At 58.8% G+C, this 70,130-nt stretch overlaps 1 protein-coding gene across 10 annotated transcripts; it reads right to left on the bottom strand.

The window, feature by feature from the left end:
* Positions 1-30,539: 30,539 nt before the first annotated feature.
* Positions 30,540-60,708, bottom strand: TPCN2 (two pore segment channel 2). 10 transcript variants are annotated; one of them, XM_042238357.1, is made up of 26 exons: positions 60,541-60,708; positions 57,067-57,147; positions 56,257-56,321; positions 55,437-55,513; positions 54,894-55,071; positions 53,620-53,736; positions 50,035-50,141; positions 48,845-48,917; positions 46,824-46,923; positions 45,832-45,897; positions 45,504-45,568; positions 44,886-44,986; positions 44,239-44,320; positions 43,986-44,072; positions 39,905-40,024; positions 39,760-39,819; positions 38,706-38,834; positions 37,914-37,963; positions 36,655-36,754; positions 34,727-34,798; positions 33,556-33,629; positions 33,123-33,204; positions 32,953-33,035; positions 32,528-32,609; positions 32,107-32,201; positions 30,540-31,337 (listed from the first exon to the last, which is right to left on the bottom strand). In XM_042238357.1, exons 1-26 carry the CDS (start codon positions 60,650-60,652, stop codon positions 31,259-31,261), a joined length of 2,337 nt encoding a protein of 778 aa, XP_042094291.1. In that variant the 5' UTR covers positions 60,653-60,708; the 3' UTR covers positions 30,540-31,258. The 10 variants fall into 10 exon arrangements, 8 of the variants coding, with proteins under 8 accessions (XP_042094291.1, XP_042094289.1, XP_027815140.1 ...); XM_042238355.1 differs by lacking the exon at positions 37,914-37,963 and adding an exon at positions 33,776-33,909; XM_027959339.2 differs by lacking the exon at positions 57,067-57,147.
* Positions 60,709-70,130: the final 9,422 nt, after the last annotated feature.

The following is a 70,130-nucleotide window of genomic DNA, read 5'->3' as shown; positions in this document are numbered from 1 at the left end:
GGAGACCCCTGTGGGCCCAGCAGAGTTAAGGGTCTTGAGACCGTCCTGGCAGGGGGTCCATAAGAGAGACAGAGGCTAAGATGTGGGAAGGAGGAAGGCCACGTGACGATGGTGGGAGGGATCTGAGGGGTGCAGCTGAAAACCCTGGATCATCTGCAGCCCTCAGGAGCTGAAGAGGCAGGAAGGAGCTTCCTCCAGGGCCTCCGAACCGAGCGCAACCCTGGCACACCTTGATTTCTGACTTTGGGCGGAGAAGCAGTTTCTGTTATTTTAAGCCATCCAGTTTGTGGTCACTTGGTATGTATGGCTGCCCCAGGACAGTCACACATCTCCCATCTTTAGTGTATACACATCTATGAAGGCTCACTGCTCTTCTTTCACTGTTTCTGGAAGACCAAAGCACACAGCAGCCCCAGGGCCTGGAAGCCGGGTCATCAAGGCCAAGACTCTAGAAGGCAGCCCCAGGGTGGAGCCCCGTGCTATCCCAAGAGGTAGCTCCATCCCAGATGGAAACAGTGAGTGCGCCTCCCCCGTGGGGCAGCTATGGGCCCGCTGGAAATGGCCCGGCATGGAAGACTGTGAAAGGTCTTTCCCCGTGGAGCGCCAGGAGCCGTGACAGGGCCCGTGAGCCTATCTCCTGAACTTGACACGGCACTTGAACTCTCTGACGCCGCCTCCCCAGCCTCCTCAGCCAGAGACGGCAAGTGTGCGGGCACCGGGCCTCGGCCGCGCCGGCCTGCCCCGAAGCAGGGCCGTCACGTGGTCGAGGTGCCAAGCTGGTGAAAGGCCACCCTCGCACCCCTGGCACCGCCGCCCACTGCTAACGCCCGGCCTGAGTTGGTGCCAGCGGCTCTCGGCGCTGTCACGTGCCTGGGCTGCTGGCGGCCAGCCGGTCAAGGGGCCCTGCCCGCCCTTCCCGCTTGGCACACCTCTGATTCGCAGGAATGCGTGTGTGTGTGCTTTTTATTCCTTCAAGGGGAAAAAGCTCGCTCTCTGCAGAATTCTTCCTGGGACCCTGGCTGCTGGCTGCTGGACGGGCTCCCGGGCAGGTGGGGCTTTGGTGGGGGACCCCGCCCTGGGGTCTTCCCACAGCAGGGCCCTCAGAGGCCCCCCTCATTGTGGGAAGGACTTGCTGGCCAAGGTTACAGGGAAGGCTGGAGGGTCTGCCCCACCCAGCTTCAGAGCCCACCTCTGAGATTTTTATTTATTCATTTATTTTTAATTGAAGGATAATTGCTTTACAAGATTGGTTTGACTTCTGCCATACGCCAACATGAATCGGCCATAGGTGTACAGACGCCCCCTCCCTCTTGAACCTCCCTCCCCTCTCCCACCCCATCCCACCCCTCTAGGTTGTCACAGAGCCCCAGGTTGAGTTCCCTGAGTCATACAGCAAACTTCTGTGGCCTATTTATTTCACATATGGTATTGAATATGCTTCTAATGAGGTGGATGAACCTAGAACTTGTTATACAGAGTGAAGTCAGAAAGAGAAAAACGAACACTGCATATTAACGTATATATATGGAATCTGAAAAGATGATACTGATGAACTGATATTTGCAGGGCAGCAATGGAGATGCAGACATAAAGGAAAGGCTTGAATGAACATTTCTGAGACTTGAAATCCCAGAAGTCAACGGACGACCTTGGGCAGATTCCTCCACCAGCCGACCCTCAGAGCGCTCCTTCACAAAGTGGGACACACCCTGGACACACGAAGTCACGTGGTCTTTATCATCCAAACTGGGACCCTTTGGACTTCTCACTTTTTAGGGGGACCATTCATTGATGACGCCAGGCGACCGGTATCAACCGGGACTGCGGGGCAGACTGGGGTGTTTGGCAGCCTCTAAATTAAATCAGATAATGCCCTTGGCTCAGCCTCCTGGTAAAAACGCTTGATAAAGACAGGTGACAGGCACTCCTGTTTTCTCCACATTGTGGCCGCCTGTCCAGCTGCCCCTTGGTCCTGTCTGTCTGGAACCAGGCTGGTCCTGGTTTTCTCCAGCGGCACTGGGAGGTGAGCTTCCTAAGGCCAGGCCGTGCACAGAGCACATGGTTTTGTTTGGTTTTGCTTTTTTTTTGGGCCACACTCTTGCAGGGTCTCATGGCTGGGGATCCGCCAAGCGAATCACCCCCAGAGAGAGCAGAGTATGTGAATATTGGCAAAATTGCTCTTTAGCACGTGTTCTCAGTCACTAAAGTACTCCACGTGTGAGCGCAGATGTGAAAAAAAGAAATTGTCAAGGTACGAGTTTCGATGTGTGTAATTAACATGTGTTTCTAACTCAAAGCAATGATTTGAGGCTGGAAACCAGGGAGGCAGCCCCATGGATCTGTTGTGGGGCACTCCTATCTGAGGGCCCTTCTGATGAAAGCCTTTCTGTTTAGGGGCTTCTATCTCTTAACCAAAGTTTGGTGCCGACAAAAGGAAACACTTTGGGTCTGTCTCGGCACCGGTGGTTCTCGGCGGAGACCACGTTTCCAGGTGGGGAGTGTTCTGTAAATCGGGGCCATCGGTTCCAGAGAAACTGGAGGCTGTGAATGACAGCCACACGCTGTGGTCACAAAGTGACTGGGGGGCGTGGCCCCAGGGACTGCCCAGCCCCAGGTCCTAGAAGACACCCTAGAAATCCTGCTGTATCACCAAGGGCAGCTCCCAGGCAGCCCCCCAGTAGTTCAGAGGCAGCCGCCCCTGTATAGGAAAAGCGGGGGATAGAGGCCCGGAGGGGCCAGGATATGACCCCAGATCACCCAGCAAGCAGTGAGGAGAGCCCAACGGGAACCCAACAGCTGACACAATCGCCCTCCCAGGGCTATGTGAGGGTCAAGCAGAAATAAAACAGCATTGTCCCATAACACTCCTGTGAAGGAGGTCCGTATAGTCTAAGTCATAGTTCTCCAGTAGTCATGTATGGATATAAGAGCTGGACCATAAAGAAGGCCGAGCTACAAAGAATTGATGCTTGCAAACTGTGGTGCTGGAGGAGACTCGAGAGTCCCTTGGACAGCAAGGTGATCAAACCAGTCAGTCCTAAAGGAAATCAACCCTGAATATTCTTTGGAATGACTGATGCTGAAGCTGAAGCTCCAATACTTTGGCCACCAGATGCGAAGAGCCGACTCATTGGAAAAGACCCTGATGCTGGGAAAGACTGAAGGCAGAAGACGAAGGGGGTGACAGACGATGAGATGGTTGGGTGGCATCACCGACTTGATGGACATGAGTTTGAGCAAGCTCCAAGAGATAATGGAGGACAAAGGAGCCTGCCGCGCTGCGGTCAGTAGGATTGCAAAGAGTCAGACACGACTTAGCGCCTGAACAACAGCATAACACCTCTGCCGGGGGTCAGGTTTGTCTTTTTACTCTGGATCTGGGCCTTCACCTCACCACCCAGACCTCCTCATTGACTCCCCATTAACTGAGTGGGGCAGGGACTTGCCAGTCCCTCCAGAGATGCCATCATCTCCCACTTCCACAAGGAGAAAGCTGGGCACAGACAGGTTAGCTAACTTGCTCACAGTCACACAGCCTACATGCAGCTGCCCCCTTGCCTTTGCCCTCTGCCACCCCTGTCTACCTCTGCCTGTGTGCCCTCGCCTCTGGCACCACTGCCTTTGAACTGGTCTTCCCATGGCAGTTGGCGTGCATACCATCTGCACCGTCTACTCTGTGAGCCTGAGTCCCTCGAATGCAAGGTCAAGAGGCTGAGGACCGGGCCCTGCACGCTCCCTGTCATGCATGCCCTTGCCCCTTCTCCACAGCAGTGCTCAGAGCCGACTCTGGGCCTGAAACTCACAGAAACGGGAGGGCGTCGGGGACCCCCATACGACAGGAAGATCCTCAGAAGGAGCCTAAAGCTTGGTGAGCACAGTCCTGCAGGGAGGTCCACCAGTGAAGGGCAAGAGGTCAGTGAAGGGCCACGACATCAGAGCAACTGCCCCAGGACGGGGTGTCTGGCTCAGCCAGCGGGGAACAGAGCAGGGAGGGAGATGCCATGTCCAGGGGTGTCTTCACAGCTGCCCAGGGGGGCAGGCCAGAAAAAGGAGTTGCCATTTAGGGTCAAGCCAGGAGTTGAGGCCTCTCTTAGACTTTCATTCGGTGGAAACATAGAAAGTTCTAAGCACAGGGTAAGGGAGGCCATCGACCATTTAGAAGTGTCCCTGGAGCCCACAGTGCCCAAAAGAGGAAGCGGGGGTGGGTCCCAAGGCCAGGAGGGGATGCAGAGTGGGGCTGAGCGGAGGCGCTCGTTGTGGGAGGCAGGGCTGGCTGACAAGCTGGCGTGGTCCGGGACTTCGCTCACTGTGGTGCGTGTTTTAACATCTTGCCGTGCCTTTGGACTCTGCAAGAAAAGGATGTTTCCAGATCGTTGTTAGAAAGTTCAGTGGCTGTAAGAAATGAGCATCTGATTACGAGCGTGACCCCCTAACTCCCACCCGCCCACCGGCAAGCTGCCCAGCTCTTGATATTCAAGAAACCGATTTGGGAGACTTTCAACACAAGCAAAGCTTGCCCTTTGGCAGGAATTTCTTGTAGGGAAAGAACATCTAAGACGGAATTCAAGGAAGACGGAGCAGTGTCCCAGACCAGGCCCCGAGGCTGAGCTCTTGCAAAGACGCCAGCCCCATCCTGGTGTGGGACATGGTGAGCAGAAATGGAGACCGCCAGACCAGAGCCTGTGTGCCTCCCCAGGGCTGGACACTCGCACCCTTGGGCAGATGAGGGGGTGGGAGGACTACCAGAAAGTAAAATTACACTTTTATGCCAGTGCCCAAGGGAGCCGGGGAGGGCATGGCCAGGGCCCCAGCCCCTGGCATCAGGAGAATTTGCTCCACCCGCTGCAAGAAGGCAGGCCTGCCCGGCCATGGCCCAATGGGTAGGCAGAATCAGCATGCTGGCCTGAGCTATCTTGGGCCAGAATGTGGATGCCACACGTAGCAAAGAGTTAATGATCAACCGGTCACCCCTCTCCAAAAGACTGAGGACTAATAGGGCCATAAAATGTGTAAGATGTCTGGCCTGGACCAGACTAGACACGACAGCTTGGGAGTACACGTTGCTCAGTCTCCCCTTTCGACAACCTGGGGCTAGAAGCCGGCGGCGGAGGTGTGAGTCCAGGGCCTGGGGGCAACCACTTATCTGGAGAAGATTGCCAGGCTCCCACCTCCCCTCTCCAGCCGAGACCTACCGCTCGGGAACACGTATCCTCTCCCAGGCTGTCGTCTGGGGAGACGGCCTGGAGTCATTTAAACAGAACGCACGTTGCCCTTCAAAGGGAAACGGCAGGACGAAGTCCCTGGACAGGACGGCGGGGCATCCTCCAACCTCCGGTTCTGCGGCAGTGGACACCTGGGGAAAGGGCTTCCCGCAGAGCTGCTGACATGGGTCAATTTAAATGCTAATTCCAGAAATGACTCTTCTACCTTCAATAAAAGCTGAGGAATGTTCCAAAGGTCCGAACAGCTTGTACCATTAACAGACAAGGGAGCTGTGAGCGTGTGAACCCGCCTCAGCCTAAACTTAGGCCCACGTGCTCCTTCAGCTGACTTGGCCCGAACGAAACTGCTTCAGCATCTGAAGCCTCCAAGTGTCCATCTTGACCTTAAGGTCCCCTTTCAGAGTAGCCTACTAAGAGAGCAAAGATTGTGAAATAGATCTGGAGGTGCTGGCGCCCCCAGCATGGCTGACGGACCCCAGAAGAAGTGAGCATGGTCAGAAGATGCAGGAGATGGCTCCCCCATCCACGGCCGGGCCAGTACCCCTGCTCCCCACCCCCTCCCGCCACCCCAAGGCCTTCCGTCTCCAGAGGCTTGGCACACTCTGTTGCCCACTCCACTTTCTTGACCAGGTTCCCCTGACTCATCCCACGTACAGGCCCCTTCCTCAGAGAAGCCCACCCTGACCACCGGAGGGGGCGAGGCCACGGTCATCCACTCAGCGGGAGCTCCACCTTCCCACCTGGTGAGCCTCCGAGTTCTAGCGCAATTACGATTTGTGTGCTAAAGTGTTCCGTGTCTTTAGCTACACTTCAGTGGTGAGAGCAGGGGCCAGGTCTGTCCTGTATCCTCAGGGTCTAGAAGACTGTTTGCTGTAGAATATGGGGGGAGTATGGATAGACAGATGGGTGAATAACTGAATGAGCAGTCGGCTGGATGGATGGATGGATGGATGGATGGATGATGGACGGACAGGTGGATGGTCCTCCCTGAGCCTCCATTTCCTCATCTATAAGAAGGGCATCCCATGGGGAGGTGGTGAGGATTAAGTCTAGTAACACGCGCCAGTGCGGTGCCTGGCACACAGGAGATGCTCAGCACACAGGGAACACACGTGTCAACTCATTGATTGTCTGAGACTCCGAAGGGAGAGCTGCTCTTCAGGGAGGCTGGGTCAGAGACGCCCTTAAACATGGCAGAGCCATCAACCCCCATGACCCCATCGTTACATCTCAGCCCCTGGTTGGTGCTGAGCCTGATCCCGCCTTGAAGAGAACAAGGAAACAGACGGGGCTCCCGGCTTTGCTTTCAGTTGTTCACGGTGCCTGATTAAAGGGGTTGCTCTGACACCTCAGAAAAAATCCTGGAGCCCAGGGTCGTGAGCAGCCCCATGGACGCTTACCTCCAACTGCCCAGCTCATGGATTGCCAACTGTCAGTGTGAGCATTAAAAACGTGCATTGGCCCATATCCCCCCTTCACTCAAACCCTGCATGGGCTCCCTGCCTCCCTTGCCCACAAAGCCCCGTGCCAGCCTGCAGTCCCTCCTTCCCCTGAGCGCCTCTGTCCCCCACTCAGCCCCCTGGGCGAGCCTGGACGCACCCAGTCAGCCCGCCTCAGGGTCTTTGCACAGGCTGCTTGCTCTGGGCCATCCCACAGGTCTCCGCCTGGTTCCCGCCCATGCTTCCTTCAAGCCTTTGCTGAGATGGCCCTTCATCAGAGAGGACTTCGCTGACACTGAAAACAGCAGCGCCCCTGGCCTGAATCCCCACCACCACTAGACACACTGAACGCTTCCTCTGCTCCTCTCCACCCGCCTGCCCCCGCCAGAACACTGGGAGAGGCGGGCACGCCTGTCTGTCCTCTGCTCAGCCGTATCCGCAGCCCTGGCACCCACTGGAAGCATCAGTAAACGGTGTTGAAGTGGATGGATGGATGGATGGGTGGGTGGGTGGGTAGATGGATCAGTGGGTGGATATACGGATGAACGGATGAATGGATGGGTGGATGGATGGATGGATGGATAAGGGAGGGGTGGATGAGTGGGTAGATAAATAGATGCATGGATGGATAGATAAATGGATGGATAGATGGATGGATAATAGATGGGTAGGTGGGTAGGTGAATGGGTAGTTGGATGGGTGGGTGAGTGGGTAGATAGATGGATGGATGGATGGGTGGATGGGTCAGGTAGTTATTCATTCACTCACTAATTCAATAATAATCAAACCATTCAACATCATAGTAATCTAAGTCTCTGCCCCAAACGCTAATGCTGAAGAAACTGAAGGTGAGTGGTTCCATGAAGACCTAGAAGACCTTCTAGAAATAACACCCCAACTTACATGTCTTTTTCATCATAGAGGATTGGAATGCAAAAGCAGGAAGTCAACAGATACCTGGAGTAAGGGGCAAGTTTGGCCTTGGAGTAAGAAATGAAGCAGAACAAAGGCTAACAGAGTTTTGCCAAGAGAACACGCTGGTCACAGCAAACACCCTCTTCCAACAACACGAGAGACGACTCTACACATGGACATCACCAGATGGTCAATACCGAAATCAGATTGATTCTATTCTTTGTAGCCGAAGACGGAGAAGCTCTATACAGCCAGCAAAAACAAGACAAGGGGTTGACTGTGGCTCAAATCATTAGCTCCTCATTGCAAAACTCAGGCTTGAATTGAAGAAAGCAGGAAAAACCAGTAGACCATTCAGGTATGACCTAAATCAAATCCCTTATTATTATAGAGTGGAGATGATAAATAGATTCAAGGGATTAGATCTGATGGAGTGCCTGAAGAACTATGGACAGAGGTTCGTGACGTTGTACAGGAGGCTATGACCAAAATCATCCCCAAGCAAAAGAAAAGACAAAAGGCACGATGGTTGTCTGAGGAGGCCTTGCAAATGGCTGAGAAAAGAAGATAAGTGAAAAGCAAAGGAGGAAAGGAAAGATATACCCATCTGAATGCAGAGTTGCAAGGAGAGATAAGAAAGTCTTCTTAAGTGAACAATGCAAAGAAATAGAAGAAAGCAACAGAATGGGACAGACTAGAGACCTCTTCAAGAAAACTAAAGATAACAAAGGATCATTTAATGCAAAGATGGGCACAACAAAGGACAGAGAAAGTATGGACCTAACAGAAGCAGAAGATATTAAGAAGAAGAGGTGGCAACAATACACAGAAGAACTATACAAAAAAGGTCTTACTAACCCAGGTAACCATGATGGTGTGGTCACTCACCTAGAGCCAGATATTCTGGCGTGTGAAGTCAAGTGGGCCTTAGGAAGCATCACTACGAACAAAGCTAGTGGAGCTGATGGAATTCCAGCTGAGCTATTTCAAATCCTAAAAGATGATGCTGTGAAAGTGTTCCACTCAATATGCCAGCAAATTTGGAAAAGTCAGTAGTGGCCACAGGACTGGAAAAGGTCAGTTTTCATTCCAATCCCAAAGAAAGCTCATCTGACATGCTAGCAAGGTAATGCTCAAAATCCTTTAAGGTAGGCTTTAGCAATATGTGAACTGAGAAATTCCAGATGTACAAGCTGGATTTAGAAAAGGCAGAGGGACTAGAAATCAAATTGCCAACATCCATTGGATCATAGAGAGAGCAAGGGAATTCCAGAAAAACATCTACTTCTGCTTCATGAACTGCATGCGCTTCTGACAGTGTGGATCACAACAAACTGTAGAAACTTCTTAAAGACAGAGGAATAACAGACCACCTTACCTGCTTCCTGAGGAACCTGTACGCAGGACAAGAAGCAACAGTTTCAGAGCGACAGGCTGGGTCAAAATTGGGAAAAGGGTACATCAAGGCTGTATATTGTCACCCTGCTTATTTAACTTATATGCAGAGTACACCATGCAAAATGCTGGACTGGATGAAGCACAAGCTGGAATCAAGATTGCCAAGAGAAATAGCAATAACCTCAGATATGCAGATGACACCACCCTTATGGTAGAAAGCGAAGAGAAACTAAAGAGCCTCTTGATGTGGGTGAAAGCAGAAAATGAAAAAGCTGGCTTAAAACTCAACATTCAGAAAACTAAGATCATGGTATCCGGTCCCATCACTTCATGGCAAATAGATGGGAAAAAAATGGAAACAGTGGCAGATTTTATTTTCTTAGGCTCCAAAATCACTATAGGTGGTGACTGCAGCCATGAAATTAAAAGACACTTGCTCCTGGGAAGAAAAGCTATGACCAATCTAGACAGAATATTAAAAAGCAGAGCCATTACTTTACCAATAAAGGTCCACCTAGTCAAAGCTGTGGCTTTTCCAGTAGTCATGTATGGATATGAGAGTTGGACCACAAAGAAGGCTTAGTGCCAAAGAATTTATGCTTTCAAATTACGGTGTTGGAAAAGACTGTTGGGAGTCCCTTGGAGAGCAAGGAGGTCAAGCCAGTCAATCCTAAAGGAAATCAACCCTTAATATTCATTGGAAGGACTGATGTTGAAGTTCCAATATTTTGGCCATGTGATGCAAAGAGCTGACTCATTGGAATAGACCCTGATGCTGGGAAAGATTGAAGGCAGGAGGAGAAGGGGACGACAGAGAACGAGATGGCTGGATGGCATCACTGACTCAATGGACATAAATTTGAGCAAACTCCAGGAGTTGGTGATGGACAGGGAAGCCTGATGTCCTGCAGTCCCATGGGGTCGAAAAGAGTTGGACACGACTTAGCGGCTGAACAACAAGAACAAATAATGATCAGTATGTGAGTCCCCGTGGATCCATGCGTGATCGAGAGCCGCCTGGGGATGGGGACAGAGCTCCTAGGTAGGTGCAGAGCTGGGAGGGCAGCAGGGCGCCCCTCTCTCAGAAGTGAGATGAAGCTACAGCCTAAAAAGTGGGCTAGAGGGAACGTGTCAGCACGTCCTGGTGCGGCAGCGACAAGGAACACCATCCGGCGCTCAAAACAGCAGGAAACCAATGCTCTCCCAGCCTGCAGGCCGGAGCCTGAGATCAGGGTGTAGACGGGCCTGGCTCCCTCCAAAGGCTCTGGAGGGGCATCCTTCCTGCCTCTCCTAGCTTCTGGGGGCTCCGGGCCCCCTGGGCTGTGGCCTCGTCTGTCCAGCTTCTGCCGCGTCTTCTCAGGACCTCCTCAATCTATGCTCTCTCCTCATCTGTCTCTTATAAGGATGTCTGTGATCCCCTGACTTGGCTACCTCTGCAGAGACCCCTTATAGACCCAAATAGTGTCACATTCACAGGTGCATGGGTCGGGGCAGAGGGAGCATGACCAGGTGTGACTGTCCCGCAGCGCTGAGGAGTGGGGGCCGCAGGAAGCCCGCCCCATGGATGCGACCTGAAGTAGAGGAGACAAAGCTCCCCAGAGGAGCATCCAGGCACGGGCCATGCCGGACATGTTCACCGCAGGTCCCAGGTGGGCACGGCACTGACATATCATCGTTCAGTCACTGAGTCGCGTCTGACTCTTTGCGACCCCATGGGCTGCGGCACACCAGGCTTCCCGGTCCTCCACTATCTCCCAGGATTTGCTCAAACTCATGTCCACTGAGTCAGCGATGCTAGCGAACCATCTCATCCTGTCGCCCTCTTTTCCTCCTGCCCTCAATCTTTCCCAGCATCAGGGTCTTTTCAAATGAGTCAGCTCTTCACATCAGGTGGCCATAGTATTGGAGCTTCAGCTTCAGCATCAGTCCTTCCAATGAATATTCAGGACTGATTTCCTTTAGGATTGACTGGTTGGATCTCCTTGCTATCCAAGGGACTCTAAAGAGTCTTATCCAACGCCACAGTTCAAAAGTATCAATTCTTTGATGCTCAGCCTTCCTTATAGTCCAACTCTCACATCTGTATATGACTCCTGGAAAAACCATGGCTTTGACTAGATGGACCTTTGTTGGCAAAATAATGTCTCTGTGGTGCTGACGTGGGGCTGAGCACACCCCAGGCCCAGCGCACGTTCGCAGCGTCGATGGCAGAGCCTTCCTTGAAGTCTCAGCACAAACAGTGTCTCAGGCCCTGGGGCACATGCCGTGGGGGGGCCGAGGACCCTCCCTGAATGAGCTCTGGGCATAGGGGGGCAGGATCTTCCCAAGCAGCATGGCCTGGGATGTCTTCTCCGTCCCTCACTGGGTCTCGGCTTCCCCAACTCCAGGGGTCCGAGACAGAGGCCCCCAAAACCCATTCCTGCTTCAAGTCCTCCAATTTCAAGGACATGTGGGGCTCGCTTTGCCTAGACACCCACTCGCTAGAGACGTCACCCACCGGCTCACGGAACAGAGAGCTCGTGCTCTGGGCATGAGCCCCCAGGCGTCCCAGGGGCCCTGCCCAGCCCCAGCCCACCCCCCTGCCCCTGAACCCGTCCATAGGGTCCTGGTCCTGCTGCTGCCTGAAGTCTGTGATCCTTGAAAGCCCCATCACCACGGGCCCCTGTCCCCTCTGCCTTTCTGAGGCCGGGCTCCCCGTGGCCAGACACTGTCTCTGTCACCGTGGGCAAGGGCTGGCTGGGGAGCTGGCCTCCGAGCAGCCCCAGGTTGGACAGTGGTGAGAAGGAGGCCTGAGTCCCTGGGCGGGGGTGGGGCAGGAGGCCGGAACAGGCTCCGAGAATCGCCTGGAGGCGGCTTCCCACAGAAGCTTCCCCGGGCGGCCGGGCCAGCGGGCCCTGGGGGATCAACCAGTTCGGTTTGGCTTCAAGGATCCGGATGGACTGGAAACGCGCAGCTCTGCACTGGGCGTTCCAAGCCAGGCCTGGAAACGCTTCAAAGGCCCGGGAGCAGGGTCAGGCAGCTGGGTCACAAGGGAGCGGTCACTCCTGCTGCCCGCCAGCCAGCAGCTCCCGGTCCCTGCCCTCAGAGTGGGGGCCTCCGAGTGCCAGCCAGGCACGGGCCCCTCTCTCTCCACGTCGGATATTAATCAAACGCATCCTGATCATGATCAATGGAGGCGGCTTGGCAGCGCAGGCCTGGCCGGGCTCCAGGCCCACCTCCAGCCACAGGAAAGCCGAGGATGGCAGAAGTGATCTTTGGCAAGGCCACCACATTGTCCTGGGCTGTGGGAAAGCGCTCCCTGCGCAAACGCTTCCTTAAAGCCAGCCACAAGGAAACGTTCGCGATGGCCTTGGCGATGACTGTCCGCTGGGCCAAACGGGACGCAAGTAAATTAAGCCCTCGTCCACAGCTCTGATGCCCAGAGCTCACGAGTCACCAAGTGGAGCCCTGCGGCCTCCAGAGCAGGTAGCCGGGCCTTTCTTTCGGTCTATTTTACTTGAGCATGTTTCCAAATTGCCACCTCTCGGGGAAGCCTGGCCCCCTCCTACCCCAAGGGCCCTGAAGCCCCCTGAGGGCTCCCTGGCTGGTAGGGCTGGGCAGGGGCTGCAGGCGGGGTGGGGGTGGTGGGTCTCGGGGTCGCCACGCAGGAATGTGGAGCCTGGCGCCTGTCCGAACTCGCCAGATGGTCCTGCGTCCAGGGACCCAAGGCGGGGAGCCAAGGAGGAGCCCTGGGGCAAGGTCCGCCCTCCCGGCCCCCCGCACAAAGCCATTTGTCAAAGGTGTTTCCCAAATGTCTCTGGAAGGGGCTGCCCTCCGAGAGGCTGGCTTGGGCCTGAGCCAGGCGGAGCCATCGGGGGCTCTTGGCAAAAGCGACAGCCTTCTTGAGATCAAAAGCCCCCCTCTTGCTCATCCCCCTTTCTCTAGGCCAGGTGAGTCCACTGCAGGGCACCCGGGGGGGGGGTGAGGCCAGGGATGTCTGACCCAGATGACCACACAGGGGTCCCATGAAACCCCCGTCACACAAGATCCACAGAGGGGGGTCCCTGCAAACAAGAGCTCCCCTAGAACTGCTCCGTTGGGATCATTAGCTCATCTTATCCCTGTTTTCAGATACAGTCATATTCTAAGAGTCGGGGGGACATGAATGAACCCCGCAGAGCTTCTGGTGGCCGCGTGCTGGTCACAAGAGGACTCAGCCTGGGGGGCTGCAGGAGTCAGTATGGTGCCTGATGTTCCAACACCAGCCGCTGTTTGACAGAGCCCCAGGGTGAGGGGCTGGGACTCCAGCAAGAAGGGAGGCTCTGCCAGCCGACGTGGCGTCGACACCAGCAGGAAAGACAATTGTGTGAATGCAAAGGGGTCCTGGGAACCCGACACAACGTGAGCTCCGCTCCACGGAGCCCCGTTTCTGAACAAGGGGGCTGGGTGCAGACAGATGCCTGCGCCTCATCGTGCAGGGGTTACTCCCGCTGGTTATTCCAAGGGTGTGGGCACCACACGGCCCAGCGTTCCCGCAGCCCAACGTCCAAGGAAAGACTCTGCGATGTCGTCGATGCCAGAAACCCTGCCCTTCCCCCTCCCCTCATCTCCCGAGCCAGCCGTCCAGGACGGCCCATCTCCTGAGGTGCTGAGCGTCACCATAGTCGCCCAGGTTCAAGCTGTTGGCACTCACCACTCGTAATGCAGACAAAACCCATGTTGGACCAAGACATTCAGGGATCTGGGGGGACAAGCGCCAGGCACCGGTGACGGGCCTCCTCCTGCTGGTCTCTGCTCTGCCGTCCCTGCAGGCTGGCCAAGAGGGTATGGCTGTAACCCCATCTGGCCGGTAAGACGGGGTTTGCACGGCCACCCACGGCAGGACTGGGCCCCTCAACCATTCCCGAGGATGCCCTTCCTGGTCTGATGTGATTTCTTCTCCGTCTTCTCTGTTTCCTTCAGAGGGTCAAGCCCAACGTCAATGGGGGAGGAAAACAGCAGACCCACTATACAGACCAAGACACTGAGGCCAACCAGCTCAGAGATGCACCGACCTAATGGCAGGGCCGGCGCTGGACCCACACCGGGCACCGAGCTCCTGCCCTGATTCCGGCAGCCCCCCAGGCTGTGGCGTCTTGTGACTAGCACGCTGCCACCAGAAGCTCTGCGGTATTCATTCACATCCCCTGACTCTCAGAATATGACCGTATCTGAAAACAGGGATAAGATGGGGTCCCTGAGTCTGGTGAGTCCTGAAGCCGACGACTAGCATCCTTACAAGAAAAGAGGACACAGACGGACGGCCACGTGAAGATGAGGCAGAGTTTCGCGGGATGTGGCTACGAGGCAAGGATTGCGGGGGGAGTTGGGGGAGAAGCTGGAAGAGGCAGGAAGGATCCTCCCGCTGAACATCCAGAGGGAATGTGGCCTTGAGCTAGGACTTCGGGCTCCAGGCTGTGGAGGGATAAACCTCTGTCGTTTAAAGCCACCCTCTTGTGGCTCTCTATCACAGCCCCCCACCACCACCGCAGGAAGTTAGTGAAGCACCCCAGCGTCCCGTGTTCCAAGCAGAAGGGCCAGGCATGTCAGCTCCCACCCTGCACATGACCCTTGGCGGGGGACGTGGGTGGGATTTGTTCTGAAAAGAGAGGAGCAGGTGTCAGAACTCGGCCCTGAGGAGCATGGGTCCCAGGTTCCCCCTGTTGGGTGGCAGGTGTGATCACCCAGCCCAGGCAGGATCGGGGTCCAGCAGGGTCAGCAGAGGAAGGGCCCTGGTCATCGGCCAGGGCTGCGTGTCTGGTGCTCAGGTCTAGGGTCTCCTCTTAACTGGGAGGTTTGCTGTCCGCTGGGCCCAGTCTCACCTGGTTGGTGGAGGGACTCGAGTCTGGCTATTCTGAGCCTGGAGGCGCCAGGCTACACAGGCGATCCAGAGACCCTTGGGGACCGTCTCTGGCTCAACTCTTGTTCCTGCCCCTGGAGCGAGAGAGGGGGCTCTGCGGGCGGAGGCCTGGCTCAGCAGTGTCCAGAAGTCACCCAGGATGCAGCCAGGAACCCCTGCTCCTCCCACCAGAGGCCCGAAGGGGCCCTTCACCAGCCTGCGCCAGCCTCCCGCCCTCCTCGGGGTCCAGCCTGGAGCCCCGCCGTCCCCGGCTGAGGTCCCCCACAGACCGGGGCAGAGCTCCAGTGGCCCGTGGTCCCGAAGTCTCTGCCCTTCGGTTATGCAGCAAAGCTATGTGCCCAGTGGAAAGCAAATCCATCCAGGCCCAAGCACCCCCAAACACATTCCTCGCATCTCAAAACGCTGCCAAAGGCCTCTGATGAGTGAGCCTGCTCCCGGAGCCGGAACACCCTGTCCTCTGAAACCTTCGTAGAGGCCCCAGCATCGACCAGTCCCCTACCCGCTGCCAGCCCCTCGGGCCTGTAAGGGAATAGGCCCGTTTTCCCCAAGCCCATTGCCCGACAACACCCTCACACTCTTCTGACAGCGACAATGTCCGCCTCGTCCTGAGCCAAAATCAGTCTCACTGGGGTGACCTTTAACCCTGGACAATCCCCAAAGTAAGTGGTCAATACTTTGCTTTCTGGAAGCAGCCGGCCAGGCACGCACAGAAGGGGGGCTGTTAAGGCTGGGGGTGGGGAGGGGTAGTTCTGGAATGTTCTCAGCCCCTGTTTCTTCCTCTATAAGACAGAAATGAGAACACATAAGCACGTGGGGGCAAAAAGACACCCCCAGCAAATGCCGGTCTGCCCTGCTGCGGGCCCAGCCCCCAGGGGTTTATTTCAGTTTCTCCACAGACATGAGCTTGGACCCTGTCACTGGCCCCCTAACCTCGCCCGGACCTGGGGGGCTGGCCCTGCACGGAGAAGAGGCGGGATGGTCCCCTTGCCTCCTTGTGGCCAGTTGTCCTGGCTGCATCCTGGGTGCCCTCTGGGCACCACTGAGCCGGGCGCCCGCCCCGCAGAGCCCCCTCCCCCGCTCCGCAGCAGGTACAAGAGTTGAGCCAGAGACGCTCAGCCCTCCCTGACCGAGGTCTCTGACTCGCCTGTGGCCTGGCACCTCCGGGCCCAGAGTAGTCAGACTGGAATCCCTCTGCCAAGCGGGTGTGACTGGACCCAGGGAACAGCTAGCCTCTCCAGTAAGAAGATGAGCAGGCCCCAGGCCCGACCACCGGGCGTGCAGCCCTGGCCCACAGCCGGGGGCCCTTCCCCTCCCGGCGCCCCCGACCCTGCCTGACCCTGCCCGAGCACCGGGCACGCAGCCCTGGCCCACAGCCGGGGGCCCTTCCCCTCCCGGCACCCCCGACCCTGCCTGACCCTGCCTGGGCTGGGTGGCCGCCCCACCCGCGCAACAGAGGGGCACCAGGAAGAACAGCCAGTGCAAAGAGGGAGCTTCCTCCTCTCATCTCACCTCACCGCCCACCCCCCACCGCAGCTCAGGAGCTGGGTGCGGGGCACAAGGTCAGGCATCCATCCATCCATTCTCTGTCCGTTCCGTCGACAGAGGCTTACTTATGGAGTACCCGCTCTGTGCCGAGCAGTGTTCTGGGGACTCGGCCATGGATACAATAACGTCCTTGCCCTCACGAAGTTTACATTCCAGTAAGGAAGGCAAGCAACAAACAGACGCCCCCCAAAGATACGCCAGAGGGAGAGAAATGCCACAGAGAGAGTCAGAGCTGGGGGGGGGGGGCGGGAGTGACAGCATGTGCAAAGGCCCCGAGACACAATCAAGGCTCCGTGGGGAGGGGCCACACCCAAGGCCAGGGGTCACGGCAGAGCCCACCTGAGGCCCAGGTTCCTGGGGAAATAGGGCCGTGTGAATCGAGCATCCTTGGAAGCGTGAGGTCTTTCCAGCCATGATGGAGGGACCCGCACTGTCCCCGCCCCCAGCACCCAGACTCTCGCTGCAGGCGACGGAGGTGCCTGCCCCAGAGAAACAGGGTTCCAGGTGCCTCCACAGGGGCTGGCAGGTCGGGCCGGCACCAGGTCACTCCAGACCTACCCAGAGGGGTCCCTGCCCCCAGAGCGGCCTGGGCCATGTCCCAGCCCTCCGAGCACAGTCACACGTCTCCCCACTTTCAGGCCGAGTTCCCCTGGCCTGCAATTCAGCACCTGCTTCCTGTGCACCCAGTGCTGGCCCTGACACATCCCTGCCACCTCGCTGGTCCTCAGACGACTTAAAATAGTGACAAGTGAGCCCTAATGTAGGCAGTGTCCGCCCCAGCAAGTTCCCAGCAGAGGCCTTGGGGCCAGGAAGGCTCTGAGAGGAGACCCTTTGTAGAGAGGGAGAGGGGAGGTTGAGAGCGGGGAACCTGCTTTGGGCTGAGCAGGGCCTGGGGCTGGAGTTGGGCTGAGGTGGGCAGGGGTGGTCCAGGCCTGGCCTCCAGGGACCCCTCTTGCTGGGGCTCTGCTTCCCTCTGCTGGCCAGCTCTGGTACTGCGTGTGTGCCTGGCCACCTCTCCAGGTGTGTCCTACCTGGCCCTGCCCCAAACACCCAGGGCCTCACCTGTATGCAAATCACCTGTGGTGCCCCCAGCTCCCTCCCAGTAGGGGCAGCAGGAGGAACCTGCATCTCTTGGCACCTGAGCTAGCTCAGCCTTCTGGTGGACGGACAAGGTGCCCACTCCAGGCCCCCCTCACACACCAGGAAGCTGAGACCAGAGGAGGGAAGGGGCCTGGGCACAGAGCGGCCTCCTGCAAGGCTGGAGTCAAGCCCCAGCCTGTGTGACCTCCAATCCAGACTGTCTCCTGGGCTTTACTGTGGATCAGCAAACCTCCCCCTCAATCAGTGGGCCCCCTGGGAGGCCCCCCAGGGCCCTGTGGCTTCAGGGACCGCACCAGGATGGCTGGTCACCCATGGAAGGCTGGAACGCTCACCTGCACCGTGCAACAGCCTGCCTGACCCATGGACCCGTGCCTTTGGGCCCAGGGCAGGCTGTTCAGGTTGCTCTCAGTACCTGGAAGCCCTGCAAGTCACCCACCCTGTGCATCTTCTCCCCGCTGGCATCTGCACCCAGGCTCCCCGCAGGCCACCACTTAGAGCAGGGGTCCCAACCCCTGGGATCTAATACCTGATGATCTGAGGGCTGTGTGTGTATATGTGTTTGTTGCTCAGTTGTGCCCAAGTCTTTGTGACCTCCATGGATTGTAGCCCACCAGGCTCCTCTGTCCATGGAATTCCCCAGGCAAGAATAATGGAGTGGGGTGCCATTTGGAGCTGAGGTACTCATAATAGAAATAAAATGGACCAAAATGCAATGCACCTGAATCATCCCCAAACCACCCCCATGCCCTAAGTCTGCGGAAAAACTATCTTCCACAAAACTGGTCCCTGGTGCCAAAAAGGTTGGGATGGCTAACTTAGAAGAGTCTCAGACCCAGGCTGCTTGGGCCTAGAGGTGTCCCAGCAGCGGCTTTGGGTCGCCTCACTACGGGCAGCGGGGAACAGGGCAGAACCCCACCTGGTGCTTTTGCCCCTTGAGCCCTGGTCCCTGTGGACGGGTCTGGGCTGCCTGGAGCTTGTGAAAGGACGTCTCCACGAGCTTCGCGAAAACCAAAATCTGCAGCCACTGTGCGTGCTGTGAGGGGCTGCATGAGTGTCCACAGGCGGCCGTGACAAGGTGCCATGGACGGACTGCTGGCTCGAAATAACAGACTGATTCCCTTCCCGTCTGGAGACCAGAGTCCAGAATCAAGGTGCGGGCAGGGCTGCGCTCCCCGCCGAAGGCTCTAGGGGAGGGTCCTTCCCTCCTGCTCCAGCTTCTGGGGGCTCCAGGCATCCCTGGCCTCAGCGGCAGCGCCCCTCAGCCTCCTCTCTGTGTCTCTCGTTCTCTCCTCTTGTTGTCAGACACCCCGCTCTGTTCAGGGTGCACCTTGAGTCCAGGGTGACCTCACCTAAAGACCCTTAGCATACTCCCTCCTGCCAAGACCCCATCTCCACATAAGCTCACCATCACAGGCCCCAGGGGTCAGGAGTAGGACTCAGATTTTACGGGATCACCACTGACTCCCCTACAGTGGTGCCAGGGAAGGGAGCACCCCCAGCGGTTCTCAGAGCCAGCAGCAAGAGAAGCTCCCAGAAACTGGTGAGAAACGCAAGTTCCCAGGCTGGTCTCCCCGGGCCTGATGAATCAGAAACTCAGGTGGGGCCCAGTGAGCCATGCTCCATAAGACCTCCAGGCATCCTAAGAAGCGCTCAAGCTTGGGGACCACCTGAGAGACCCCAGAAGCCTCCCATTCTGCCTCACAGACCCATACACACAAGAGTCTCGCGGGGGGGGCCAGTGGCTAAGACTCCGAGCTCCCAGCGCAGGGGGCCCAGGTCTGATCCCAGGTCAGGAAACTAGGTGCCACACACCGCAACTAAGAGTTCCCAAGCCACAGTTGAAGAGCCTGCGTGCCGAAACAAAGCTGGAAGACCCCGCACGACGCAACCAAGACCTGGTTCAGTCAAATAAAATAAATGAATCTTTTAAAAAAAAAAAAAAAGTCTCGCTGGGAGTTGCACTATGTTGAAGACTGTGCGTGCAGCACGTGGGATCGTAATTCACCAGCCAGGGATCTGGTTAGTGTCCTTGTATTGGAGAGTGGAGTCTTACCCACTGGGCCACCAGGGACGTCCCCGTGTTGTTTAGGTTACGGGTTCAGCAGGTGCCCAAGGGCCCTGGCACCACAAGAGCTACAGACCGGAACCCTCTAGTTTGATAGAGCTTTCTGGTTCATTGCGAAGCAGTTTGCACCTACATTTCCAAAACGGGGGCAGAATTAGCGGGGAAGGGTAGGCGTTCAGCCCTCTCTGTGAACAGCCCAAGGACAGCCTCACCGGCCCAAGAACTTCCAGGCTTGCATCTCTGCAGACATACCCGCAGGGGACGCCACAAACGATGTTTCCACCTGCACCACAGCGCTGGGGCATCCCACGGTCACAGCCCTTTGGACTCAGAAACGATTGACAAAGGAGTCGGGTAAACCAGCTCCCCGGTTCTTACGCTCCCTTATCCTCCTGAAACTAGAAAGTGCCCAGAGGAGGAAGAGTTGGATTCACAGCCCTCCCCCATCTGCCAACACCACTTCCTGTCCCGGGGCTCGGGGCCACTGGAGGGCCGTACCCCATGACCGAGGACCATGCACTGAGGCCAAGGCTGCCTGGAGGCACCCCCAGCCTCCAGTCGGGGGGTGGGGAGGCAGGAACACCTGAGGCTTTCCGGGGCCAGGTGTGGGTGAAGGGGGAATGCGCGGGGACCCTGGGGTGAAACTGCCTGAAGATCTGTCCAAAGGGACCAGGGGAGGACGAGGGTCTCCGGCAGTGAGCGTCGTGTCAGAGGACAAGCAGGGCGCCTGTCACAGGAGGCAGTGCCCTCTCCGTGATGCCATGGGGCAGGAGAGAGGAGGGCACACCAGCCCGTGCCATCCTGCCCTCGCTCACAAGGTCCTCTGTGCCCGCCCCTGCTGAATGGTGGGACACCCAGGAGGACTTCGGAGCCTGACCTTCAGAGCCAGAGTCTTACCTTCCATCCATTCTAAACGGGGTCCCATGACATCTTGGAGAGGCTCAATTGTCTGTGGGCCTGGGTGGGCCCCTCAACCCCGCCCATGTCCAGGACTGGACCCTGTCTTTCTCCTAAGCGAAAAAAGCAGCTCGTGAAAGCTCACGGGGATAGGGAGGTGGCAGATGAAACCTCCAGAGAGGGGAGCCCCTGGCCTCGGTGACCAAGCCCAGGAGCCTGGACTCTGTCCCCAGCAGTGGAGGGGAGACTCCGAAGCATCCAAGTACAGGTGACGCCCCAGGTAAGACCAGGTGCCCAGCAGTGGGGCAGGGGGACTCCAGAGAAAAGGTTCAGCCCTTCCGGGCGGAGCGCACCTGAACCCCTCCCTGCCTCAGCCACCCCTGAGCTCAGGGTGACAGAGTGCTCACCAAGCAGCCCATCGACAGCTGAGGACACGAGAGAAGTCAGGGATCCACTGAGACCCACAGTCTCTACGCTTGAGCCAAGGGCTGGAAACCCGGAGCCAACAACCCGGGAACCCGTGGCTGCAGCCGTGAGGACAGAGGACTGAGGGGGGCTCCGGGCCAGCCCCGGGCCCACCCTCTGCCTTGCCACTGGTGGGTGGGTATGGGTTGCGCCTCAGTTTCCCCACCTGCAAGGGACAGTGAGCCCCGCCTCCAAGGAGCTCAGAGATGGAGCCACGTGCCTGCAGAGTAAGTCCTGCACCAGAGTTGGCACAAGGGCCTCCTCCAGCCACCCGCCCACCTCCTTTCCCAGCGAAGGAAGCAGGGTGCCAGGAAGCCCAGGCCAGCATCAAGGTCACGGCAGGCGGCCAGCGGGGGCGCACACCCAGGCTGAGATTCTGGCTGCCCCGGCTCCTCTGAATGGCAGCCAAGACGGGAGAAAGTCACAAGCAACCCAGCCTGTGCCCCAGAGCTGGCCTGTCACCTGCGTGCCACCTCCCGCCTCCCGTGGTGACACGCAGAGCCTGCCGCGGCCGTGCCGACGCTCCTGGTCCTGCAGATTGCATCTGACGCTGCAGCATCGGCTCTCTGCATCCCCCCCGTGATGTGCGGGCTTCCCAGGTGGCTCGGATGGTAAAGACCCCGCCTGGCAATGCTGGTAGACACAAGAGACACATGTTCCATCCCTGGGTCGGGAAGATCCCCTGGAGGAGGGCCTGGCAACCCATTCCAGTATTATTGCTGGGAAAACCCCACGGACAGAGGAGCTGGGGGTGCTGCAGTCTACAAGGTCGAACAGAGTCAGAACACGACTGAAGCGACTTAGCAGGCACGCTGACAGATGGGGGGATGGAGACAGAGACAAGCCCAGTAAAAGAGGTGACACCTTCACCCCGTGTGACCAGGAGCAAGTGACTCAGCCTCTCTGGGCCCTCGGGCCACCCCCGCCAGGGGTGCCACAGCCAAGGCCACCTGAGGATTAAACAAGACAGCACACTGCTGCGTCAAGCACTCAGAAAAGCGCCTGCAGTGAGCAGCCCCCAAAACAGCGGCTCTCCTTGTTCCTAATGATCATGATCGCTGCTACTGATTCTCGGGAGGGTCCCTTGAGGGACATGCAAGGCTGACACCCACTGTGTGCGCTGCTTCCCAGAACTGATGGGAGGCGACTGCACATCGTCACCCCTCGGGCCCCCACCCCAAGCCCTGAAACTCACGGATGACCAGACCAAGGCTGAGGGTGCTGCTGCGGGTAGGGGCTCACTTCCCAGGAGACGGGTCTGGTCTGAGGCTGGGAGTCGGTGGGTACCCGGCAGCTCCCCCACCCAGCCCAGCCCAGCCCAGCCCAGCACGCCACTCCCCCACCCCCAGGCTGGTGAGGGACCTGGCTCAGCAGCAAGAAGCCTGCTGCCTCCTCCGGCAAAAACTTTTTCCCTTTTCCCACAGGCTGCCAGGAGGCTCAGAGCTGGCCCGAGCATCAGCTGCACACCAATACCACAGGCCCTGAGTGCGGAGGAGATAGTGGAAGCATCCCACTGTGGGCAGGGGGATCCCTGAGGGGATGGGCAGCAAGGGGATCCCAGGACTGCGGAGCTGGGGTGTGAGGCTGGAGCCCAGCTCTCCCCACTTCACGCCCAGGGGCCCTTAGTGGGGGTGCGGGACCCCCAAGACTGGGCGGGACCCTAAGAGTCCAGTCAGCTGCCCATGGCCAGTCGTGTGGTCTGCACACGGGCCTGAGCCAAGGATGGGCAGCCTGGACCCTCCCGACCAGGACATGTGTCCGGTTGAGCTGGAATCTCCCTGAACCCTCTGCCCAGAGAGGATGGATTGGGCAATTCTGACCACCAGGAAGAGGTTCTCTCCATAACGGCCCCCTCCCAAAAGGTTGCTTTTTAAAAATTCACAGAGACCTCCCTGATGCTGGGAAGGATTGAGAGCAGGAGGGGAAGGGGGCGACAGAGGATGAGATGGTTGGATGGCATCACCGACTCGATGGACATGAGTCTGAGCAGACTCCAGGAAATAGTGAAGGACCGGGAAGCCTGGCATGCTGCCGTCCATGGGGTGGCCAAGAGTCAGACATGACTTAGCAGCTAAACACCAACCAGTAGTTAAGAATCTGCCTTGCAATGCAGGGGACGTGGGTCCAATCCCTGGTCAGGAAACGAAGGTCCCACATGTATCAGAGCAACTAAGCCCGCACGCTTCAACTAGTGAATCCATGCTCTCCAACAAAAGATCCCGCGTGACACAACAAAGATCCCGCGTGCCTCAACTAAGGCCAGACACAGCCAAATAAACAAATAACTTTTTAATTTAAAAAGCAAAAATTGATCAACAACAGCTCTGCGTGCTTGTTGCTAAAAGAAAGCAAACTGGAGATGAGGAGGAAAGTTCCCTATGTGTGGTCACCGAACCAGCAGCGGCATCACCCGGTAACTGTTAGAAGTGCAGGTTCCTAGGCCCCCAGATGGCATGTGGGTGGGGCCCAGGACTGGTGCTAACCAGGCCTCCTCCAGGGGATTCTGAGGCCCCAGGAGGTCAGAGCCAGTGGCCGAGACCCCTGCCCGACGCCCAGCCCTCGGCAAGCACCAGGCTTCAGAAGCGGGTGCCGCTCAGAGTGGCTGCGGGTATCCAAGGCTCCTGTCTCCCCACACGTCTTCGTGCCCGCTAACCGCGATGGAAAAGCAAAGTTGGAGGGCGGGTCTGGCAAGTCTGGCTCACCTGGCGACAGGTGTTGCGGGGCCCAGCCACGGATTAGGCAACTGCTGTGGGATCCGGGGCAGCGGCCGGGACCCGCAGGTGTGGGCTGACTGCCCGGGGTGGCTCCGGTTCTGTTTCCCAGGAGAATAACTCAGCCACATGCTGGGGGGCGGTGGGGAGGAGCTGGGTGGTGTGGCCTCTACCAACCACTTTGATGTGGGGGGTGTCGTGCGCCCCACGCCCCCTTCTTTGGTTTTTAAGAGCAGCGAAGGCGCCTGCCTTCCCATTTTTTTGTTTTAAGCGAGGAATCGGTCTAACGTTTTGATAAGAACCGCCAATTATCAGAAAGGCAGGAAACCAAACCCTGGCCATTTTGGTGAAAGACAAGATTCGGAGCAGACCACATGAAAGGCCCAAACTCGCCTGCCAGGGCTCGGCTCTGAGGTTCCAGCGACAGATCGGGCCTGCACTCAGACCCCGTCCAGCTGCCGGGGCTGGGGGGCGGCCTGTGGGCAGGGCCTGCGAGAGGACCTCGGTGGCCGCTGTTGCTCCCACGAGGACCCTGGGCCTGCGGGGCTGGAGGACACTCACAGATGCTGCCCAGGACCCCAGAGGCACGCAGATCGCCCAGCTGGCCCCCACGCCCTCGCCACCTCCCTCTGCCATCATCCAGGGGTCACACCTGTCCCGCACCCACAGCCAAGTGACTGCTGTGCCCGTCCTCACTCCTGTGGCACTGGGTGCTGCCCGGCTGGCCACACAATTTCCCCACATAAGTAACTGACCTTCTCCTGACCCCACTTCAGTGCAGGTCCGTCACTCAGTCGTAACTGACTCTTTGTGACCCCATGAATCGCAGCACACCAGGCCTCCCTGTCCATCACCAACTCCCGGGACTTGCTCAAACTCATGTCCATAGAATCGGTGATGCCATCCAGCCATCTCATCCTCTGTCGTCCCCTTCTCCTCCTGCCCCCAATCCCTCCCAGCGTCAGGGTCTTTTCCAATGAGTCAGCTCTTTCCGTGAGGTAGTCAAAGTATTAGAGTTTCAGCTTTAGCATCAGTCCTTCCAATGAAGACCCAGGACTGATCTCCTTTAGGATGGACTGGTTGGATCTCACAGTCCAAGGGACTCTCAAGAGTCTTCTCCAACACCACAGTTCAAAAGCATCAATTCTTCAGTGCTCAGCTTTCTTTATAGAAAAAAAGAAAGCTGACCGCACTGCCCTCTGATGTCACCCCCTTCTCTGCTCCCCTGGGCAGCCAGTTCCTGGGGGAAGCCACCCACACCCTTCATCTTTCACTCCCCTCCTCTTTCCATCTTTCTTCATTATATTCTAATATGACATGTGGCTCATATATAAAAGAATACTTGGGGCTTCCCTGGTGGGCCAGGGGTTAAGAATTCGCCTTGCCATGCAGGAGATGTGGTTGGATCCCTGGTCAAGGAATCAGATCCCACATGCCGCAGAACAGCTAAGACCACGAGCTACAATAACAAGATCCTGCATGCAGCAACTAAGACTCAACATGGCCAAATAGATTAAAAAAATTTTAAAGAATGTTTGCAAATGTGTGTCCATTATAAAAGGCTTCTCAGGTGTCTCGGCAGTAAGAATCCGCCTGCCAAAGCAGGAGATGCAAGAGATATGGATTTGATCTGTGGTCTGGGGAGGTCCCCTGGAGAAGGGAATGGCCTCCACTCCGGTGTCCTTGCCCGGAAAATTCCATGGACAGAGGAGCCTGGCGGGCTGCATGTAAGTTCAATTACATGCCCACTGCATCCAGATGGGCCTTCTCACCTTGCCCCTGTCTCCCTGGACCCAACCTCCTGGGGCCTCATATTTCACTTTTAAGTCATCCTAATGCCCACGTGTACATGCCCACACTATAGTGTTTAACTGCGGTTTTGAATTTTGTAAGTAATATGATGCCACGTGGAGTCTTCTCAACACTGTGCTTCTAAGACTTGATCATGAGGTTGTTTGTGGCTGGAGTTCACTGGGTTCGGTGCTGTATAATATTCCATGGTGCATACAATGCTACTGGGGGCGTCTGTGTTGTGTACAGCTCTCTGCTGGACTCCCTTTGCCCTTTTGGACACTTTACCACCTGTCTCATGTGGACAGGCTATTTCTCTTGAGTGTGTTCGTAGCAAGAGAATGTTGTTGTTGCTGTTGCTGTGTTAGTCATTCAATCATGTCCAACTCTTTGCGACCCCACGGAGTGCAGCCCACCAAGCTCCTCTGTCCATGGGATTCTGCAGGCAAGAACACTGGAGTGGGTTGCCATGGCCCTTTCCAGGGGATCTTCCTGACTCAGGGATCAAACCCAGGTCTCCAGCATCGCAGGCAGGTTCTTTACTGTCTGAGCCACCAGGGAAGCAGGGGAATAGCGTCTGTCATATTCCACTAAAACGAATAAAGTGAAATGGTTTTCCAAAGAGAGCTAGACCTGTTCGATTTTGACCTTGTAGTGACCATGAAATGATGGTGGTGGTCTCGCTCTATGCCTCACTTATCATTCGTGACATCACATTCCTGCCACGCTTCGGAGTTTGTTTTCCTGTGAAAAGCCAGTTCAAGCCCCTTTTTTAAAATTAACTTGTCTGTATTTTCCTCGCTATCTTGTAGGGGCTCTTTATGTCCTTGATCAGTTATATCTGTTTCACATACCTTCTTCTGGTTGTGCCCTGCCTACTTTGTGGTATCTTTTAAAGAAAGATGGTCTTGATATGACTGTATTCATTTGATCAATATTTCCTTTTCTGTGTTGTCTTCTAAATGTTGAAAAGTTCACCCTTTATATCTAATGCCTTAATCCAGGTGGGATGTATTTTGTGTTAAGTGTGAGACCAGGACATAATTTCACTCTGTTTTCCACATAGACTGGAATTCCCAGCATTTCCTGGGTAACCTATCCTGTCCCCGTGATTCTCTGCTGTGCACTGAATTTCTATGAATGCGCAAGGCTGTCTGTGGGCTCTGCATTCCATTCCATCTGTCCATCTGTCCATCTGTCCCGCACCAGAGTCAGGCCATCCTGGCTACCACATACCGAAGTATACCGAAGTGCGCGCATGCTAAGTTGCTTCAGGGACGTCCAGCTCTTTGTGACCCCATGGACTGTAGCCCACCAGGCTCCTCGGTCCACAAGATTCTCCAGGCGAGAATACTGGAGTTGGATGCCATTTCCTCCTCCAGGGGATCTTCTCAACCCCAGGGATCAAACCCAGGTCTCTTACGTTTCCTGCATTGGCAGGAGAGTTCCTTACCACTAGCGCCACCCGAGAAGCCCCAAGAGTAACAAACAGAAGTAACTTAGGTGTTTTTTGCATGTAAGTTTCATGTCATTTTTCAGTCAGTTCTTCCATCAATTAGATTCACAGCAAAAGAAAACCAGCACATTCTCTGTTCAAGCCTACAATCACAGATTTTAAAGAAATGGTATAGTTTTCCTATACAGGCCTTGACCATCTCTTGCTCAATTTAAGGACCTTGAAGATTTTACTCTGATTCAAGTAGTACTTTTTATGGTGTCTTTTAAAATAAACTTAGGACAGATTGTTGCTAGTGTTTAGAAAAACAGTGGACTTCAGTGTATTAATCTTACGATAAACCATCTTGCTGAATTCTTACCACGTTTGATAATTTTAGATTTTCTAGCTAGACGATCACCTTATTTGTGAATAAAGTTACATTGCTTGTAGTTCTATTTATTTACTTCTTTAACCATCTGGAAAGCTCTTTCCTGGAGGTTTCTGATCCGGGTGTCCACAGAGCACTAGGTGGGGTAAGGAGGACATCTCTGTGGGGGCAGGGTGGCAGTGGTGATGGAGACTAGTTATTTACGGGGAAATTGATCGAGTGAGTGCATAGATTAAGGGAAATGGGAATCATTCTGAGAAAAATGCTTAATAGCTGTGGAAGGGGAGAAATCGGAGATGCTGGTTGAAATCAGAGGGATTGGTGTAGTTTAGCAGTCAGTACAACAGAGATGGATAGATAGAGATAGATTAGATAGAGAGACAGACAGACAGATAAAGATAGGCAGACAGACAGATGAGCACATCGATTCCCCAGCTCTGTCCCCTGAGGGAGTCTGGGTGCAGCAAAACCTCAACGGCAGTGAGCACATCTCAGAACCACACCTTGGTTCCTAAAGCTTTTCTCACTTAAAGGAACAGGGGTCCTTGGAGAAATGGCTCGTACCAGGGCTGGGAGACGGAAGGTACAAGATAGGCCTGAAATACCTTTTCATGTCAGAAAGGAAAAGAAATGTTCAAAGGACAGTAGGTACATAGCTAACGAACACAAAAGCTAGGGTGAAGGCCTTTCCCCCTGCCAAAATGATTTGAGCTTGAAATAAAATCCAGTAACAGACTATAACCCACTGAATAAAAGAAACCATGATCCACACAGATGTAAGCAGGGCGGGAGAAGAAAGCTGAGTGAGAAACAGGATATTCACACGGGGTCAAAGCTCCTCCCCTACTCATTCATCACAAATGGAGAACAAGTTACCTTATACGAGGCAGCCTAGCATCCACCACCCCAACCAAGTAGGAAGGCTGCCATCAGCCGTGGGAAACAAAAGCTGCACACCGCCTGCCAGAACGCACTCCTGCGGTATTCCTGCAAGGACCGCAGGACCTGCAGTGCATAAGGAAACCTCACAAAAACCCAGTTTGGGAGCCATGCTATTATCACTGGCTGCTCTTCAAAGCTTTTGAGGTTGGGACTTCCCGGTGAGCCAGTGAATAAGGCTCTGCTCGCCCACTGCAGGGGGCCCGGGTTTGATCCCCAGTCAGGGAACCAAGATGCCACATGCCTGAGCTAAGACCAGCACAGCCAAATAAATATTTTTAAAATGTTGACGTCATCTGTCCTGGGAGATTGTAGACATGACCTCAGCACCTCCAGTGGGAAGCTGGGGTCACAGGAAGTTCTTGAGCTAGATGCCCAGGTGTGAACCTGCTCCTGCCAACCCCAGCCCTCCCCTGCAGATCAGGAAACCAGCTCACAGCTGAGGCTCCAGGCAGCTGGTGGTCCCAAGCTGAGACACACACACCTCCTCCGCCAGATGGGGGCTGCACATGCCAGCTGGACAAGACTCCAGCCCCAGATCAGCCTTCACTTCAGCCCTAGCTCTTTTAGACAAAGGTTCTGAGGCTGACATCACTTGACGCAGGGAAACAATATGCAGAGGTGCCCCAGCCAGCGGTCACGAGGCACCAGCACAGTGGGACCAGCGCCAGCTTCAGTCACTCCCCCCCTGGGCAGAGCCAGCCTCTCTGGACAGCCCTGTCCCCGTACCCAGCGTGGGTTGTCTGGAGTGATCTGCTGAGTGACAGGCTAACTACAGGGGGCTTCTTTGCACACAGGCCATGGAATGGGGAGGTGGCGGACCCTCAGGGCTGGGACCAGCCTGAGGACAGGGCAGCGAGCACAGTGCCCACTAGAACTAGGCCTGGGTGGACAGGCTTGCAACCCGGTGAGGCCAGGCCCCAGCCTTGTGCCATGAGAGGGCCAAAGAGGCAGCAGGTCTCCAGGGGTCTGGGGTAAACAATGAGCTGGGGGAACCCCTGGGGATCACGTGTGCGTGCATGTTAAGTGAGTTTAGTCGTGCCTGACTCTAGCCTGGCAGGCACCTCTGTCCGTGGGATTTTCCAGGCAAGAATACTGGAGTGGGTTGCCACTCCCTCCTCCAGGGGATCTTCCCAGCCCAGGAATCAAACCCAGCATTGGCAGGTGTGCCACCTGGTTAAGCCAGGGATCACAGCGTTAAGCTGACAGTCATTTGAACCTGAATCCACCACTAGATGGCGCTCAGACCTTGAGCTGGGGTGGAAATACACTGGGCAAACAAGGCAGCCAACCGAGCTGGGTATGACTTCAAAACCACTGTTCCGCAGAGGTCTCCCCACCCAAAAACCAGCCTTTCAGGAAGGCAGACTGCACGAGGAGCAAGCCTGGGAGAGACCTCACTACCCCCAGAGGTCCCCTAAACCTGAGGAGCATCAGATGAATACCCAAAATTTCAGATAAACTCTGGGGCCAGAAACTACAGGGCAGTTAACACACAGAGCACTACCAGGAGTCAGAACACCTCAGGCACTGGGGTTTGCAGCCATTGTAGGAGTTCCTTTTTTCAGCTGAACTTTCCTCTCATCCCATTTCCCAGACAAGCTGGGGACGACGGGGATCACTTCCTGCAGCGGAGTCAGCATCCATGCCCTGGTTTCCCCCTGGGGCTCATGGCAGACATCACTGATAGATCCTAGCACCCCTTCCCACGAAGATTCCAATCCTTCTCAACAGGCCTTCTGGGTGCTGCCACCAACAAACCACTCGAGGCGGCCCTTGAAATGAGAATCCTGTTTATCAATCTGGATCTTCGATGGACCAAATGGCAACGTGGCCTGCCACACACTGCTCGCTTTCCCCTCCTCCCCACTCCAGCCCCCTGTCACACACAAAGTAGGGCCATCCCTGACTTACATGTGTCTTTATGCAAATTAGAAAGAGGGTCCCTCTTATGAGGTAGACAGCCAAAGCCAGGACACATGTTTGTAGCTGGCTACTCTTGTGCAGTGCACAACCTATACGACCATACCTGGGGCAGCAAAAGCCCTAGCAATAGTTTTCTTAAGCTTTGATTACAGAGGCATCCACTTCAAACAGAGTATCTCAAACACACTGCCCACCTTTCTGCTCTGAGATTTGTTTTAGAAATCTTTGATTTTGATAACTAACCATTTGGGCCACTTTTTTTCTTCCTTCACTTTAAATTCCTGCTCTTATGTTTTAAATCCACCAAGAGTGAGTCCCCTGAAACCCTCAATCCCAATAAAAGCAGAACCCCAGGCCCATGGTCTCTCTCCACCTGTGACCTCACTGTATGGGCCCAGGTGCAGTAGGTAATTTCCAGGTCTTGTAGATAATAAATCTTTATTTTTTTTCAGTTTCCTGACAGCTGTTGCTGAAAGGCTTCTTGCGAACACAGTAAGAACCACGAGGGCTGGTCTGGCCACAACACTGGTTTCTGACTGGCTGAGCCCTGCCAGCCCCGCTCCACAGAAGCAGTCCGTTCCAGTAGGCAACAACCTCACGTTTCCTGAGGCCTACTGATAAGGATGACTGGCATTCTCACCCAGAAGGAAACACACTCGATCACACTCACACGAGCCGTAAAACAATAAAACAACAGCCCAGCTTCCTGTGTAAAACCAGGATCCCAAGCTTCATGCCCCAGAAAGCTGCCAGTCGGCCAGTGTGGGCCTTGCGCGGGCCCCCGGTCCCTGAAGGCCACCAGCAGCAAAGGCACCACGGAAACGGCAGGGCGTGAGGCAAAGGCCGCTGCGTCTCCTTTCACACGTCAGTGGTCCCTGTGGAGTCACCCGCTGTACTTAGAAAAGGAAGTCCCTCGGAAGCAGCTTATAAAGGAGAGTGGCGCGAACAGCGCCCAAGGGGCTGCGGAGCGGTCCTGCTCGGCTGCGAATCAGGGCCTGCGCCTGTCCAGCCTCGGTCCGCGCAGCGGCTCTGCCCAAGGGGAAGGCCCCTCCTCTGGGCCGCGGCCGCCTCCTCCTGGGCCTGAGAGCCTCCCGAGGCCGCCTGGCCGCCGGCCGCCGCAGCCGGGAAGGCGTCCGGACGTCACCTGCACAGCTGCAGGTGCGGGTGGCGGCTCAGCTTCTCCACCAGCTCCTCCTCCGTGGGCTCCTCCAGGACGTCCCTGCGGAACGGGGGAGACGATGGACGGGGCTCCCTGGGCGCCTGCAGGGGAGCAGGTGTGCAGGGACGACGGAGAGGCCTCATCAGCGCTTCTCGGGACCAGGAGCTGCGCGGAACCACCCGCAGGGGGCTCGGGTCCACCTCTGGGATGTCTACGGGGTGTCCCTCAAAGGCCGGGAGAAGCCCACTCGGTGCGGTTGCGACACACACAGATGCTCAGGGAGGGCGGTGCGGCCGTCGCCCCTCTGAGCCACCAAAGGAACAAGCTCCAGGTTACCATGGGAAAGAGGGGCCGAGGTTTCACTCCACCCACCAACAGGGTCACCTGGAGGCTAACGGCACCTGAGGAGGCTTCCCTACGTACGCTCATGGTGAGAGGAACTCAGCTCCACGGCAGGAGGAGGTCCCACAGGGAGCACCTGCCCACTGCCTCCCTCCCTCTCGGCCCCGCCTCTCGCCCCACGCCCCGCCTCCCGCCCCACCCTCCCTCCTGGCCCCGCCTTCCGGCCCAGGCCCCGCCCCACCTTCTCAGCCCCGCCTCCCGCCCCGCCCCCCTTGTCAACCCCGCTTCTCCTCCTACACCGCGTCCTTTCGCCCCACCTCCTGGTCCTGCCCCACCCCCTCTCAGCCCAGACTCTTGCCCCACGCCCCGCCCTCCCTCTCGCCCCGCCTCCTGCCCCAGGCCCCACCCTCCCTCTCGCCCCGCCTCCTGCCCCAGGCCCCACCCTCCCTCTCACCCTGCCTCCCGCCCCGTGCCCGCCCCCACGCACCTGAACGGGAGCTCCTCGGTCATCTCAGAGGTGTCCTCCAGCTCCTCCGTGAGCGACTGCAGGTGGCTGCGGCGGTCCCACTTGTGAAGGAAGTTCTGGCAGAAGGGACGGAGGGATGGGTGGCGGGTAGGCCCGGGCCCTGCATGAACCGCGCCCGTGCCAGCCTGGCTGAGAAGCTCCCCCTGGATACAGGGACCCGAGGCCCGACAAGACCCCCGGCGGCTACAGGAGAAGTTCCCTGAGGGCCACCCCAGGTCAAAGGTCAGGAGCCTTCAGGATGAGCGGCCCCGAGGGAGGGCACAGCCGCACCCCAGAGCCATGGGAACCCAGCACAAGCTCTTCGACCAAGTTCTAGGTGAACCCCACCTCATCGAGTGAGAAACTCCAACTAAGAAGAGTCTGGGCCAGGGGTGTCCACTACCTCCAAAATCAGAGCCAGAAACAGGTTGACCCAAATGACCGAAGACACCAGCCACCAGAGCACAAAATACACCTCTGACCACCTGTGGAGAATGAGGAGGCCGGGGGCGCCCCTGAGTCCAGCGCAACCCTCTTCCGGACCCACCGCTCCCTGCTCCAAGTCACTGTTTCTGCCCGAACCCCCAGGCTGGCCCAGCCTGGCCTTTAGGGGCAGTCGGCCAGGAAGAGCGGGGCTGGAGCTCAGACCTGGCCCAGCGTGGGGGCCGTCTGAGCTCTCGGAGCTCCGGGCTGGGCCCCTTCACCCCAGGTCACAGGCCCTCCCAGGAGCCACCTGCTGCCCCACAGGCCCTGCGACCCCAGGAGGTTAGACACAGACGCGCACCCCGCGCAGAGCCGCGGTTGGGGCAGCCAGGCCGAGTCACTCACGGGCCCGCGTAGCGCCGGAAGGCGTCCAGGAACACCTGCCAGTTGTTCACAATCATCACGTCCCACAGAGTGACCAGGGCGGCCTGCAGGGAGCAGACGGGGCTTCCAGGAGGCCGCGGGGAGCAGGGGCAGCGGGTGAGGTACCGAGGGGCAGGGGGCACAGGACTCACTGCAAAGTCATCGAAGTTGTTGGGCCAGTATTCCAGCTGCTCAAAGCTCCCGCAGGGCACGGAACCATTAACAGAGGCTAGGCTGCGGGGAGGGGTGGGAGGGCACAATCCAGTCAGTGTGGGGGCCGCGGTGGGACACACGCCCGCGTGTCCAGCCCCGGCTCAGCCCCTGCTCTGCATAGACCTAGCGGGCCCTTGAGAAAGGGGGACAAAGAGGACATGCCCCCCAACCGAGGAGGTGCCGAGGGCAGTGAGGCCAGTGCTGTGGACACACGGGCAGATGCGGGTGGGGGAGAAGAGCAGGGAGACCAAGTAAGAAAGGGGACCCAGGAGGTCCCTCCTGGGGAGCTGACCCCACAACCACCTCTGAGGCCTCACCCTGGCTCCAGCGTCCCCAGAGACACTCCCCCTACACCCCCAGGACCCAGCTCACCTGCTGTTTCTAGGAGCCACGACGACGCCCCGGAACAGGCTGATGCCAATGATGGCAAAGACGTAGTAAATCACCTGGGGAGGCAGGCGGGCTGTCGGTGTCGCACGCCTGCGGGGGCCCCACACAGCCAGGCAGGGCCTGCTGGGGTCCACATGCCAGCAGGGGTTTCTCCCCAGGGATACGGGGACTCTGCTCCCAGGCACCCCTCCTGGCCACCAACCTGTCCCAGAGGGAAGCCCTGGGGATACACGGGAGCCTGGGGGGAGAGCTGGGGCTGTGAGCCCTCCTCCAGGGCAGGTGCAGCAGAAGGCAGGCCCCACGGAGAACTGGGCAGCGGGGGCCGCAGAAGGCATCCTGGGAAGAGGGCCAGGAGTGGCCACGTCCCTCTGGGAGAAGCCTACCGCCCTCCCCACGCTCAACAGCAGGCGTCTGAGACGCACCCCTGGGCAGCTGTGTGCCACAGTCAGAGAAGCGGCTGCCGGCTGCCCCTGACCCGTCGCTAATGTGTCTGGGGGGCGGAGGACGAGGCGCACCCCCAGGCTAACCCAGCCCCTCTCTGGACCTGTTTCCTCCACAAGGCAGACTAGGGCCTGTGGGCAGTGCCTGAAGCAGCTCCCCTGAGCACCCCATGACAGCCCCAGGCACCACGGAGCCCCCTGGTGTCCACAACAGCAGGGTTTCATCACCCTCTCTCCTTACTGCCAGGCCTCGTGACTAGAGCATTACCCGGGCCCCCTGCTCAAGGCCTGGCTCGGGGAGCGCCTGGCCCAGGGTAGGGTATATCGAGATTCTCTCAGCAAAAGCAGCTGATCCTCAAGCAAGGATGGCTGACCACTCAGGGGCCTCGTGGGTCCCGGGGGGTCCCTGGTCCCTCTGTTTTTCATCTTCTCAGTGTGGCCTAGGGCCTAGGACACATGAGGGATTCGGAAGTGACCAAGAGGCTCTCTGGCCTGGGAAGGCGGTATGGTCGGGCCATGCCTTCCACCAGACCACCCCAGCTCCTCTCTCCAGTGTCCTGCCCTGCCCTGGGTTCCCCAGGCCTCGGTCACCCGCTGCCACCTGAATGCAGGGACCTTCCTTCTGAAGGCCGCCACTTTCCACGGAGCTCTAGCTGCCCACCCAGCGGGTGGCCTTGTTCCCCCGAGAGGCCAGCACGGGCGGCCAGACTCACCACCAGGATCCCGCCGAAGGCCCGCATGTTCTTGATCAGGTCCAGGATGGTGCTGGCCACCAGGGACATCAGCTGAGACGGCAAGAGAGCGGGTGACCTGCCTCACTTGTACACACACATGCACACCCACACACCACCTGTACACACACCTGCACACACACCTGCACACACATGAACATCTGTACACACACTTGCACACCCACAAACACCTGCACACATCCACACATCGCCTGTACACACACCCACACACCCCACCTGTACACACATGCACACCCCCCTCACCTGCACACACACACACCTCACTTGTACACACACACACACCTGCCTCATCTGTACATACACCCACGCCAACCCTCACACTCTCACAACTATACACACCTGCCCACCCCCACACACAAACCCCTATACGCGCAGACACCTCCAAGACTGCTGGTGAAGCCACGATGTGCAGGGCCTTGGCCCACACTGCCCACCGGCCCACGAAAGCTGATCTGGAGGCTCAAGAAAGGCCGACCTGGAGACGGCCAGTCAGCCCTGGGTGACGGGATCTGAGGTGTGGGGCCTCAGAGACCCAGCCAGGGACCCTGATTCACGTGAATCTAAGCCTCAGAGGCCAGCTTTCCAAGCAGCCAGTTTCCCCACTTGGTAAGTCAGGAGAAACAGCACCGGACGCAAGCAGGCAGGAACTCCGCTGTACGTGTGCACACACGTGATTATACGCACATGCGTACATGCGTGTGTGTGTGTGTAGATGGCCGTGTATCTGTGTGAGCATGCACACGTGTGTATACATGCACTTGTGCTTATTTTGCGCCCGACTGCATGATTATGTGTATGTGTGGTTACACGCATGTGTAATTGTGGTTACACGCAAATGCACCTGTTGGTGTGTGCATGCGTGTGTGTGAGATGATGTGTGTGACTATATGAGGGTGTGATTACGTGTACATGTGTATGATTTTGTGTGTGCTCTGGGTGTGTGTGATCACGTGCCTGTGTGCATTGCACATGTAGGGTCACACAGGTGTGTGTATGGATGGAGGGCTCAGGGCCACAGTCCTCTGCACCCAGGAACCCCTTCAGATGGGAAATACTGCTGGGTGATGACGGGTCACCCCCGGCCAGGCCAGGTGCACAGCTTGGCAGGACGCACACAGGGGAAGGACCTGGACACTCAGAAAGGGGGCAGGCGTCCTCTGGTTCTTTTCTCCTGAGAAGTGCTCGGGAAAGCAGATGGGAGACACCTGCTCTGCCCTGTGCCAGGTGGGGGCTAGGGGGAAGTGGACACTCTGGACACTCAGAAAGGGGGCAGGTGTCCTCGGATTCTTTTCTCCCGAGAAGTGCTCGGGAAAGCAGATGGGAGACACCTGCTCTGCCCTGTGCCAGGTGGGGGCTAGGGGGAAGTGGACACTCTGGACACTCAGAAAGGGGGCAGGTGTCCTCGGATTCTTTTCTCCCGAGAAGTGCTCGGGAAAGCAGATGGGAGAGACACCCCCGCCCGGACCGTCCCCCCACCCCAAAGTTGGGGCTACTCCTGGCGGGAACATTATGAGAAACCAGGGCTCAGAGACAGTCACAAGCCACTCCACTCCCGCACTGGAGGTCCTTGGAGGGGGCACCACTAGCCACCGGCAGCCCATGCCAAGGCCATTCATAAACTCAGGATGCCTGAGGGCACACTGGCCCCACACAAAGGTCAGGGACCCCGAGGAGCATGTGACCTCCCCCGGGTCCCACCGACATCTCCCTGCTGTCTGGGCTGGACGCCCTTATGCTCCCAACCGCCTCCAGCATCGCCCAGCCAGGACGCAAGGCTGGGGCGCATGCAGAGGGACCCCAGGTACTTGGGGGGGGACGGTGCTCAGCCCCGGTCCCTGCCCGGCAGGCAAGCCCACCCCCAGAGCGAGGCCCGGCAGGCGCCGGCGTACCTTCATGCTGGGGATGATGCGTAGGAAGCGGAAGACGATGAGCACGTTCACCAGCCGCGTCATGTCCCACAGCGACAGCAGGCCCAGCATCGCCGGCTTCCTGCAGAGACACGCGACGGGTTAGCCGGCGAGGGGACGCCGAGAGACGCGCAGTCCAGAGACAGAGACGCAGAGAGAGCCACCAGGGGTGCCAGGAAGTCGCCCCACAGGCACCACCGACCGGAAGAGCTCCGCCGAGACGAGAGGGCAGAGCCTGGGCCCGCAGCCCAGGGCGCTCATGGCAGCACCTCCCCGGGCTCAGCCCCCACGTGGTGCAGGGCAATGTGACGGGAGAACCCTGGGGCTCCAGACGCCCAGCTCCGGCCCCAGCAGAGCTGGCAGAGACGTGGCCCCAGACCCGTCTCCTATCCTCTGACCCTGTCTCCTGGGTGTCCCTCATGGGCCTTACTGTGCTCTCGTTTCTATTTAAATTTTACCCATTCTCACCCAGGACACATCCCTCACCGCCTCCCAACAGAAGCGTCCTGTGGGTTTTCAGTGCACGTAAGAAACACAGAGCGCTGGCCCCACAGCCGCCGGGCGGCCTCAAGACTTCACTGCTCCCGCCTCCGTCCCCCTCGACACAGACCCCTGCTGAGACCCCAAGGGGCAGGACTCATCCAGCCCATCCTCGTCAGACGACTCAGAAGCGCGCCACTAAGACAAAGGCAGCCCAGCCAAAGGACCAAGAGGCCCCCTGAAGGCGCGAGGTCAGCACGCAAGCTCACCAGGGCAGCTGTGCTTTGGGCAGCAAGACCCCCAAGGCTGCCACACACCACGCTGCAAGGCACCCTGGGACCCCTGGCCAAACGTGTGGCCAGAACTGGGGGCAGCATGAGTTCAGCAAGCCCTGAGCCACCCAGACGTCTACAGGGAAATGAACTGATGCCCAGAGTGGGAAGTGATGGCGGGGGCCTCCCTGCTTCTGGCCCCCGGCACACCTGGGCCCCAGGTCCAGTCGCAGGGGCACCTCCAGAGCCTCCCACCCCAGCTCTGGGAACACGATCGTCCTGCAGGCGGCCACAAGGCCTTTAAGGCAGAGTCCCCAAGAGCGGAGAAGGCATGTGACCCCACAGGCCATGGCGGGGCAGGAGCTGTGGCCACTCGCCTGCAAGTCAGGCCTTCGGCCCTAGAGGGGCCTGCACCAGTGGCTGGAGGCAGGACGTACAACCTTCCCTGGGGCGCTAGCCAGGCCTCCCCAGGTTCTCCGTGACACATACCAGCCCCGGTGTGGGAAGCCGTACACAGCCAGAGTGGAGATCTCCAAAACCTTTAATCACAAAAGAGAAGAAGGCTCGCTACGGCAGGCCCACCAGCGGCTCTAACACGTGGGCCCCAAGGGGATCTGGGGAGAAACCACAGCCGGTCCTGCCCCTCAGCTGGTCCTGCTGCTGAGGAGGCCCTGGCCTCAGGAGTGGGGCTGCACGTGCGGAGGGCAGGGCTGGGACAGGGCCTCGGAGTTCCGGGCTCAGGAGAAACTGCGGTCCAGGATGGACCGGAAGGCCCTCCTCTCAGCTGCCTCCCTGCTGCTGCCAAGGGCCCACGGCTCTGATCCATCAAACGCGAATACGTATTGCACTAATATTGCTGCTGTGATGTGCACACCAGGAGCAACCCCTCACTCCCCCGGGATCCAGGGAGACACTTCCCAAGACCCCCAGTGCTTGAGACCTTGCCTGTCCCTCCGCACGCCGAGGCCCCACTGTCCTTGGGGGGGCTGGGCTGGCTGGCGGGGTCTGCAGGTTCCTTGCAGGCGTCCCTGGGGTGTCAGGAGAGGCAGCCTGCCCTCACTCTGCCCCAGCCCCAACAACCCACAGAGGCAGCGGAAACGAGCCTCCTGTAGCCCCCCGCCAGGCAGCTGAACCTGGGGGAGTCAGCCCCTTTGTCACCGGAGGCGGGAGGCCCAGGCCCTACGGCCCCCTGGGGTCCAGGGGCAGCCGAGAGGCCCTGTGCACAGGCTGAGTGCACACCGCCCACCCGAGAGGCTGCGCCTCAGCCGCCTCAGACTTTACCAGCAGGACGATGGTGAGGAGCCCGTCAAACACGTTGCTGGAGTAGGACAGGTAGCCCTGCAGGCCCAGAGAGAACGCCTTGAGCAGCATCTCCAGCAGGTAGTACAGGATGAAGATGCAGTTGAGAATCTGAGAGGGAGAAGCGCGCCCAGCGTTCAATGCCGGCGCCACCCGTGGGTCCCGCCTGGCTCCCCGACCTCCCCAACATCCCCACCCACAGTGGGGCCGATGAGATCCATGCGCCTCTGCCCACAGGGCCCCGTGGGTCCTGCCCAGCTCCCCAACCTCCCCAACGTCCCCCACCCACAGTGGGGCCGATGAGATCCATGCGCCTCTGTCCACAGGGCCCCGTGGGTCCCGCCCAGCTCCCCGACCTCCCCAACGTCCCCCACCCACAGTGGGGCCGATGAGATCCATGCGCCTCTGTCCACAAGGTCCCGTGGGTCCCGCCCAGCTCCCCGACCTCCCCCAACGTCCCCCACCCACAGTGGGGCCGATGAGATCCATGCGCCTCTGCCCACAGGGCCCCGTGGGTCCCGCCCAGCTCCCCGACCTCCCCAACGTCCCCCACCCACAGTGGGGCCGATGAGATCCATGCGCCTCTGTCCACAGGGCCCTGTGGGTCCCGGCCTGCTGCACATGGTGAAACCCGTGGCGCACAGACACCCCCTCCCACGCTAGAGCCACGTGACCCTCCCCTCCCACTTCCTTGATGCTCCTCACACCCTTCTGGGAGGCTCTTCCTGAGCCCCCTACCCCCAGACATGGGCATCTCAGCACCCCCTTCTTGCTCCACATCCTCTCCTCAGGGGACCTGTACCCCAGGCACGGCTTCAACCACAACTGGCACACCTGTACCCCCCAATCCAGGCTCCCCCGGCCATCAGACAGGCCCTCAAACCCCACGCCCTACGTCTCCCTACTCCACAGACTGCTGTGAAGCACCAGGATGGCCTTGCCTCCCAGGGACCGGGGCCCGAGGTGGGGAGGCTGTGTGCTCTGCCTCCTCACGCCCCATCACCCTGGATGACAGCCCCACGACTGCAGAGCTCACCCCTAGCACGAAGTCGTCACGGTCCTTGGGCAGCACGTGTGCGTCCAACACCAGGAACACCTGGGGAGCCAAAGCGGTCGGCAGCTCAGCCCGGGGGCCGGTGAGAGAGCCACCGGGCAGCGACGCCAGGGCAAACCGCACTCACGCAGATGGTCACGAGGTTTCCGAGGGCCATGAGGTTGCCCAGGTAGTCAAAGTAGTGGTGGCCGAAGAGGAACTGGGTGGTCCGCAGAAACGGAGACCGGTACTCAGGCCGCGGCGGGTGCTGGGGGGACACGCACACTCAGAAACACAATGGAGCCAGCCTCGGCCAGGGGGACCGAGACGCCCCACCCTCTTCTCCTGGGACTCAGTCTTCCCACCTTGCCTGCCACCCAGACTCTCCAGCCTCAGGAAAGCCTCTCAAACGGCGTCAGTTTTATGCACAAAGATGATCGCCACAGTCGTCTAACACCGAGAGACGGGGAAATAACCCAGGGCACTGATGCTGCAAGCAGCCCAAGATGGACAGGCATGCAGTCGTCTCAAACGTATGCCAAGTGTCACGTGAAAATGTACGTATAAATTATTTGCTAATAACTATGGAAACTTAGCACAGAACGGAGGTAACTCACACACTGTCACCAGGCTGGAGTAGAGCCTGATCAGAGGAGGGCAGCTGGGCAACAAATACACCATGAAGATGCCTGTGAGACTCTGCACTCCCATGCCACCCTGCTCCCCCTCCCAGAGACCCACGCCAACCTGCCCCCCCCAGAGACTCACGCCAACCTGCCCCCCCTAGAGAGGCTCCTGCCTGTGCACCAGGACAGAGGCGCAGAGCAGTCACTGCAGCACGAGATGGGCCATCCCACGGGGCAGCCACTCACTGGCCATGACCACTTGATTCAAATTTAAATTTGATCAAACTGAACACTTGGCTCCTCTGTCACAATAACCACGCCTCAAGTCAGGGAAGGACACCTGTGGAGCTCTGACCCAGCCCCACACTCAGACGCACGGTTCCCTGGTGACCTACAGCACAGCCTGACCCCGTCAGAATGTCCTCCACGTGGGTACTGGTGCCCAGAGGCCGCCAGCCGGCCCCAGCGCCCAGCTCCCTCTGCACTCCACACGCTCTGCTCATGGCCAGCGCCTGCTGCACCCTAGACAGTGGCATCCTGCTTGCCTAGTGACCGCAGAACAGCTCCAGCCCAGGTAAACCAGCAAACATCTCTGTCCCCCTGGACTCTGGACCACAACTTCTCCAAAGGCGTCCAGACCCTGGCCTTGGGGAAGGGGTCCCCTCCCAGATCTGTTCTTCCCCAGGCATCTTCCTCCACCCTCGGGGACCACAGAGCTTCCCCATATGTTACAGTGACTCTCTTATCACAGTTAATACTTCTCGATGTTAAATTTCTACGTGACTCCTGTCTCCCGCCTGAACCCAGACTGATACATTGGCCAAGAGAGACTCCAGCATTATCCATTATGTTAAACTATTACAAGAAGGATGAATTCATTCATCACATCATTATTAGGAAAACAACAGACCCTGAAACGATTTCCGTGAAATGACTTCTCGGAAGGTGGACAGTTAGGTGGCTTTTTCTATTTCTTTCTACTATCTATAATGAATGCCTACTGTTTTTCACCTCAAAAGCAACAAAAACAGGGACGTCCTGGTGGTCCAGTTGTTAGGACTCTGGGCTTCTACTGCAGGGGTCACGGGTTCGATCCCTGGTCAGGGAACTAAGATCCCACATGCCGTGTGACGCAGCCAACAAAAGTCAGAGAGAAACAGGCTTTCAGAAGCTGGCATGGTGCCTTCTCTGCAGCCAACTGGCACGGACTGACAAGCGCTGGACCAAGGCCTGGGTGATGGCAGAAGGTGACCGTACGTGGGAGGACTCTCATGAAGGCTCCTGATGTCCTGCTATCAGCCACCTAGAGAACGCCTTTCTTCAGAAGTGATTCCAAAATCACAGCCTGTCAGGGCACCTGGGACAAGCACTCACGTGCTAACAATCCTTGAAGCACCTGCCTGCCCGCTGAGGGGGAAGGAGGACCTCATAAAACGACGACAAGGACATCACAGCTCCCCAGACTTCTAGGACCCAAACTCCAGCCTCAAACCATAGTTCTGCACTTAGATCTAGGGCGTTTGGGAAGAGAGCATCTCATTAACCACAGCAGGAAAGGGTGGCCAGCGGAGGGTGTGGGCAGAGAGGGGTGTGGTCCCTGGCGGGGCGTGGAGAGCGGAGGGCGTGGTGAGAGGAGGGGCGTCACCAGTTGAGGGTGTGGTCCATGGAGGGGCGTGACCAGATGAGGGTGTGGCCAGATGAGGGGCGTGGCCTGCACCGGCGACCAGTCATCAGCCACCACCACAACCAGGAACCTCCTTTTGATATCAGATCCTGACTGAAGACAAGGGGAGAGTTGGTCTTGGACGACCTGGACCCAGCAGCATCCTACAGGCCAGCTGGCAAGTGCCCAGAGAAGGTCTGGCTGGCCCAGCGAACCTTGAGAAAGGAGCCCACCTTCCCAACATTTTCTCACCCAGGTCAGGCTGCACCCAGAAAAGGGCTGGATCACAGCAAATCAAAACAACAAACAGCTGCCAAGAGCTGCCTCCTGGGCCCAGCAAACCTCCTGCCCCAGGACCATCATCTAGAAAGGTGTTTCCGGATTTACTATCCTTTGAAAACCATCGTCATGGTTTCTATAAAACCTGCACGTACTTACTATCTCCTTCGAGTCACCTGGACACAGACAGTATCATGTATGTTAACACACCAAGTGCCCGCCTGTCTGTCCCCATAACCATCTCCTGTCCCCCATGGGTCCTGCAGTGAGGATGCTGCTGACCACCCAGGGGCCAAGGGTACAGCACCCAAAGCTCCAGGCCAAACGGGACTTGCCTCTGGGGGGACCTGGAAAGGCCTCATGTTCTCAGGGAAAACCACCTCTGACTGGGGCCTGATGCCACAGAGGTTGACCACAGACCTGGAGAACACACTTGTGGGCTAAGGTGCATCCCCCAAAGTTTATAATTTGAAAGCCTAACCCCAGGACCTCAAATGCGACTGCATTTGGAAACTGGGTCTTTCAAGAGCTAACTAAGTTAAAATGAGGTCACTGGGGTGGGCCCTAATCCCGTAGGACTGCTGACCTTAAAAGAAGGGGAGATGAGGGCACAGACACACAACAGAGGGAAACCCACACGGACACAGAGGGAGCAGACGGCGTCCACACGCCAGCCCCGCCCACGCCTGGGCCTCCAACTCCAGCCTCCGTCCACACACCAGTCCTGCCCACGCCTGGGCCTCCGACTCCAGCCTCCGTCCACACACCAGCCCTGCCCACGCCTGGGCCTCTGACTCCAGCCTCCGTCCACACGCAGGCCCGGCCCACGCCTGGGCCTCCGACTCCAGCCTCCGTCCACACACCAGCCCTGCCCACGCCTGGGCCTCCGACTCCAGCCTCCGTCCACACACCAGCCCTGCCCACGCCTGGGCCTCCGACTCCAGCCTCCAGACCTGGAGACAGTAAGCCCTGGTATTTAAGTACCTCCAGGCTGTGATACTCGCTACAGCAGCTGAGCTGACTGGCTCAATGGTGACACTGAGCTGCGAGGGATTCGATCAACAGGAGACGACTGACTCCACCTCTTCAATCCGCATTCAAGCCCAGCTTGGCCCTGTCAAGGCCAGGTGGCTGGAGCGGCTGGAGCGGCAGCCCTCTCCACAGCCCCACAGTCTGCTTGGGAACAATTCAGCTGTCTCCCTGCACCTCCTCCCCTGCCGCCTCCTAGACACCTGCCACATAAAATGCAGGCAGGCCGGGGTCTTGTGGACACAGTGTTAAGCTGGATACTGAAGCCCACCTGCTAACCTTAAAAATCAGTGTCAAGGACAACAGACAAAGGTTTTGGACAAACTCAGGCACCTCCAGGGTTAGGACATGTGAGAGGAGAAGAGAAGTCTATCATGAAGAATGGAGAAAACTGGGAAGTTCCTCTGGGTCAGGACTACGGTCCCTGTGGCCTGGGAATTTCATGAGATCACAAAATCTCCCCAGTTTCCAAGAGCCACACCAGCTCTGCTCCCACGAACACCCTAGGGGCCAGAAACCCTGGGAAGATGAGTCCCGGGGCCGGTCACTAAAAGTGACCCAGGCGATTAACGCCAAGAGACACCGAGGACTTCCCCGCTAACCCCAGGTGCCCCTGGCCCGGCCATAGTTACCTCTTTAACCACCCTCTTTTCAAACTCGTCAAAGAGTTTCTGAAACTCGTCAGTTGATAGCAGGCCGCCGCCACGGGAATGCAGCTTCTGCAAAGCAGGAACACACGGGTGTGCTGGGCAGCCAGGCCACAGGCAGGAAGGGAGCCGCCCGAGGCCCACCAGGACCGAGCCAGCCGGGCTGGTCTGAAATAACACCCACATGGCCTAGGGAGCCCAGAGGCACAGGTGGGGCGGGGGGAAGGGGGACCAGTACCTCTGTGATGGCCTGTTTGTGGTCACTGTCCAGCTGGACTTTCTGGAGCACTTGCAAGAAATCCTCAGGCTTCACCCCAAGTCTGCGGGGAAGATGCCCTCAGTGAGCCCAGCCAACTCAGCACCCTCAGGCGCCCTGAGGTTGCCCCGAGCAACCCGGGCAGTGACAAGTTCTCCAGGAAGGAGCGCTTGATGGTCCTCCTGTCCCCAAAATCCCGAGACCCCGTGGTCCTGCCTTAGAGAGGAGCGGCTGAGGATGCTAGAGCGTGCAACCCACAGGCCCTGGGGCCAGTGAGTGGTAGGGACCAGAGCTGCTCTGTGACACTGCCTCCAAGCTGTCACGGAGTGGGGGGGCAGAGTGGACGTGCATCCCAGGCCTTTCTCGTCCTGGACCCCAAGTCACAGCTCGGGTGTGGGAAGGGCGCCAGGGGGACAGGCCAGAATGTGTGGCCCCCGCCAGACCGGGATCTCAAGCAGGTCATGAGGACATGAGTTAACTCGGACACCAGGACCATGGAACCCACCCAGGGACGCTTGACTCCAAAGGAGCCTTTCTATCCACTGCCAGCAGGGATCTCGGGAAGCGCCCCTCCATGAACACCCCTCCCAGAGCAGCCTCGGGAGAGGGGCGGGAGCCCCCGCTCTCACCGCTCGGGGTGGGTTTCTCCCTCTGCTGTCACGGACGAGAGGACCTTGTAGGCAGCCCGGGTCCCCAGGCGTCTCCGCAACAGTGAGGTCTGGAGAGACATCTGAAGAGGGGATGGGGCTGAGGGGCTTGGCCCAGCCCTGTCCCTGGCCCCTCGCCCCAGACAGCCCCGGCTCACTCGCAGCCCAGGGAGCAGCCCCTCGCCCTGTGGGCATCGGGGGGCAGTCACAGAGGACAAGGGCCAGGCCCTGCCGGCAGCCACCGCTGTGAAGTTCACTAAGGTGCGCGTCCCTTCTCAGGGGACTTGGGGCCCCTGGCCCACCTACAAGGCGGGTGGGGGGGTGGTCACTGCCCCAGGGGTTTTAGTCTTCTTGCTTTCCCCCCAGAGGAGATGGGGCAGGGAAGGGGCCAGGGGTGGCTGTGGGGCCAGCACCCCCGGGGAGCAGAGAGGGAGGTCACCCACGGCAGAGAGGCGGGGGTCATGCCGAGACCACCACAGGCCCCGCCCTCCCACCCACATCCACACCCACACAGCCCCAGGCCACCCTGCCAGCCAGCTCCCTGCCAGGCCTCCAGGGGCAGCTCCAGGCACAGCCGGGCAGGGGGGCAGCTCCGCTCACCATCAGGTAGCCCCGGAACTGGTTGTAGATGATGGCCGTCATCAGGTTCATCAAAAACAAGCTCCCTTGGGAGAGGAAAGGCCATGGTCAGCGGGACCACACGGCCAGCGAGGACCGTGCGGGCAGGAGCGGCCGCCAGCCCGCCAGCAGCAGGCTGGCTGAGGGAGCAGGGCAGGGACCCGAGGCCCTCATGTATAGATGGGGGTGCCACCTGGCCTGCCCAGCAGGCACTGAGGCACTGGCGGTCGCACAGAGTCATGTGGAGGGGAGGTCACAGGGCTGGGGAACACACCTAGACCCTTGCCCCAGGTGACCCGCCCCAACTCACCAATCAGGGTGAAGGCTATGAAGAAGATGGCGTAGGCTCGGTTCCTGGAATACACAGGGATCATCACTGAAAGAAATCAGAGAAAATAAAACACTCATAAGCCCAACATCCAGCTGACCCCTTTCATCGTCTTAAACCACTGTCTTTTCAACAGAAAGGAGGGCCCTGTGTTGGTGGACCTGGAAGGCCGTCTTGCCCAAATTCTGCCCCTCGCACCTCTGCCTGCACACCAGTGGGGGTGGGGAACTCGCTACCTTCGGGGGATGCTCATCCTGTACACATCCCTGTGAGCACTCCCTGCAGACAAAGCCCAGCCCTCCCTCGGTGACTGGAGGACTCACAGGACATGCGGGGGCAGTGCTCAGGGTCCCGGGCACAGCTCTCACCCGGTATGGAAGCCAGTGGCTGACCTCTTGGGAGGGTCTCTATGGTGGGTGACCACCCCAGCCCAAGACGAAAGGCCCCAGCCAGGCTGGCCAGGCCACAGCTGAGCCCAAGGACTGCAACACCCTCACCTCCTGGCCACACACCCGGCCTAAGCAGACCAAGGCCCTATCAACAACCTTGACACAGTCAATGTCACAGCCACCAGAGACCCCGGGGCCTCACACATGGTGGGGCTGAGCCTCAAAGAGGAGGAGGCCACCAGGGGCCCGCTGAGCCCAGGGGCCTGCTGAGCCCAGGTCGGTCCATCACCACAAAGAAGAGTGTCCACCTCGAGCTTCTCAGGACTCAGAAAATGAGCAGAAGAGGAAAAGGAACAGAAAAAGAAGACCAGAAAGAAAAGGGAAGAAGAGAGTGGAGAGTAGGAGAGAGAAGGATACTCGAAAAAGGGGAAAGAGAAAACCAGCAAAGAGGAGGCAGGGGCTCCACCTTTAATCCCCAGCTCTCGACAAAGACGCTTCGGGGGCCCCCACGCCCAGTGCCAGGCTCAGCTCTAGCTCCGTGCCCCCGCCCACCCCCCAGTGCCGCCCTATTCCCGGCCCCCGCACCGTCGGGATTGTTGGCGGTGGTCAGCAGCACCAGGAGGGTGGTCAGCGCCTCAGGCAGGTTGAAGAAGTAGGTCAGCCGCTCCCGGTCCTGCCCGGCGTCCTGCAAAAGCAGACACAGCAGCACTGAGGAGTCACCGGGCCTCGGGCCGCAAAGCTCAGGCCCCACACCCAACAGGCGCGGACCTCCCGCTACGGCTGCGCAACCTCAGAGCCCATCTCTCCATCTCCTCCCTGTGGGCTCCAAGCTCCAGGCCGGGCAGACCACACTCAGGACCTCTGGGCCTGAGAGACAGTGTCCAGGGATGCCCCACACGGACACCGGCCACTGGGCAGGCCTGCTCGGAGCCACAGTGAACAGCTCTCACCAGCCTGGCAGGCAGCATCACAGCCTGGGCCACGAGGGCCCAGCGGGGGCCGGCCCACCCGCTCTCAGCCGGAGTCCACGGGCCATGCGTGTGCCCTGGACACTGCGGGCGGGAGGCGCTCACCCAGGCACAGAAAACCACCTCATCACTCAGGGAGCCTCGCAAGGCCACTGTCCTAGCTGCCACCCGAGGGCCAGCCCTCCACAGACACCTCGGGACCCTACATGTTCCCAGGTCAGAGGCCCACCCCTCCCCCACTCCCAGGGAGGCACCCTCGCCCACCCCACCCGTCCTGCACTCCATAAACAGCGGTGACACTGGGCAGACACGTGGGTCCTGAGACACTTACTGGTCCCACCTCCCAGCCGAGCTGCCCCTGCCACCCAGACTCACACACACAGACAGACACCCCAGGTGTGCACACACAGTGACACACACACAGACACCCCCATGCGTGTACACACAGAGAAACACACAGCACACACACAGTTACATACACACAGACACCCCCATGCATGCACACAGAGACAGAAACACACAGCACACAGTTACACACACACACACACACACACACACAGACACCCCCATGCATGCACACAGAGACAGAAACACACAGTTACATAGACACACACACACAGACACAGACACCCCCACACATGCACAGAGATAAACACACACACACAGCACACACACAGTAACACACACACACACAGAACACACACACAGACACCCCCATGCGTGTACACACAGAGACAGAAACACACAGCACACAGTTACACACACACAGACACACACACAGACACCCCCATGCGTGTACACACAGAGAAACACACAGCACACACACAGTTACATACACACAGACACCCCCATGCATGCACACAGAGATAGAAACACAGTTACAAAGACACACACACACAGACACAGACACCCCCATGCATGCACAGAGATAAACACACACACACAGCACACACACAGTAACACACACACACACACACAGACACCCCCATGCATGCACACGGCAGAGATAGAAACACACACACATACACAGAGTTACACATACACACACACAAGACACCCCCATGAATGCACACACAGATAAAAACACACAGTATACACAGTTACACAGACACACACACAGACACCCCCTTGTGTGTACACACACAGAAACACACACAGCACACACAGAGTCACACAGACATACACACAGACACCCCCATGCACGTACACACAGAGATAGAAACATACACACACAGTTACGTAGACACACAGACACCCCCGTGCATGCACACGCAGAGATAAAACATACACACACACACAGGGCACACGGTTACACAGACATACACACACATACCCCCACGCGTGTACAGACAAAGATAGCAACACACACACAGCACGCACACAGAGTTACACAGACGACACCTCCACGCAGCAAGAAGCTGCCGGGGGCTGGGAAGCAGTGAGGGGCTGAGAGGGGAGGGGTCCTGGCAGGAAGGGGTCCCCTCTGGAGAAACAGGCAGGGGCTGAGAGGGGCTCCCTGATGGCCAGTCTGAGAGGCCTCCATCTAAGAGGGGTGCAGAGAAGGAGGGTCAGTGAACAGCCAACTGTGGGTCGCCTGGCAGGGTGCTGCCTGGCGGAGCAGAGCAGAGAGCGCAATACCTTCTCGCCGGTGAAGAGCAGCATCCCAAACACGGTGAAGAGACACAGGTGCACGGCCAGCAGCAGCCCGACGCTGGGGGCGGGGGGAGCGGCACTCAGCGCCGGGCGGACGCGGTCCCGGCTCCGCTGACCCGGCCCAGCGGGGAGCTCCCTGCCCCGACCCAGCCACCTGCTCAGCTGCTCAGTGCACTCTGGCAGAAGTGCAACCCGAGCAAACCTGTCCCAGGACAGATAGTTCCAAGGACCCCCGGGACTTGCAGAGGAGAAAGGCCACTGCCATCAACCTGGGCCAGCAGTGAGGGGTCAGCCACGTGAGCCATGGGGGTGGGGGTGCAGGGAGCGGGTGGGGGGCCAGGGACGGAGGGAAGTCAGCAGCCACAGCCAAGGCAGGAAGCGCATGCAGCATGGAGCAGGGGGCAGGGGTCAAGCAAGGCCGTTACGAGGGCTGCCTTAGGTGCGAGACAGAGACCCCCAAGTGCCTCCTGCCCGTAAGCCCCCCTGGCCAGAGGAAGGGAGCCCCAGGCCCCCAGCAGGGAGCAGAAATCCCCGCCCCGCCCTGCCAGCCAACTTGACTCAGCGCCCACCTGACCCCAGCGCCCATCTGACCCCGGCGCCCACCTGACCCCGGCGCCCACCTGACCCAGCTCCATCTGATACCAGCGCCCACCTGGCCCCATGCCCACCTGACCCAGTACCCACCTGACCCCAGCGCCCACCTGACCCCAGCGCCCACCTGGCCCCATGCCCACCTGACCCCAGCGCCCACCTGACCCCAGCGCACACCTGGCCCCATGCCCACCTGACCCAGTACCCACCTGACCCCAGCGCCCACCTGACCCAGCTCCCATCTGACCCTGGTGCCCACCTGGTCCTGGCACCCACCTGGCCCCATGCCCAACTGACCCCATGCCCACCTGACCCAGCACCTACCTGACCCCAGCGCCCACCTGGCCCCATGCCCACCTGAGCCCGTACCCACCTGTCCCAGGGCCCACCTGACCCCATGCCCACCTGTCCCAGGGCCCACCTGGCCCCCATGCCCACCTGACCCAGCTCCCATCTGTCCCCAGCGCCCACCTGACCCCACGCCCACCTGACCCCATGCCCACCTGACCCCACGGCCCACCTGGCCCAGCACCCACCTGGCCCCGCACCCACCTGGCCCCATGCCCAACTGACCCAGCGCCCACCTGGCCATCTCCGGCAGCGAGCGCCTGATGCACTTGAGCGTCTTCTTCATCATGGAGGAATTCTGCATCAGGAAGAAGGGGCGCAGCAGCCGGCGCACTCGCAGGGGCTGCAAGAGACCCGTACCCGGGACCCTGAGCACAGCCCCCAGGATGAGCCCAGAGGCCCGACGCTCTGTAAGGACGGCCACGGCCCCGGCTGTCCCCAGGCTGCCCACTCGGCCGACCTTGACTTCGACGTCCCTCCGAGCCCAGGTCAGAACCCAGGACCCTCAGGCCCCCCGACAAGCCAGCACCGGGCCAGAGGGTGACCAGCCTGTCTCCCCAGCCCCCCTACCCAGCTCTCACAGAGGATGGGCGCCCTTGGATCTGTCTGGGAAGCCACTGTCCTGCCCTCCAGGGGCTGTCCCAGGCCTCCTCAATCTGCGGCCCCCAGGCCCTCATATGCTCTGGGTCACAGCCTCCCACACAGACCAGACCGGCAGAAAGTGAGCAGGAACCCCACACCACCACGCTCACACACACACTCACACACCTCCACGCTCACACACACCCCCACACCTCCACGCTCACACACACACTCACACACCTCCACACTCACACACACCCCCACACCTCCACGCTCACACACACACTCACACACCTCCACGCTCACACACACCCCCACACCTCCACGCTCACACACACCCCCACACCTCCACGCTCACACACACACACACCTCCACGCTCACGCTCACGCACACACACACACACACCTCCACGCTCACACACACACACATCCACGCTCACACACACTCACACACCTCCACGCTCACACACACCCCCACACCTCCACGCTCACACACACACTCACACCTCCACGCTCACACACACACACCCTATACCTCCACGCTCACACACACACACACCTCCAAGCTCACACACACACACCCGCATCTCCACGCTCACGCACACCTCCATGTTCACACAAGTGCACACACATACCCTATACCTCCACGCTCACACACATACACCCTATACCTCCACGCTCACACACACACACTCACACACACACGCACACCCGCACCTCCACGCTCACACACACACACCCACACTTCCACGCTCACACACACATAAACACCTGCATCTCCATGCTCACGCACACCTCCATGCTCACACACGTGCGCACACATACACTATACCTCCACGTCACACACACATACACCTGCACCTCCACACTCACACACACGCACACACCACCCCCACCCCTCCACGTGCTTACACACACCTGCACCTCCATGCTCACACAAACACACACATCAACACACACCCCTTCCTCTCCCCCTCCTGTCACACCCAAGGGCCCTCCTCCCTGTGCTCAGGGCCCTGGCCCCTCAGAGGCCCCCCCAGAGCTCTTACCCCGTCCCCACATGCACACACACACCACGTGCTTCAATACCTTCCACTCACAACAAAAAAACCACACTCCCCTTCGCTCATCTGTTCCTTGTCCTTGTTCCAGCCAAGCCACCCTCCTGCGCGAGGGCACTGGACAGGCCCGCGGTGACTGCCAAGCCTCTGAGCCCAAGATCACCTCCTGTGTTCCAGCCTGGCCGGCAGGCACCTCCCCCTGCCTGACACCTGGGTCACCCACTCTGTGCCCAACCACGTGCTGGATCCCGAGCCCCTCCTCCCCTCTCGCTGGCCTCACGGCCCAGGGAACTGGTCTGTCCTTGCAGTATTAAGAGCCCCTCCACATTCAATCTACAACCCAAGCTGTCAACTCCAGACATGTCCTAGTGGGCATCTTCTTGTCTCACACATACAAGGCTGATGGCCTCCCCTCACTGCCCAAGCCCTCCACGGCTGCCTGGAAGCCCAGGGCACCCTCCCCTCACCTCCGGCTGGCAGCCCCACTGGGCACCCTCACCCCCGCCTCTGCTCAGCTGGTCGCCTGTCCCCTGCAGCTTGGGGGGATGGGGATAGGGGTCACGCCCAGGGCCAACAGTACAGACCTCCCCACCCTGGCCACTGGCACGGCCCAGCACTGGCCCCATTGTGGCCCCCAGGGGGGACTCGCCAGCCCCACCCCAAGCAAGGCAGTCAGCTGTCCTCAGCAGACAGGCAGGTGGGCGGGCATGGACTCTGCCCCCTGCCCCCCTACCTCTCCCAGGACCACCCCCAAGGACAGTATTTCTGTACCACAGCTGTCCGTGAAGAGGACTCGGGGCCGGTAGGCAGGGCGCAGAGCTCCAGTTACCACAGCGGGCTTGGGAAGCTGCCGCCAGAGGAACAGGGAGGTCTGTGTGGGCTCCGCCAAGGGACATCCAGGACAAACAACTGTCACAAAATTCCAGGAATAAAGAGGCAGGACTGCCACGGACTTGAGCCCCTCAGGAGTGAAGGTCCTTGTGTACAGAGACCCAGGGATGTGGGGCAGGGGCAGGGAGATTGCAAGTGTGAGTTCGGGTCCCCAGCCCCTCAGCACATAAGCCACGCAGTCCTCCCTGCTGGTTGCACGGACAGTGTCTGTGCACAGTAAGGGCCCTCATGCCTCTCTCCTCCCTAATTTCACAGACGACCCTCACCCAGAATGTTCAGGGATACTTGATGGACACCGTGACCACCACTCAGAAATGGAGCCGGCGGTGGCTGGGCTGGCCTCTGCCCCGTCTGGGGAGGGGGCGACCCTTCTCTCTGGTGGGGAGGGGCAGCAGCTCCTCAGGGAGGAGGGTGCTCATGCAGGGACGTGGAAGAGGCATGGGGGTGGGGGCAGCTGCAGGGGGCACCACCCCCCGCCCCCGCGGCCCTGCTGTGAGCTGGGAACCCACCCCTAACACCCCTGACACCTGCATCGGCTGCCCCACTGGGCAAGAGGGCACCAGGAGGGGCAGGGGTGCCCCTCGGCCTCTGCCCACGTGCCATTCCCGCTGGCAGCACCCAGGGTGTCCCCCGTCCCCGGCCTCCAGCACCCTGAGAACTAAGTCACCGCTGCGCCTCTTGGAAGCACCAGCACCCCCCAGAGGGCCAGAGCCTCTCCCCTGAGCTCCACAGCCCCAGGGCAGGGGCTTTTCCCTCTCGCTTTCTTACTCAAGCCCTGTCTGAGCCCGTACAGTAAATTCTTTTGAAAGCACCTCGTGGGGCTTCTGTGTCCCCAGCCGGCCCTCAGGGCTACAGACGCCCCCAAACCCACATCTGCAAGCTCGGGTCTATTGAATCACAGGGCGGTGCCTCTGGGTGTTCTGGGCAGGCAGCGCACCTGGGGGCAGGATTGCAGATGGCAGGCAGACCGGACCCTGGAACTTACCCCCAGGGCCTCACGCCTTCCCTGGGCCTGAAGGTGGGGACAAGGCTCGGGCCTGTGGGTGACTGACATGGGCTGGATGGCGCAGAGCTGGGCCAGAGGGACGCTGGGCCCCAGGGCTCTCCCCTATAACCCACACCATTCATCTGCGCCCCTACCCCCAAAATCTCCCTGCCACCCTCGAAGCCGCCTGGCCACACCCTCTGCAGGGCCCCAGGGCTCTCTGCCATAACCCACACGGTTCATCTGCGCCCTCACCCCCTCTAGAGCTCCCCACTCCCCCTTGGGGCCGCCTGACCACCCACCTCCTGGCAGACGAGACTCAGCGACACGATCCAGTCCAGGAGAGACACAACCAGCACCACGAGGTAGGCCAGCAGCCAGGGGTTCCTCCGGAACTGGGCCCACCCAATCAGGTAGCTCTGCAAGACAGACGGCGGCTCAGCGGGGGCAGCCGGTGCGAGGCCTGCACCATGTGGACGCGGGGGTCGCTGGGCAGCCTTGGGGAGCCGCGTGGTCCCCACGTGACTCAGAGCAGGAAGCTGGGCGCCGGGTGGGCGGGAGGCCACACGCCTCGCCCAGCCTCCTCGTGACCACAGGCGCAGCACTGACCCGCTCCACCCAGTCCTCACAGCCGTCCTGCCTGTCCGGTCAGCACTGAGGCTTGTGCGTGGGGACAGTTCCAGAAACACCAGGAACCAGCGCAGTGGCCCAGGGGCCAGCCTTGGGAATGTGGGTTTGTCATCTGGGTGGCCGCCGCCTAACTTTCTATCACTGACCCCCCCAGAGGTCACCACTTGCAGATAAAACCCACCCTCTCTCCCACCTTCCAAGACTTCCCCAATGGACCGGCCACTCAAAAAAGGCCAATGAAAACTCACCAGTTTCAGTTCCAGGTTAAAACCCCCAGACCTCCTAACCACATTATAGGCTAAAAAAGGAGAAATAAGACACTGCCCGGGGCTCTTGGTCACACACGCACTGAGGCTCACCCATGCCCCTTGGGGTCAGACCACAGAGGCTGAACTGCCCCCTAAAGGGACCGCAGGCAGGGTGCAGCTGACTCAGCCCTGGACGTGCCCATGAGGGCTGGCGCAGTGGCGTCACCGCTGTTTATCAGAAGTGACGGGAGGCGTGGCCAGCAGCGGGGTCTCACTGCCGAGTCCCTGTGGCTCTGACGCCCTGACACAGCCCAGCTCGCACCCCGCCCCGGCTTCTGGAAAGATCCGGGTCACGGAAGTCAGGCTGGCACACTGGCTGGGCATCTGCCCCGCCCCCCACGCCGGCCCCTCCCCTCTGGGCCGGGGCAGTGAGGGCTGTGAAAAGCCCCCCTCCAGGGCCCGCTGTTCAGCAGGGGTCTCTCCCCAGGGTGGCACTGTGGACCCTCAGCCGCACCCTTCCCGGGTCCCGCGAGGCTGTGCAGCCCCCATGGCTCGGCTGACCCCCATCGATGGTCTGGGAGGGGGAGGGCCGTCCAAGAGGCAGGTGGGGACGGTGCAGCTGGCTCCAGGAGGCGGAAGGGTGAACCCGGGAAGCTGCGGCAGGGCGGGAGGGCAGGATGGGCGAGGTGGCCCCTCACCTTCACGGAGACGTCGGCCGCGAAGACCAGCAGGCAGAGCGCCTCGACGCCCTCGGTCAGGCCACAGGGCGGCTCCCAGGGGGCCAGGCGGTAGCGCACGTCCGAGGTGCGCGTGAGCGAGGAAGGGGTCTCAACGAAGGCCAAAGCCAGGATCAAGAAAATGGTGAAGCTCAGAATCCTGGAAAAGGAACCGAAACTGGTCAGAAGGCACGAACCAGCCACGCTCGGGGGCCCAGAGAGCAGACCAGCAGGCGGGATGCCTGGAAAGGGCAGACGCCACGGGTCCGAAGGCCGGGCCACTTCCTGCTCTGGGGCCACCCGCGTGTGGTCAGACCACACACACCGAGTCCAAACTCAGGTGCCACGGCTGGCCGGAAGATTCTGGAAAGGAGCCCTCACCAGAGAGGGGCCCTTTCTGCCTCTGCTCCGGTAAGGAGGGGAGACAGCAGCTCCTCGTCCACCCCAGGGAGGGGAGCCTGCCTGCCCCCCGAAACCACCCCCCGGCCCGGCCACAGGAGCCCCGTGGGGCGCGTGCCCGCTCACCACTGGCTGCTGCCGGAGTAGTACCGCCTGTAGAGCCACAGAGACCGGGCGTCCATGCGGTGGTTGATGGAGCGATACTGGAAGTGGAGGCCACACGGGGTGGTGAGGGTCCCCTCGGGGCTGCACCGCACAGCCAGCCCGTGCAGGGCAGCCCCTCACCCCACGACACGTCCACAGCAGGGGCACGACCCGGCGATCACAGAGTCCGCTCCACAGAGACTGGGGGCTCGTGGCCACCTAGCAGGGTCGCGCCCTCCCAAGCCACAAGGTTTCCCGGTAGAGGGAGAACACCCGAGGGCCGGACCCTGGGGCTAGCCGGTGGACGGACCCCGGCCTACTGGATGCACAGCTGTGCACACAGCTAGGTCTGCCCGTGAGGCTCTCCTCACTTCTGTGCAAGACCGACCCCGCCCCGCCTCAGCTGGTCACCCTCCAGGATGCCCCCAGCCTCATCCCTCACAGAGGGTACTGCCGGCTTCCACAGTCCATCTCCCTGATTAACCCGGGGTGTCGTCTGCAGGTGAAGGAAGGTCATGCCACCTCTGGGTATCTTTCAAAGAACCCAGAGCAGTACGGCACACGAAGGCCGGGGCAGATAGTGAACCGGCGAAATGAGTGGCCAGGGACCCAGAAGGGCACCTGGCGCACGTCTCCTAAGGAGGGCTGGAGGGGACCAAGCCTTAAATCCCGGTCAGCACGGGGGCGACGACCGTACGGCCCAGCAACCGCAGCCTGGCCCCAGGATGGCAGGGGCGAAGGGGCCAGTGGGGCAGCGCCCGCCCAGCCCCACGAGCCCCAGGGCAAGCACAGGCCCACCCACCTGGATGGCGTCTTCGATGAGGACCACAGCCTGGTCCAAGCACAGATCCCGCCTGGCTGCGGCACCTGCGGGCAGAGGGGACATGGCAGGTGAGGACTGGGATCGGGAGACGATCACCCAGCCCAGGACTCCTGGGGAAAGCAAGGCGAGGACCCGGATGCGACCTTCCGGAGGCTCTGGAATGAGATGCCTGCGCCCTGGCGGGGGGGTCAGGGTCTGAACGACAGGCACCGGGCCCAGGACAGGAGCGGCCCCCACGGTGCCCATCACCCCTTGTCAGAGGGGTGTTAACAGCCACCCAGCTGGGCCCCCAAGGTGAGTGCTGGAGCCCCAGGGCCGGCGTGGCACACGGACTGTGTTGGTCGCCCTCCCCACCCCGTCCCGCCGCGGGCCTCCGGGCGGCCTTTGTCAGGACACCGCGGCCCAGCTGCCTCAACTGTGAGATGGGGTGGTGCTCCCAGCCAGCCCTCTGCCAAACAAGGGCACGGGTCTCACAGTGACACGCCATGTCTAGAAGCCCGAGGTGCTGTGTGACCTCCACCGGATACGGAGACCTAAGAAGGGCCTTCTGGGGTCATCGTGTCCCCCTAACTGCCCCCACCTCAGCTCGTGTCACGGGCCCACAGGGCCAGGGGGCCACAGCCGAGTCACCCCAAGGGCAGGAGCCAAGGGAGCCTTCGCCAACCAGACAGGGGCCCTCAGAGGCCAGGGAAGATCGACTACGAGGGACCTTCGGGCAGGACGAGTCGGGCGGCTCCAACCTCAGCCCGGCACCCCAGGCCCCCCATCAGGGAGCTCTGGGCTGCGCACCTGGTCGGTCCCCTTGGCCGGGTGTGCTGCCTGCCGCCTGGTGAGCACGGGCGCCGCTCCGACTCTGCACGGGACCACTCCCTGACACAGGGGTGTGAGAAAGGCGTGAGGAGCTGCAGCCCAGGGCGACGGGGAAGCCCCCGGGAGAGGCCGCGGGGGGCGGGCAGGGTGCAGCCCAGGTACCCAGGACAGCAGAGCCGGCATGCAGCCCCCAGCAGTTCGCGGGGCTTTGAGACGAGCTGAACTGACCAGTCACCATTCCTGTTGAAGACTCTGCTCTCACCTCTGGGCCCTGGAGGTCGGCAGCTGCCAAAACCACCCTTCACGGGTACCGGGAGGAGACAGAGAGGCAGAGCTGTGCCCGGGAAAGGGGACGCTGGATGCCTGGGCAGAGCTCCAGACCACTGCCGACTCCTGTCTGCCGTCCCCAGGGAGGCTGTGCCACTGTCCTCTGGGATCGTGCAGCGGGGTCCAGGGACCAATGGGGGACATGGGGGACCATGGACAGAGACCAGGGACAGGACTGTGCCATCACCTTGCTGTGTCACGGAGAACAAGCACCATGTCCGTCAGCACCTCGGGGTCCCCCCACAGACAACCTCCACGCTCAACCCCAGGGGCCCAGGCGTTCCCCCGGGGCAGGCTCTGAGGGTGGCAACCGCTGCTTCCCCGGAAAGCCTCCCGGGCACGCTGCGATCTGAGGGCGCTCGGTTTTGCTCCCTGCTGCGTCCACGGAGCCCAGGCCGCCGCAGGGCCTGGCACACAGTGGCTGGGGACGCCTGTCGACCCACAGCCAAGGGGTACCCGGGGAGGCAGCACGGTCTGAGGGCCCCCATATCGTGAAAACCCAGGTGAGAGATGGAGCTTGGCCTGAGGGGACCCAAGGAGACAAGCTGCCTGCATAAGACGGGCAGCCAGAGGCCCCAGAGCTCGCTCCAGGACCCAGACTGGGGGCCGCCGAAGGGGCTCGCTCAACTACAGCCACCCGGCCCTCGAAGCGCCAGATCCCCCAGCGCCCTCCCGCCCTGTCCCCCTCTGCAGCAGCCTTCCACAAGCACCTCATAGCTTCCCCTGGGTCCCCCCCACCCCAGGAGAGAGTCCACACTCCACCCGCCTCCTCCCCTGCCATCTCCTCCAGCCTGTGCCCTCCTCGACACTCACCCCGAACTTGGCTCCACCGAGGCCAAGCTCTCCAAAGCCTCCACACCCTTGCCCAGGCCCCATCAGCCCTGCCAGGAGCACCATCCTGCAGCTTGGCAGTCTAGGAACTCATTGCCCCGGGGTGGGGCGCGGGGGGGCGGGCAATCACCTGTCCATACCCCCGTCTCCCCACTGGGCACACCAGGGTAGGATGTCAGAGTACAGGGGACAAGAGGGTTCAGAAACTGTGCCCCACGTCAGCCCTGCTCTGGTCCCCCTGCCCCAACATCCCAGAATAAATCCCCTCCCCCACTGGCTCCAGCTCCCCTCACCCCCTGGCTGGGCCCGTATGACGCTGGGCGAGTCCCCTCACCTCGCTGTGCCTCAGTTCCTGCAGCCCCTACACATCAGGAATGCCGTGCAGGCTGAGCGGGCTGCTGCAGCTAGTGTGCTCCACACAGTAAGCCCTGCATCAGCACTTACTGTCAGTGTTCTTCTCACAGCCCCTTCCATAGCACAGCAATCCCTTGTTCTCTGACTTTTCCATAACCAGTAACAGGGTCATTCCCTGACCAGGAAGGGGAAGAGAAAACAACTATCCCCACCCTGAAGTCGTGGTCTGTGAGGAGGGGCTGCATCGGGACCTGACCACAGGGGCCCACTGGGGCCCGAGGGGCACCCAACAGCAGCCTTCCCCCACCTTTGCTCCTAGGACAGTCTGGCTGTAGGCCAGAGAGACCCTGAGTTCAGGGTCCTATCCAGCAGCCCTGCATGGGAGCTGGGGGTAACCTCAGTGAGGGTCCCCAGAGCCTGGCTATAGAGCCTGGCCAGGGGAATCCAGAACACAGGGTGTCTTGTCTGTGTTCACAGAAGCCCTCACCAAGGCCACAGGGTCGGGACAAAGAGCCCTCCCCAGAGTCCCCCCCGCACCAGCCACAATGCCTGCCCCAGTTCTTATCTGTGCAGTGAGGGTCTCATCTGCCTGGCTGTGCATTCTCCCGGGGCTGGACCTGCAATGATCACAGTTCTCTGCTCTGAACAGCTATCGGCACCAGTGAACACCAGCTCTGCCACCTGGCCGGGCACCTAGACCCTCCCTGAATCCTCACCAGGGCCCCCTTCAGGACACCCCTAGTGTCCACCTCTGTTTTACCAAGACTCAGAAAGGTTGGCATCATCGATTCAATGGACGTGAGTTTGAGCCAACTCCAGGAAGATGGTGAAGGACAGGGAAGCCTGGCGTGCTGCAGTCCATGGGGTCGGAAAGAGCCAGACACGACTGAGCGACTGAACAACCACAGAAAGGTTAGACCTGCCAAGGTCACACAGCCGGGCAGTGGCAGCACCAGAAAGGCACCTGGACCTCCAGACACAAAGTCTGCTCCCCCTGAACACCACCATATCCTATGTCCCTCTTCCGGGGCCCTGGGAGGCCTGGCTGGATGGAGAACTGTCCTGGGACAGGCTCTGAGATGGGCAGGTGGGCATGTTTCCTATCTCCGGTCAGGCACCCACCCCAACAGTTGGGCACACGGCACAGACCCCTGCAAGCAGGAGCCCAGGAGGCCCCTTAAGGAGCACCCCGTGGAGGGCAGCAGAAGCCCCAGGGCTGTGAGCTCGCACCAGTTGTGGGCATTCTGGGGGTCTCAGCTTCCCCCTCCATAAAAGGAGGCTGAGGCCCTTCCCTCCCAAATCCAGCACCCAATGCCCCTGGGATCTGACAGGGACAGGCCTCCACCCTCCCAAGGCCTCCCCAGGAATAAGCAGTCTTTCTGCGGATAAACAGGAAGGGCAGGCCAGAGCTGCAGAGGGCAAAGGCAGGAAGCCGCCCGGGTTTGGGAAGCTTCACAGTTCACTCCCAGCTGGATTTCACCTCGGCCACTTCCTGGCTGTGTGACCTTGGGTAGGGGAACGCCCCTCTCTGTGCCTCACTTTCCCCGATAAGAACTGGAGAAAATGGAAGTACGTCCTCCTAGGAGTCACCAAGGCGATCCACGGAAAGTACGAGGCCCCGAGCCCACGGAGGGGACTGGGGGGTGCGGCGGGGGGGCGGGGCTGGCTGCTCCCGGGCTGAGCGAGGCCTCTCTGTCCAGCCGGTCGGTGGAGCAGGGCGAGACCACCACTCGCCCCAGCGACCCCGCGCCCCCAGCTCCATGCCCAGGCCGGGATCGAGGTCCGCAGGGCGCAGCCGCCCAGCCCTCCGCAAGGCCCGATCGGACCCCGGCCGGGGGAGGCGGGGCGCTCCCGCAGCGACAGCAGGGGCGCGACTCGGGCCGCGGGGACCCCGACGCGCCGCCCCCGCGCGGCCCGGCCCCTCCCCAGGCCGCGGCTCACCAGGGCTCTCTTGGACGCTGCTGCAAGCGGGTACGCCCCTTGGGCAGTCGCGGCCGCTGCCGCCGCGGGCCCGGCTCAGAAGGGGTTCCGATTCTTCCCGGGTGTCCGCCATAGGGTCTCCGCCTGCCACCCGGACCGCGCAGAGGCGCTAAACGCGAGCTCCACTGCGCAGGCGCAGTGCCCCTGCCCCGGGTTCGGGCGGAGGCGGGGACAGCACTGTGATGAAGGGGCGCCCCTTCCCACCAGCCAGTAAGGATGGAGAGCTTGCTCGTGGAGGCGGGACTTACCCGCCCACACGCCCCCTGGTGGGCGGGGCTCAACTTCCTGGTGGGCGGGGCTATAAAGGCCAAGAGGCAGGGAAAAGCGCGTTCTTAACGGGTGGTCCAGCCGGCTCAGTCCGCCCCAAGTGGGCACAGGTTAGGAATGCTCATTCTTGGGCCGGCTCGACCCGCCTTCATTGGAAGGACTGATGCTGAAGCTGAAACTGCAATACTTTGACCACCTGATGCCAAGAACTGACTCACTGGAAAAACCCCTGATGCTGGGAAAGATTGAAGGTGGGAGGAGAAGGGGAGGACAGAGGATGAGATGGTTGGATGGCATCACTGACTCAACAGACATAAGTTTGAGTAGGCTCTGGGAGTTGGTGATGGGCAGGGAAGCCTGGCGTGCTGCAGTCCATGGGGTTGCAAAGAGCCAGACACAACTGAATGGTACCTGATTAGCATCCTTAATTACATCAGCAAAATCTCTTTTGCCATCTAACCCACCACAACCACAAGCATAAAGGAGAGGGAGAGGTCATGGGACCCAAAATTCTGCCTCCCACAGAGTTCTGAAAGATCAATATGAAAAAGATTAAATTCCCCATAGGTGGTGGCGTTCAGTCGTTAAGTCTTGTCTGATGCTTTGTGACCCCATGGACTGCAGCACACCAGGCTTCCCTGTCCTTCATTATCTAGAGTTTGCTCAAATTCCTGTGCATTGAAGTTGGTGATGCCATCCAACCATCTCATCTTCTGTCCCCCACTTTTCCTGCCCCCGATCTTTCCCAGCATCATGGTCATGGGAAAGGGGCAAAGGATAAGAATGAGAAGCTCACAAAAGAAAAAATATGAATAATGAATGCTTGAAGCAAAGCTCCACCTCATTAAAATAAAGATACACAAATTGCAATAACAATGAAATCAGTGAGCCCATCACTTGGCAAATATTTAAAAGATGATACAGTCCTGAAGGGCAAGACTGTGGTTATCCCAGGATGGTAGAGAAAAATCGCAGGATGTGTTTGTGGGTTTGGTTTGGGTTTTGTTGTTGTTTTTTTTAGTCAGTTTGTATCTTCAAACCTGGGGAAAAGTAAGATATTTTTATTATGAAAAAGCAAATAATAGATGTACACAGGTCTGAGCTTCCCTCTTGGCTCAGACAGTAAAGAATCTGCCTACAGTGCAGGAGACCCGGGTTTGTTCCCTGGGTCAGGAAGATCCCCCGGAGAAGGGAATGGTAACCCACTCCAGTGTTCTTGCCTGGAGAATCCCATGAACAGAGAAGTCTGGTGGGCTACAGTCCATGGAGTTACCAAGAGTCGAACACAACTAAGCAACGAACGCTTTGCAAAAATGGCCCATCCCCCAAGCACTCGTCTTTATTGCAATTAAAGAATTCCTTTGGTGTTTATACAAACTCACGAGGCCACAGTGGAATGCAGTGCTGAGTAAGCATTTACGTGGACTTTTTGGTTCAAGAAAGGCTGGTCTGGATACTGAACACAGGGTTAACAGAAGGAGCTCTAGGAAAAGGGAAAATAGGAACAAGGCTTCTGAGATGCCAGTGTATGTCCTTGGTACAACCAAACTGTCCCTGGGGCGCAGACAGATGGCCTCTGGGCCATGTCCATTACTAGCTTTCAGTTAGTCGGTCAGCCTTATGCTTCAGGGTGACTGTGGGCAGAGCAAAGCCTAGGAGGGTCCTCTGGGTAGGCTGCTGGCAGTGCCATGTGTGGACCTCCTGGGAGGGGCAGGGCGAAGGCAGCAGTGCTGGCCTGGGAGTGAAACCAGAGAGACACCAGCCTGCTCTCGATGTGACTACTTCAGGCAAGTCATGGCCCTTCCGGGTGCCTCAGTTTCCTCTTCTGTGAAATAGGATCAAAACAAAACCAAGACAGCTGTGAAGCTTTGCATTGGCCCTCAGGAGTCCCTGGGTACTCACAGCTCCCCGCCTCCCCACCCGTCAAAGGCAATGTAACCTTGGCTGAAGTCCAGCCCTTGGGTGAGCTGCCTCCTGCAAGTCTAGCCACTCTGTGAGGTTGACCAGGAGCCGTCACTCAGCCAGTCCTGCCCAGCACGTGTACTGAGCACCCACTGTGCCGCAGGCATCAGGCTGGGTGCTAGGGTGCAGCAGTGAACAAAACAGCTGCTGGGGACGCTGACACTGTGACTGCTGCTCCTGCTGCTGGACTATCTGAGGGCATGCCACACACCCCCTCTGCCTGGCTCCCCGTCTATAATGTGGGGAGAGACTTACAGCAGCCTCACGTGGCTGTTAGATTTCCCTGGTGGCTCAGATAGTAAAGAATTCGCCTCCAATGCAGGAGACCGGAATTCAATCCCTGTGTCAGGAAGATCCCCTGGAGAAGAAAATGGCAACCCACTCCAGTATTAGTGCCTGGAGAATCCCATGGACAGAGGAGCCTGGTGGGACACAATCGTTGGGATCACAAAGAGTTGGATGGACACAACTGAGCAACTATCATACACACGTGACTGTTGAGAAGGTTCAAGCAAGGTGACGCATGTCAGGCGCCGGACAAAGTGGGGCGCTCAGTGACGAGGGCCAGCCAGCCCTCTGAGCTCCCTGTCTGTCTGTCCAATGGAGGCCGACAGAAAAGGAAAAAAGGGTGCTGTGACGGCATTCCCCAAGCTTGCAGGGAGGGAGGCAGACTCAGCGGGCTCTCTCCCACCCCCCGCAAAAGGCCATGGGATGGGGAAACTGAGGCCAGAGGTGACAAACCTCGCCAGGGCCTCCTGCTATCTGTGGAAGAGGTTGTAGGAGGTCACCAGGCTTCTTACCAGCTCTGTCCATGGGTCCTTCTGGTGCCCCAGACTGGGAAGCAAGCCTGCAGGAGACCCAGGGTGTCAACTGACACCTCTATCCCCATTTTCCTCTCTCCTTCCTCTTTCTGCCACGGACCTGCTGGCCCTCATCCTCAGCCTGATGCTGAGCAGGGCCCCGTGGGTCTCCTGTGCACAAATATCCCAATTTCATGTGCTGTTTATGGGCTTTCCTGGTGGCTCAGATGAAAAGAATCTGCCTGCAATGCAGAAGACACAAGTTTGATCCTTGAGTCAAGAAGATTCCCCTGAAGAAGGAAATGGCAACTCACTCCAGTATTCTTGCCTGGGAAATCCCAAAAGGCTCCTCAGTCCATGGGGTCACAAAGAGTCGGGCACAATTAAATGACTAAACAACAATTAAACAACGACAAGCAATGAATGTTCCAATCTCACATGCTGCTTATGTGTTTCCTAAGACACATTCAATGAAATATGTATAATGGCTATCTACAGCTGCGTAACAACCCCAAAATGTCACATTTTAAAACCACGTCTGTTGTCTCCCAGCTTTTCCAAGACTGGAATCTGAAGGCAGCTTGGCTGGATGCCTCCCTGCATCTCTTGCAGGCTGTGATCAAGGTGCAGCAAAGGCTGCAGACATCTGCAGGGGCCTGGCTCATTCAGTGGCTATAGGCTGAGCTCAGTTCCTCAAGGGCTGGTGGACAAGAGTCTCAGTTCCCTGGCTGATGGCCTCTCCATAGGGTTGCCAATGACAGGGCAGCCGGCTTCATCAGGACAAGAAAGTGAGAAAAGTCAGAGAGGACTCACACGATGGAAATCGCCATCTTCTAGAACCTAATCTCGGAAGCAACACCCATCACTCCTACTGCATTCTGTTGGTTAGAACGAGTCACCAGATCCAGCCCACCTGAGTCCAGGAGCACAGGACCCACTCAGGATGGAATGCAGACCGGAGAGTCAGGCCGCCCAAGAGGACAGGCTACATCAGACCAGGCCTGGGGCAGGGCCAAGGGGGGCTGGGCATGGGCCCAGGTGACCCTCCAAAGCCACAGAGCAGCAGCTCCTCCCCTGCAAACAAGTCCAACCCAGAGGAAGCCACAGGCAGTCACAGAATCCCTGGTTTGCAACGCAGACAAGAAAGCCCCTCCTTGTCATAAACTCCATTTCCTGCCCTGCACCTAGGCAAGAAAACAGACGCGAGAGTCAACAGGGGCCAGGGTCCTCCTGTCTCCAGCCACCCCCCCACACACACATGCCGTGAATGAATGAGGACTCCACCCACCCTCCAAAGCTGCCTTTCCAGTGTGGCTCTTGTCGTCTGCGTCCCTTGGAACCTGCAGTGGAAGAAGGCGTCCTCTTGGTGGGGACAGCGACTTTGGGTCAGCCCAGGCATCCTTCATGCCATATCAGGGCCACTGTTAGAGGCTCACACTGTCAACAGAAAATTTTCTCTCCCACAGGTCACACCAAACTTGGTTTGAATGATAGAAATGCCCCCTCGACTTCTGTATGCATGCTTGCAGCCATGTTATTTTGGGCAACAAGTTCCATGTCTCATTCCCACATTGTTTCACAGAGAAATAATGGAAACTCTGCCCTAATGAAGCTGAAGCTCCAATACTTTGGCAGCCTGATGCGAAGAGCTGACTCACTGGAAAAGACCCTGATGCTGGGAAAGACTGAGGGCAGGAGGAAAAGGGGACGACAGAGGATGAGATGGTTGGATGGCATCACTGACTCAGTGGACATGAGTTTGAGCAAACTCGGGGAGATAGTGAAGGACAGGGAAGCCTGGTATGCTGCAGTCCATGGGTTCACAAAGAATCAGACGCAACTCAGAGACTGAACGGCAGCAAGAAATGGAGCTGCCCCGGGGAGGCCGCCAGGACATGGAGGAGACCCGAGAGGGGCCCAGACACCCTCCCAGCCTGGGGCTGTGACCAGCGCCCTGGGCCTGCTCCTGACACTGCTTGGCCACATCCATTTCCTTCCTGGATGCACCAGGCCAATGCTCACCACGGGGCTGGGCCTCCCCTGTCAGCTGCAGGAGCGGCAAGCAGACACCCGTGGTTTGTGCACGTGTGCGTGTGTGTGCTCAGCCACTCAGTCGCGTCCCACTCTACGACGCCATGCACTAGAGCCCACCAGGCTCCTCTGTCCATGGTTTATGTGCCCATAAAGCCAATGTAGCTTCATGGTTTAATTCATTCCGTCACTCATTCATCCATGCATCTATTGAGTGCCTTCTGCATGCCAGGGATCATTCCTGTTGATTGAATAAGACAAAAGCTGCTCTTCAGAACAGTTTCAAATGATTCCTAAAAGCACCCAGGAAGGGCTTCCCTGGTGGTTCAGTGGTTAAGACTCAGAACTTCCAAAGCAAGGGACACGGGTTCAATCCCTGTTCAGGAAACTAAGATCCCATACGCAAGTAAGGCAACACCCAAAACAAAAAAGCAAGTAGAAAAACATTTAAATCACCCATCCTCAAAGGGAAAATCATTCAGCTCTGAATTCACATCCTTGTCCACAACCACCGTCCTGAGCTCAAGTAGTCCCAACCCCTTGCCAAGCCTCAGTCTCTATTTCCATAAAATGGAGGCAACGAGAGTGGCCACTCCCATTTGCAGAGACAAAGGACATTCAAAGGGACCTCAGACCCCATTCCTGCTCCTCCCCTGCCTCCCTCCTCCACCATCTCTGGGAGAAACGTAACTCAGTGTTTTAAGATCACAAAGAATTCTCAAGGCCCTTGTCATATTTCATTCCTGAAATGACCACCAAGATTAGCAAAGCAACGATCCTACCTTTGCACTTCGGGAAACTGAGGCTCAGAGAGGCCGCATGCTTTGTCTACAGCCACACAGTGAGTGAGGGCCTCAGTGGACATCGAGCCTGCCTGAGCCTGGGAAGAGAGTATGTCAGCTGAGCATGGGGCCAAAAGCCGGGGCGTTGGTGAGCAAGACATCATGTGTGCCCTGGGGACCAGCCCCTGGGAAAACCGTCTGCTTCCCAGGCTGGGCAGACTGCACTGGCTATTTTGAGTTCTCCCACACGTGACACAAACAGCAGGAATCTGGGGAGACCCGGGTCGTTGGTCGCGTTGGGAACTGAGAGGCTTGGGGTGGCAGCCAAGGGAAGGGTTGTGGGTGATGAGGGTCAGCAGGGCAGGGGCAGGAGGGCAGAGCCCAGAAGCCTTCGCAGTTAGGGTGCCTGCTGGAGAGAAGGCCCGTTGGGAACCTGAATGAGAGCCTGGGAGACAGGGGGCTGTGTCAGGCTGGGAGGAATCTGAGGCCTTTCCAGGGAAGCAAGCATACCCAGGTCCCCCTGGGCTGGGAGCCCAAGACAGAGTTTGGGCAGTGGGTTGGAACGATGATGCTTTTGAACTGTGGTGTTAGAGAAGACTCTTGAGAGTCCCTTGGACTGCAAGGAGATCCAACCAGTCTATCCTAAAGGAAATCAATCCTGAACATTCATTGGAAGGACTGATGCTGAAGCTGAAACTCCAATACTTTGGCCACTTGATGGGAAGAACTGACTCATTGGAAAAGACCCTGATGCTGGGAAAGATTAAGGGTGGGAGGAGAAGGGGACGACAGAGGATGAGATGGTTGGATGGCATCACCGACTTGATGGACATGGGTTTGAGCAGGCTCCGGGAGTTGGTGGGCATGTTGCGTTCTTAGCCGTGTGGTTGCGTCTGACTCTTTTGGATCAGGTGGACTGTAGCCCGCCAGGCTTCTCTGTCCATGGGATTTTCCAGGCAAGAGCACTGGAGTGGGTTGCCATTTCTTCCTCCAGGGGATCTTCCTGACCCAGGGATCAAACCCAGGTCTCCTTTGTCTCCTGCATTGGCGAGCATATTCTTTACCACTGCCCCACCTGGGAAGCCCCCGCAAGGGCATATCATTTAGCCATAAAAAAGAACAAGGTGCTGACTCCTGACAATAATTATGCTAAGTGGAAGAATCAGATGCATAAGACCTTGTATTGTAGGATTCCATTCATGTGAGATGTCCAAGAGAGGCAAACCCACAGAGATGAGACAGGCAGGTTGGTGATTGCCAGGGTCTGGGGCAAGGGAGAATGGGGCGTGAGTGCTGATGGATAGGAGGTTTCTCTTGTGAGTGATGAGAGCATTCCGAAATTAGAGGGCGATGGTGGTTGCACAGCCTTGTGGACATACTAAAAACCACTGAATTGTATAGTTAAAGGGGTGAGTTTTATGGGGTGTGGGGGTGTGTGTGTGTGGTCAGTTGTGTCTGACTCTTTTCAACCCCATGAACTGTACTCTTCCAGGCTCCTCTGTACATGGGATTTTTATGGTAAGAAAATTCATTGAATCTGAATTCTGGGGACTTCCATGGTGGTCCAGTGACTAAGACGCTATGCTCTTAGGGGTTCCATGCCTGGTCAGGGAACTAGATCCCACAGGCCGCAAATGAGTTTGCATGTCACAGCTAAAAGATCCTGCGTGCCACCACGATGACTGAAGATCCCACACACCTACACTCAGGCCCGGCTCAACTCAATAAATCAATTAATTAAAACATAACAAAGCAAAACAAACAAACAAAAATCTCGATTCTAAAAAACCTACACAGAGAGACCATCTTTACGTGAGACGGTCTGGGAGGGCCTCTGGGAGGAGGCAACGTTTTAGCTGGGGTCTGAAGGATGAGGAGGAGTTGGCCATGGGTCAGGGCAGGAGAGGGCATGGCATTTAAGCAGGGGCGACAGCGGGCTGAGGACAGTATGCTGGAGGGGAGGGGCCGAGGTAGAGCAAGGGGGCGGCAGCAGTCCCCACAGCGTCTGGCATCTAAGCTAAGGGGTAGCTTCTTCTGAGAGCAACAGGGTGCATCTGGAGGGTCTGAAGCTCAGGAGACAAACATGATGAGATTTATTCTTTTCAAGTGTGGTGGTTGGAAGGGGTGGATTAGAGGGGGAGGGGGCAGACACCTCCCCCGCACTGGAGACCACATGGCCTATAGGAATCCCTTGGGACTGGAGGTGACCCAGTACAAATATGTCTCAACCCCATGCTTTAAAAGGTAAGGTGAGCCGGAGACTGCAGGGCAGGGACGGAGCAGACACTGCAACCGCCTGGAAGCAGCCCAGACTTTGAACCTGCTGCCAGGCCAGCTGCCCAGGCTCCTCTTGGGGCGTGGGCCCAAGGGACAGAGGCCACCAGGACCAGGGAACCGGTCCCTGGACAGGGAGGGGCCAGGAGGCATCCAGGCTGAGGAGGGCAAGTCCTGCCAGGGATCTAAGCCAGGCCAGCGGACCTGGCAGGTCATAGTCAAGGTCTGTTCTGTGGGTGGTGGGGAAGTCCCCACACAACTCAGTAACATATGAGCTCCTCGGAGAGCTGGCAACATTCCAGGCAGCTGGAGCTGGGAAGGAAACGTCTCTGCCCTTCAGAGCTGGCTGAGGGAGCCGCACTGGACCCATTCATCCCGCATCAAGCAGCTTTGGGACGTGTGCCTGTCCTCTGGCAGGGCTGCAGGGGAGGACTTCCTAGAGGAGGTGACATTTGAACGGGGCCCTGAAGATGATGGAAGTCCTCCAGGGACCAGCAAGTAGGGGGAACTCAAGAGCACAGAGGTTGGAAAAGGCCTGTATCCACCAGAGAACTGAGCAACTGGGAACCGCCCCAGCTGTCTGGGGCGGAGGTTAGAAAGTTGGGGGGACTCCTCCTAGAGAGTCATCACCCTGGGGTCTCTCTGCCAAGAGGCCCCTCCAGCTGGGCTGACCTGGATGGACCGGCGAGTCCGTAACTGGCCGGATCCCTCTGACTCCTGGCTCGGCTTGTCCACCTGCCTCTGCTCCCCAAGGCCCTTCCCCACGGGTGACCACAGAGGTGAGGGAACCCCAAATTTCTGCTGGGAGGGATTAGGGGCAGTTCAGAGCCAGGAGGGCAAACATTCACCTGGGATGGCTCTAACCATCTCAGGGAGAGGCCCCTTTGCAGACCCCCTGGTAGGGAATCCCACCACAGAGTGAGACCTTCAAGACAGGCCGTCTCACCCTCCCTGTGGTCAGCGAGCCCACCGGCAAGGAAGGGGGAAGGCTGCAGTACCAGCACGGGGCCCAGGGCTCAGGCGGGAGCTGAATCCAGCCCCGCTCGCCCCTCTCAGTCAAGTGCACCGAGGGCTGTGACGGTAGCCCTGCCCACAGCTCTCTCCACTGGGCCTGGCAGCCTGGCAGTGGGGGCCCAGAAAGACCCAGATCCCTGGGGGTCTCATGCTGTGCTCTGTGGCACTGCTCGTCTCCTCTGAAGAGCGCACTTCAAGATGCCATCAACCCAGGACCTTCAGAACAGATTCCTGCTCCTGTTGTTTTCCACTCGCTAAATCGCGTCCGACTCTTTGCAGCCCCATGGACTGCAGCACGCCTGGCTCCTCTGTCCTTCACCACCTCCCGGAATTTGCTCAAACTCATGTCCATTGAGTCACTGAGGATATCCAATCATCTCACCCTCTGGCTCTCCCTTCTCCTTTCGCCTTCAGTCTTTCC

Source organism: Ovis aries, chromosome 21 (genome assembly GCF_016772045.2).
Source record: "Ovis aries strain OAR_USU_Benz2616 breed Rambouillet chromosome 21, ARS-UI_Ramb_v3.0, whole genome shotgun sequence".
In the NCBI taxonomy this organism is placed as follows: Eukaryota; Metazoa; Chordata; class Mammalia; order Artiodactyla; family Bovidae; genus Ovis; species Ovis aries.
The sequence above is the reverse complement of the archived record's forward strand: the minus strand, read 5'-3'. Positions and strand labels throughout refer to the sequence as shown.

Bases quoted from the DNA above. Each gene is read 5' to 3' on its own strand.
- TPCN2 (XM_042238355.1), bottom strand. From the start codon at position 60,652: ATGGCGGACACCCGGGAAGAATCGGAACCCCTTCTGAGCCGGGCCCGC. The intron at 50,142-53,619 runs GTGGGTGGTCAG...GGTCTCTTGCAG, and splicing joins TGAGTCTCGTCTGCCAGGAG to CCCCTGCGAGTGCGCCGGCT. The intron at 46,924-48,844 runs GTATTGCGCTCT...CTGCTTTTGCAG, and splicing joins TGCTCTTCACCGGCGAGAAG to GACGCCGGGCAGGACCGGGA.